Consider the following 72,089-nt stretch of genomic DNA (forward strand, 5'->3'; position numbering starts at 1 on the left):
TAGGTGATACCAGTGAAGGGGGGAAACATCCGGGAAATTATCCCCCATGTTTCGCGTTTTCGGACAGACGAACAGGAGGGGAAAGTTGCGTGTTCACTATGCTAGGGATGCGTGGCGGACGAACGGGCTGCGTATCCGGGTTCGTCTCGTCGTTCTGAGCAACTTTCATGTCCAAAGTTTTTCCATCCGTGCTACGATTTATTTTATATTGATTTTAAAAGAGTTAAATCATTTCAGGAATTAATAGATTAGTTTAATTAAAGAAATGCAATTATGATGTTAGCGTGATGTCAGCAGGGCCAAAAGTTGACTAGGTCAACCCTGCAGGTGGGACCCATTTGTCATTGCCACAGTTTTATTTAACCTAGCTAATTAGTTTAATTACCTAATTAGGTTAACTAATGTAATTAGTTTAGTACACAGATCTATTTAACTTAATTAATTAATTAGTTAATTGATTAATTAAGTAATTCTTTTAAATTCTTTTTTTACATTTTCTCTTTTCTTTTCTTTTTGTTATTTCGTTCCTGGGGCTGGGCCCCACTATCAGAATCACAGGGGGGCTAATGGAGCGGTGGTTAGCGGGTGCGGGTGCCCGTTGACCTGCACAGGCCATAGCCCGGCAGGGCGCCGGCGGCCGCGCGGGCCTGAGACGGGGAGGCATAGGAGGAGCGGCCAGGCACAGGTGGGGTGACATGGGTGCGACCAGTGCGGGCGGGAGTGGCCGTGGGCCATGGAGGGCACGGGCGGACGGTGGCGGCAACGGCCGCAACATCATCCACCGCAGCAGACCAACACCGGGTAGGGGAGGCACGGGGCCAGCGGCGAGGCATCGCTGCAGGGGACAGGCGCGAGAGGGGGCGCAGGCCAGCGGCGAGGGGATGAGGCCGCGGCGGGGAGTGGGCGGAGTGGGCGGCGTGCAGAGCAGGGCATCGGCGGGTCGTGGTGAGGTCATGCGCGGGATTGCGCAAGCGCTCGCAAGTGCGGGCTTGGGCGCGACCAAAGGTAGGCCGAGGTGCGCGCGGCAGAGCGAGCAGGCGCGGGGCGGGGCCGGTGGTGCACGACATGGACAGAGGAAACAGGGGGAGATGGGGTTCCATACCCCCGATGTAGGGGTTCGCCGACGAGGCGCGGGGAAGTCTGTCGAGGGGGAGGACGTGGACGACGGCGAAGACGGTGGGGCGATCCGGCGAGGACCTCGGGCAGTGGTGGTCGGCGACATGCGCCGGGGCGCCGAGGAGGGGTGCAGGGGCGAGGCGAGGTAGAGGTGCGGGGCAGAGGCGGTCGGGGAGGTCCGACGAGGTGCGGGGTTTCCGGGCGGTGGCGTCATGGGCGGCGGCGACGGCGAGCGCGGCAGGTCCCTGCCCCCGATCTCGATCCAGATCGGGGGGAGAGGAGCGGGCGACGTGGGGGGGAGTGGGTGCATGGGGGGTTTGTGGTTTCCGTCGGTGGGGGTTATGGAGGGGTTAGGTGGGCCGGCCTGGTTGGATGGCCAGCTGGGCTGAGGCCCAGCGCGGAGGGGCCTTTTTCCGTTTACAGTTCTACTTTATTTTTCTTTTTATTTAGTTTGAGTTTTGTTTTATTTTTCTAAGGCAAAAATAGTTTCATAAAATAAGAAACTTACAACTAAGATTGAATTATAAATCAAGCTACTGCCACATAAAGTTGGCATCCAATTAAAATAGATTGTAATTTATACAGTTTTAAAAAGGCATTTTAAATTATTATGATAGACATTGGTTTATTACATTGGGGCAATTAAACACCTTATAAAAATGTTGGTCCACTATGATAATTATTCAAGGATTGTTTGCAACACTTTGAACATTTTTGTTTCAATATTTGAAAACTTTTGATGTTGGCCTCTATTTTGAATTTTGAATTTGAATCAGTTTCGAACTGACGCGAACTTAGCAACAGTAATCGAGGTGACATGGCATCATTAGCAGAGGTTACGGTAGCTTAATTATCCGGGTGTCACAATTCTCCTCCACTACAAGAAATCTCGTCCCGAGATTTAAGAGGGGGGTAAGGGGGAAGAGTTGGTTATGAAATTCTAACGAGTCTTCTTGTTCTTGGCTGCTCTTCTCGAAGAAGGTGATCCCTTTCATTGATGTCTTCATTTCTCTACTTCACGTCATCATGATGAAGTCGTCATCCTTTCTTCGGAAACTCCAACGTACTTACAAAAATGATAAGGGGTAACTTTGGAAGAACGGACCTCTACAAGGTTGATTAACTGATTGATAACTCAGGGAATGTGGTAGAAAGTACCTCTAGAATTGAAACTCGGGGAAATCATCGAGAGAGATAAAAGAAGGCGTGAGAAGTTTTAAGCAGGTGGGTAATCATTTAACGCCCAACCGAGAGTGTGAATGGGGTTCAGAGCAACCAGGAATAAACATTGAGTCTGATACCATTATTGATGACCCTTCGGGATGTGGCTCGTGAATTATATACGAGGCCACGCGCGAGGAATAACTTTGGAAAACGGGGGTGTAGAAGAGAGTCAGGTTTCGATCCTGTGGAACTGTGGGTTATGGGCCCACCATGTGGGTTAAAAGTAGGAAAGGCGGTGACGTCTTGCACAATCATGTAAGCAAGGCATATTAGAGGATAGCATGTTGGTTATGTCGGCAACAATGTCGGTACCACGGGCGAGGGACGAAGAGAACTAGCTTCCTGCTCGTTGAACGAGGCGGACCAATAGGCAAAGTTCTCGTCCATCGGTGGTTACTGGAATGCCGTCAACAATAGTAACAGGGTCTTACTGACAAGGTTGTACACTGAGGTGCTTATAAAAATAGTGATGTATTACTGCTTAGATCATATAGATCACAAGAAACGTTAAACCAACCAATGGAAAGGAAAATATGGTTATCAGATTAAACAGAACAATGGAAAGGAAAATGTGTTTAAACACATATTTCAGGGGTATATCCTTCCCAAGGACAAGCAGAGCATGATATCCATGACAGGATATAATGTAGAAAACTCTTTAGGTAAGGTGAGAGAAATTTCATGACATTACCCATACAACGGTGTTTGGACAATTGAGCAGGAAACATTATACATTAGGCTTCAAATGTTCTTGTTGAAAATTGGAGTACATATATATGCTTTGAGATAGCATTGACATGATCTTCAGGCAAAGGTCAGACTTTGGAAACACAAAGGATCCATTAGGAACAAGTCATAGAATAAGTCTTTCAATTTCCTCATGGAAGAATGGATAACCTTACTAAAAAGGAATCTATAATAGTAGGTCCTCCGGCCAGGTGTGCTGGGCATGACATCACCTTCGGGTCATAAAAGAACATTGTTATTACCCTTGGAAATATATTCCAACCATCATATGTGACCGAGATTCAGATCTGGTCTGTGTTAGGATACCTCAGACTCAGGGTGCCTGAGAAGAAAAGGTGTAACACACATTGACAAGATGATAATGTAAGATTCTTGGAAATGAACTATGGAAGCGAGTTCCAAAACAAGAGTTCATCATTTAACCAAGGAGAGGATGAAGAGGTGGCTGATGTAGTTGGCGACAACTCATAGAGATTTTCAAAAGATGGATTTCCACACTTATGTGAACAAGGAGATAACATTTGTCAGATCAAATGATATAAGGATGTATGCTTGAGGAAAACATACACAATTAAGCATTGGTTGAAAAGTGGACCCAAAATATGGTCTTAGGCAGCATGCTCAATGTTAGAAATGTGATTCAACAAGCAATAGTCTAAGAATGAATTATCGACCATTAACTTGAAAGCAATAGGGTTGCTAGAAACATGAACAAGTTTGTGTTGAACGGAAGGCAATAAAGTGGTCGATGATAACACAAATCATCAAGGGCAAGGAGGGTACTTCTCATCATGAATTCAATTGATATCTTGGAAGGGGTCAAAATGTTGATGATGATCACGACACATTTGTCGAGAGGTTTCTGGAAGATGTAACCGATCGGCGATGACATCAAGTTAGCGGAATGATGAAGCGAGAAGTTATTGAAACCACGGATACGATACAAACTCGGAATCAAGCTTTTTGTTCAAGGCGAAATGATATGACGAGGAAAGTCGACGTAAGCTTAGCTCATCGTCAAAAATTGTGCTTCGGAAAGAAGGACCAGATAGCATAGTTAAAAAGTTGCACGATAATGATATAGCCGATCAGGCTAGGAAGGGCATGATCGGGTACAAACTCGTACATAAAGAAGATTACTAAGAGTTGTTGAACCGTAGTGCGGACTCGGTTTAGTTATCGGTGTCTTTGAGTGTTTAACAACTCAGAGCCCGTGGAAATTGGAATCGGTGAGAATGTAGTACTTGACGAAGAACTCATAAAAAGTTATGCAGTCCCGTGATGATCTCGAGATACTAGGGTGTAATACTCGACGAAAGATCAAAGTAAAGGTTGGACAGGTGTATTGATCCACAGAAGACAAGTCCTTAAACTTGCCCGAGAAATGGGATCAAAGAAGAACATATGGTCGGAACCACGATTGCAAAGGATCAATTCACTGATACCAAGGATATTATATCAAGGAAATAGTTATTATTACAAGAAGCTTCCATGATATGATCTACATCGTGTCCATGGGCATGAACACAAAGGTTCAAGGTCGACTCCCACTTCCTCAATGCATGACCTTCCATTCACCTCCTCGTATTTCTAAAATGACATTAGTTGTTGGAAGTTTTACCTGGTGCAATACCAGATAAGTATGACCCATGAAATCTTTCGGGTTCACATCGATTAGGGAAGGCGTTGGTTCAACCCATCGGGGGATCGTGGAAACATATACCACAAGCTTCAATAGAAAATATCACCAGCTCGAAAGCAGAGCATGGTTGGCCAAATCAAGGAATATGATTTACCAAAGGCATTATGTATCAGGGAAAGAACTTCCAAAGTGATTGAATATGAAGGACGTTGTCGGATAAAATCCAACAAGGTTCTGATGGTCCATAAAGGATCTGATGTGAGCATCGGTACTCAACTAGAAGGAGAAAGAATGCAAGGAGATCTTATTATAGAAACAACTGACTAATTCAAAGCTCAATGCAAAGGAATTGTGATTTTCAAATCAAGGGATCAGAAGCAATGTTCTGATTAGGGATGGATAAGTTGAATAGCCTTAGGGGTATAATCGACAGCAATTGGATTGGTTGAGAACTAGCTCAGTCTGAGCCGGAAAGATAATTTAAAAGGATCAACTGATGATTGCGTGCATTCGCACTCATGTTGAATCAAAGGGATCAAAATGACGGTGCCTAAGGATACTAACGAATATTGCCAGACATATGGAAAGCATCCACCATGCAAGCAGACAAGTATTGCAGAGCAATAAGCTACTAAGGATTTTTGGAGGATCGAATAGTATTTCGATGACCATTGTGAAACACATGAACCACTGGGGGATGAGCGGATACTCGATAAGTGCGAGAATTATCCGTAGGGGTATTCAGGTGACAAAGAACAACAAGGCAGTAAGCCCAAAGGATTATCGAAACAACGACGAGTATTACGGGGTATCTTGTAATAACAAGACCAACTGGGAATAAAAGTAAGAACGACAGGTGTAAGTATTTATCCATAGGGATTTTTCGGTGGTAGGGAATTGCAAAAGCAACAGGCACAAGGTCTCGAGAAAATATCAGAGAGTATTGTCAGAATCTTCTGTTGAAGCAGTCGACCATCCGTAATGAAAGGGTTCTCCGGCAGGAAGTGGTAACGAGAACCTAGAGTTAGATTTTAGCAAAATCATTTAACCCGAATAGAAGAGAGATCAAAGTCCCAGGGTAAGGATCGAGGAGGAAAAGATCCTAATACCACCCAGATGGCGACGTGGGCCCGTAAGGCACACAGCCATGTTAGTAAAAGTTTTTTCTAATGTCTAGACTCAACTTCGGCCAGGGAGCGTGGAATGGGGATTCCTACAGGCAGTCGGCTCTGATACCAACTTGTGACGCCCCTGATTTGACCGTACACTAATCATACACGCAAACGTGTACGATCAAGATCAGGGACTCACGGGAAGATATCACAACACAACTCTACAAATAAAATAAGTCATACAAGCATCATATTACAAGCCAGGGGCCTCGAAGGCTCGAATACAAGAACTCGATCATAGACGAGTCAGCGGAAGCAACAATATCTGAGTACAGACATAAGTTAAACAAGTTTGCCTTAAGAAGGCTAGCACAAACTGGGATACAGATCGAAAGAGGCGCAGGCCTCCTGCCTGGGATCCTCCTAAACTACTCCTGGTCGTCGTCGGCGGGCTGCACGTAGTAGTAGGCACCTCCCGAGTAGTAGTAGTCTTCATCGATAGTGGCGTCTGGCTCCTGGACTCCAACGTCTGGTCGCAGCAATCGGGTATAGGAAAGGGGAAAGGGGGAGAAAAGCAACCGTGAGTACTCATCCAAAGTACTCGCAAGCCAGGAGCTACACTACATATGTATGCATTGGTATCAATTGGAATAAGGCTATCATATGTGGACTGAACTGCAGAATGACGGAATAAGAGGGGGATAGCTAGTCCTTTCGAAGACTACGCTTCTGGTAACCTCCATCTTGCAGCAGAAGAAGAGAGTAGATGGTAGGTTCACCAAGTAGCATCGCATAGCATAATCCTAGCCGATGATCCTCCCCCCGTCGCCCTGTGAGAGAGCGACCACCGGTTGTATCTGGCACTTGGAAGGGTGTGTTTTATTAAGTATCCGGTTCTAGTTGTCATAAGGTCAAGGTACAACTCTAAGTCGTCCTGTTACCCAAGATCATGGCAATTCGAATAGATTAACTTCCCTGCAGGGGTGCACCACATAACCCAACATGCTCAATCCCATTTGGCCGGACACACTTGCCTGGGTCATGCCCAGCCTCGGAAGATCAACACGTTGCAGCCCTACCTAGGCACAACAGAGAGGTCAGCACGCCGGTCTAAATCCTATGGCGCAGGGGTCTGGGCCCATCGCCCTTTGCACACCTGCACGTTGCGAACGCGGCCGGAAGCAGACCTAGCCTAGCAGGCGTTCCAGTCCAATCCGGTGTGCGCCGCTCAGTCGCTGACGTCACGAAGGCTTCGGCTGATACCACGACGTCGAGTGCCCATAACTGTCCCCGCGTAGATGGTTAGTGCGTATAGGCCAGTAGCCAGACTCAGATCAAATACCAAGATCTCGTTAAACGTGTTATCTTGAAATAACTGCGAATGCCGACCAGGGCCAGGCCCACCTCTCTCCTAGGTGGTCTCAACCTACCCTGTCGCTTCGCCACAAAGATCCACTCAGAGGGCCGTCGGGACAAATGTCCTTTCGGACCCAATCCGTGAATCACTCGCGGGTACTCCTACGAGCTGACACGTCTTTAGTCACCACAAGTATCATATATTATGTATATGTATATACCCGTGATCAACTCCCGACTGATCACGGCCCGATAGTATAGCATGGCAGATAGACAAGAATGTAGGGCCACTGATGGTAAACTAGCATCCTATACTAAGCATATAGGATTGCAGGTAAGGTATCAACAGCTGGAGCAACAATGACAGGCTATGCATCAGAATAGGATTAACGAAAAGCAGTAACATGCTACACTACTCTAATGCAAGCAGTATACAGGAGAGTAGGCGATATCTGGTGATCAAGGGGGGGGCTTGCCTGGTTGCTCTGGCAAGAGAGAGGGGTCGTCAACACCGTAGTCGTACTGGGGGTCTCCGGCAGTCTCGGGGTCTATCGGAAAGAAGTAACGAAGGGGGAACACAATAAATAATAGAGCAATCAATGTAACAAAAAGCAATATGCGGCATTATGTGCTAGGGGTGACCTGACGCGGTACGAGGTGATACTGGTGAAGGGGGGAAACATCCAGGAAATTGCCCCCCGTGTTTCGTGTTTTCGGACAAACGAACCGGAGGGGGAAAGTTGCGTGTTCACTATGCTAGGGATGCGTGGCGGACGAATGGGCTATGTATCCGGGTTCGTCTCGTCGTTCTGAGCAACTTTCATGTCCAAAGTTTTTCCATCCGTGCTACGATTTATTTTATATTGATTTTAAAAGATTTAAATCATTTCAAGAATTAATAGATTAGTTTAATTAAAGAAATGCAATTATGATGTCAGCGTGATGTCAGCAGGGCCAAAAGTTGACTAGGTCAACCCTGCAGGTGGGACCCATTTGTCATTGCCACAGTTTTATTTAACCTAGCTAATTAGTTTAATTACCTAATTAGGTTAACTAATGTAATTAGTTTAGTACACAGATCTATTTAACTTAATTAATTAATTAGTTAATTGATTAATTAATTATTTATTTTAAATTCTTTTTTTTACATTTTCTCTTTTCTTTTCTTTTTGTTATTTCGTTCCTGGGGCTGGGCCCCACTATCAGAATCACAGGGGGGCTAATGGAGTGGTGGTTAGCGGGTGAGGGTGCCCGTTGACCTGCACAGGCCATAGCCCGACAGGGCGCCAGCGGCCGCGCGGGCCTGAGACGGGGAGGCATAGGAGGAGCGGCCAGGCACAGGTGGGGTGACATGGGTGCGACCAGTGCGGGCGGGAGTGGCCGTGGGCCATGGAGGGCACGGGCGGACGGTGGCGGCAACGGCCGCAGCATCATCCACCGCAGCAGACCAACACCGGGTGGGGGAGGCACGGGGCCAGCGGCGAGGCATCGCAGCAGGGGACAGGCGCGAGAGGGGGTGCAGGCCAGCGGTGAGGGGATGAGGCCGCGGCGGGGAGTGGGCGGAGTGGGCGCCGTGCAGAGCAGGGCATTGGCGGGTCGTGGTGAGGTCATGCGCGGGATTGCGCGAGCGCTGGCCAGTGCGGGCTCGGGCGCGACCAAAGGCAGGCCGAGGTGCGCGCGGCAGAGCGAGCAGACGCGGCGCGGGGCCGGTGGTGCACGACATGGACAGAGGAAACAGGGGGAGATGGGGTTCCATACCCCCGATGTAGGGGTTCGCCGACGAGGCGCGGGGAAGTCCGTCGAGGGGGAGGACGTGGACGACGGCGAAGACGGTGGGGCGATCCGGCGAGGACCTCGGGCAGTGGTGGTCGGCGACATGCGCCGGGGCGCCGGGGAGGGGCGCAGGGGCGAGGCGAGGTAGAGGTGCGGGGCGGAGCGGCGACGGCGGGCGCGGCTGGTCCCTGCCCCTGATCTCGATCCAGATCGGGGGGGAGAGGAGCGGGCGACGTGGGGGGGAGTGGGTGCATGGGGGGTTTGTGGTTTCCGTCGGTGGGGGTTATGGAGGGGTTAGGTGGGCCGGCCTGGTTGGATGGCTAGCTGGGCTGAGGCCCAGCGCGGGGGGGTGAGGTTTTTTCCGTTTACAGTTCTACTTTCTTTTTCTTTTTATTTAGTTTCAGTTTTGTTTTGTTTTTCTAAGGCAAAAATAGTTTCATAAAATAAGAAACTTACAACTAAGATTGAATTATAAATCAAGCTACTACCACATAAATTTGGCATCCAATTAAAATAGATTGTAATTTATACAGTTTTAAAAAGGCATTTTAAATTATTATGATAGACATTGGTTTATTACATTGGGGCAATTAAACACCTTATAAAAATGTTGGTCCACTATGATAAGTATTCAAGGATTGTTTGCGACACTTTGAACATTTTTGTTTTAATATTTGAAAACTTTTGATGTTGGCCTCTATTTTGAATTTTGAATTTGAATCAGTTTCGAACTAAAGCGAACTTAGCAACAGTAATCGAGGTGACATGGCATCATTAGCAGATGTTAGTGTAGCTTAATTATTCGGGCGTCACAGATGTTGCTATGATTTTGCTATGCTTAATGCTTGTCACTAGGGCCCGAGTGCCAAGATCTGAACCTATTATGTTTTCATCAATATATGAGAGTTCTTGATCCTATCTTGCAAGTCTATAATCACCTACTATGTGTTATGATCTGGCAACCCCGAAGTGACAATAATCGGGACCACTCTCGATGATGATCGTAGTTTGAGGAGTTCATGTATTCACTATGTGTTAATGCTTTGCTCCGGTACTCTATTAAAAGGAGGCCTTAATATCCCTTAGTTTCCAATAGGACCCCGCTGCCACAGGAGGGTAGGACAAAAGATGCCATGCAAGTTCTTTTCCATAAGCACGTATGACTATATTCAGAATACATGCCTACATTACATTGATAAATTGGAGCTAGTTCTGTATCACCCTATGTTATGACTGTTACATGATGAACCGCATCCGGCATAATTCTCTATCACCGATCCATTGCCTACGAGCTTTCCATATATTGTTCTTCGCTTATTTACTTTTTTGTTGCTATTGTTATCATCACTACAAAACACCAAAAAAATTACTTTTGCTACCGTTACCTTTTACTACCGTTACCACTACTATCATATTACTTTGCTACTAAATACCTTGCTGCGGATATTAAGTTTTCAGGTGTGGTTGAATTGACAACTCAGCTGCTAATGCTTGAGAATATTCTTTGGCTCCCCTTGTGTCGAATCAATAAATTTGGGTTGAATACTCTACCCTCAAAAACTGTTGCGATCCCCTATACTTGTGGGTTATCACTCCCTGACATCGTACATGTCGTCACCGAGACTGATCTCACGACCCAATTCCTTCATGGCCTTAACAAGCGTCTCGACACCATTCGCGTCGTTCTCGGCGATCAAGGGCTCCCCTTCGACACGGTTCTCTCCCAGGTTGTCCTGGCTGAGGAGTCACAGGCGCAACGCGCCACCGAGGAGAGTGCCTCGGCGTTTTCCTTCCCTGGTGGTGACCGCAGCCAAGGCAGCAACTCCAGGGCGGGCGCCCGTGGCTCTGGTGATCGTGGCCAAAGCAGTGGCTCCCAGTGGCGGTGCCAGGATTCCAATTATGTGTGGTCAACTGAATACTGTGTTGTCAGAAATATGCATTCATAAGATTTTTTGGCATGATTTCTACTTGATGTATTTCGTTTGTGCAAATAGATGTGTAGTCAATTGACTACCCAGCTCAAGTGTGGCTTCGCCACTGGTGGCTCCTCCTCCGACCACGCCCAGGGCTCTCCACATCAACACCAGCATCCCTTTGGACGTGGTCGCGGTGACCGCTCCGCCAATGGTGACCGCGGTCGTTGGCGTGGCCGCGGACGTGGGCGTGGGCGCGGCGACTCCGCTGGTCGTGGCCAGCCCCTGCCCGCCCCGTTCACCAGCTACTTTGCACCGTACGGCATGGCGTTCCCTCCCCGCGCCCCGGCTGGGTTCCTCCTAACGCCGTTGGCGTGCTCGGTCCACGCCCTTGTGCCCATGTGCAGGCATACCCCATGTATTGCCACGCCGGCGCCGGTGCCTTACTACCCCCCCCCCCCCCCCCCCCCCCCCCCCCCCCCCCCCCCCCCCCCAGCCGCCGCCATCCTGGAAGCACCTGGCTATGCTTCACGCCGCCTACAGCAACTCCGACCTCCCCAACCAGCCCGCTCCTGAGTGGTACTTGGACAGTGGCGCATTTTCGCACGTCACTGGCACCCAAGGTATCTTAACCTTGTCTAGTAATTCATTACAACATGTTCCTTCTAGCATACTTGTTGGCAATGGGCATCATATTCCTGTCACGGCCACTGGCTCCACTACACTCCATCCTCACGATTTTCGCCTCACGATATTCTTGTCTCTCCACATGTTGTTACTAGTCTCATTTCCGTTCGCAAATTTAACAAAGATAACTCATGTTCTGTTGAATTTTATCTGTGTGGTTTTTTTGTGAAGGATCTTCGCACTCAGAAAGTTCTCATGATCTCCGCTAGCACCGACGACCTCTACCCCTTCTATGGCAATAATTCAACCAAGGCGTCTACACTCCTCACCACCACTTCGGATCTATGGCATCGTCGTCTCGGGCACCCCGGTGCTCACACTCTTTCCACTATTTCTCGTGATTTTCTTAGCAATTGTAATAAGGCTCCTCATGTACCATGTAGTGCTTGCCAACTAGGGCATCAGCCACGCCTCCCCTTTTCCTCTTCCTCTAGAAAAACGTATGCTCCCTTTGATTTAATCCATTGTGATATGTGGACATCCCCTATTGTAAGCTTTTCTGGTTTTCAATACTATTTAGTTATATTGGATGACTACACTCACTACTCCTGGACCTTCCCCTTGCGCCAAAAGTCTGAGACTTCCACTGTCTTACAACGCTTTTTTACTTTTGTTCACACCCAATTCCACGTGATCATCAAAAGCATGCAATGTGATAATGGTGGCGAGTTCATTAACTCTTCCCTTCGCTCCTTCTTTTCTTCCAATGGCATTGCTTATCGGTTTTCATGTCCCCACACATCCCCTCAGAATGGCAAGGCGGAATGACTCATTCGCACCACTAATGACATAGTGCGCACTCTCCTCATCCAAGCCAAGTTAACACCTCCATTTTGAGTTGAAGCTCTCCATACCGCCACGTACCTCCTCAACAGGTGTCCCTCACATGCCATCACGCCTCACACACCATACTTTCTTCTCCACGGTGTTCAACCCGACTACACTCACCTTCAGGTGTTTGGTTGTCTTTGCTATCCAAATCTCTACGCCACCATGGATCACAAGCTCTCCCCTCGCTCATCTCCTTGTGTTTTCCTCAGCTATCCCCTCGAACACAAAGTATATAGGTGCTACGATCCTTCCACACGTCGCATTATCGTTTCCCAACACGTTGTTTTCGACGAAACAATTTTTCCTTATCAGCCACCCACCCCGGGCCACACCACTCCCACGTCCACAATAGATCCCCATGCAGCCTCCCTCCCCCGACCGGATCTCTCGGATCCCACACCGTCGCCTACCTCGTACGGGCCCCACCCATCCTCACCAGATTCGCCGCGTCCACCCACCTCTCCAACCTCCTCCCCATCTCGCGCGGATGCGTGCCGCTCCCCAGCTGGCTCGTTCGCCTCGCCCGCCACCCCCTCCTCGATCCACACCCCGGCCCCATCTGTCCCCACTACCAGCCAACCACCTCGCGGCCCACTACCACACCTACCTCGGACGCATCATCCTCAGATCCCCCTCCCGTTCGCTCTGCCCGCGATGCATCCTCCTCGAATCCCACGCCCGATCACCCTGCCAGCGACCCAGCAAGCCCCACCGGATCCTCCTCGCCTTCCGCGCCCTCCACTCCGCCCGCGCCACCTCTTCCACGCCATGCAATCCCAGTACAGCCACCCCAAAATGCACACAAAATGTCAACATGTGCCAAAACTGGTTATCTCATGCCCAAACGTTTATTCCTCGCGGACGCCAACTCTCATACTATATCTCCCATTCCACCCACCTACAAATCTGCTCTCAAAGACCCTCATTGGCTCAAGGCTATGTTAGATGAATATCAGCTTTAGTGGATAACTTCACGTGGTCTTTGGTGCCTAAGCCTGCAGGTGTCAACATTGTCACGGGAAAGTGGATATTTCGTCACAAGTTCAACACGGATGGCTCCCTGGCACGCTATAAAGCTTGCTGGGTTGTGCGGGGGGTCACTCAACAAGCCCGGGTGATTATGATGAAACATTCAGTCCCGTTGTGAAGCCGGCTACTATTCGTGTGGTGCTCGGCATTGCTACCTCTCAGTCATGGCCGATTCACCAGCTTGACGTCAAGAATGCATTTCTTCATGGAGATCTCAATGAGACAGTGTATTGCTCCCAGCCGGCTGGTTTTGTCAATCCCTCCCGGTCGGATCATGTCTGCCTTCTTCGCAAGTCTTTATATGGCATCAAGCAAGCCCCCAAGACTTGGTTTCTCCGGTTTCAGGCATTCCTCTTGTCACTGGGATTTTGGGCATCCAAGAGTGATTCCTCTTTGTTCATTCTACGTCACGGTCCCTCCATCGCCTACTTATTGGTTTATGTGGATGATATCATTGTCACGGCAAGCTCCACCACCACCCTCAACTCCATCATCCACTCGCTCAAGTCCGAGTTCTCTATGACTGATCTCGGCCCCCTTCATCATTTCTTGGGCATCAATGTCACCACAAACTCCTCCGGTATATTTCTTTGCCAACAACAATACACACTTGAGGTTCTCAAGTGCCAAGATGCTTAATTGTAAGCTGGTCTCCACTCCCATTGACACCAGCTCCAAGTCCTCCTCTAAGGATGGCCAACTCCTCTCCAATCCCACCCACTATCGCAGCTTGGCCGGCGCTCTTCAATATCTCACCCTCACTCGGCCCGACATTGCCTATGTCGTTCAACAGGTTTGCTTGTTCATGCATGCTCCTCGGGACACTCACATGCAGCTTGTTAAACGGATTCTCCGGTACTTGCAAGGCACCTCACACTATGGACTTCAGCTCTACAAGTCCACCTCTATGGATCTCATTGCATATACCAATGCAGATTGGGACGGGTGCCCGGATACACGCAGATCTACTTCGGGCTTTTGTGTGTTTCTTGGCTCCAACCTTGTTTCTTGGTCATCAAAGAGGCAGCCAACCATTTCACGTCCAAGTGCAGAAGCTGAATACCGCGGCATAGCCAACTGTGTGGCCGAATCATGTTGGCTGAGACAACTTCTGTTCGAGCTGAAGCTCCCCCCCCCCCCCCCCCCCCCCCCCCCCCGGGGGGGGGGGGGGAGGGTGCTAGATTACATTTGTAATATTACGTACATTGTACCGTAGTTCCGGGTTTATAGGATCAGGACCACGTCTGTCCTGCGTGCCCAAGTGTAGGACGTGCGGTTCCTTCTCCTCACCCTTCTATATATTCTTGTAATCTGTACAACAGTTATCAATCAAAGAAATCACTTTTCAACTCTTTTTTCGCCAAAAAAAAAAGATCTTGCTTCCTGGGAGCTGAACTGGAAATTATATCCTTAGTGCATTGATCTTACCATTTTTTGATTCACATGCGCTCATCGTTTAGGATTTCTGATTGTAGTGACTGAGAAACATATTTGTAAATTTTGTATTTGTTCGACATGAAAACACCTTTCTTTTGTGTGTTCAGATATGCAAGGGTCGCAACTGTCGAAAAGACTTGTGTGGTTGGAGAAGGAATCAATCCATCATAGTGTCGCTAAGAGGGCACAAGCTGCTGCTATGGTTCCTGAAACGACATCATTCTCTGCAATCCCGTTCATGGGAATCTGCTCAGGATGTGCAAGTACTCTTGGACAAACTTTGCTGAGTTTGACAGGAAGAATCTCTGTATGGTGTTTAGAGAGATTAGAATACTTTGTCACTTTGTGATGTTTTTTGCAGAAATGGTGAATCAGGAAAAAAATCTCAATACTTGCATTTTTGTCCGCCTTTTCAGTTTCATGTGTTGCCTGCAATTGGATCAGGAAAAAAAAAGAAATGCCACTCTTTCAGCTTTTTTGTTGCCTGCAATTTCTATCTGATGATTAGTCTTCATTTTTAACTATGCACCAAAATTCCATTTCACTGCCCCTTAATTCTCAAGCTACCATAGAGGTCTATTGGTCTTGTTATCTACAAGGAGAAATGATGTTTTTAAAAATTGCATGTTCCTCACCCAAAAGGGTGTTGGTTACTACTCGCCCAAATTGGTATTACTTATCAGTTTACTTATTTGACAGACTATGAATATACGTTATGATCCATTCTTTCTTCATTTTAGGTAAGATCATTTCAAAGGAATCTTTGAATCAGAGGGTCGCAAATCTGATGCACTGATTGCTGTCAAATGGGCTGGGGTAATTCTTTCCTGCAGATATGCTATGGATAAACATGTAACAGTCCATTGTTTTACTGATTATGTTGTCCTCGTTGCTTCACATCTCAGAATTGATGCGCTTTTGAGGTGCTCTTTCCTGTGGGGGTACAGTATACAATGGCCCGTATTGGCCATCTTTGGAGATGAAGGATAATTAGTGCAGCTCAGCAGCTCAAAGTCGGCCAAAGATTGATGCGCTTTTGAGGTGCTCTTCCATTCCATGGTGTGTTGCATCAAAGGAGAAGAGGTTCAGTCCTCAGTCGAAACCAATAGCTACTTAGCTAGCAGCAATCAACACATCTGCATGCAGACGCAGTGTACCACCTGAGCAGAATTAGGGGCCCGTTACAGATCAGAATCAGTTCCCAGGGGTGTTGCTGCCTGTCAGGATCTCTGAACTTCAGTTCCTGCACGTGTCGATTTCTTCAACTGACAGGATATTGTTTGGCCTTGTTGTAATCAAGCTCAGCCGTCGATCTTGCATCCAACCGTCTACACTGCTTGGTACAGATGATGTATTTGACGTCGATTTCAGAGCGAGCGCTCCTCACTAGCTCATGGGCCGCTGTAACGCTGTTTGAATTCCGACAAAGTGCACTGTTTAATTTATGCTTTTTTCGCTTGTCTTTTAATCTGTAATGGCTATAAGGCCATGGATTCGGGGCAGGTAGCTCCATCTCTCCCTTATGTGCCCCTGTAAGTGGCTTAGAACACTAGAAATTACTCCCTCTGTAAACTAATATAAGAGCATTTAAATCACTATTTTAATGATCTAAACACTCTTATATTAATTTACGGAGGGAGTACTATGTGTTAAAGAAATTGTACTTTCTAGTCAAAAACACCATTTCCAGTTCGTATCCTTTTTATTGCGAATTACTACCTTTGTTCTATAATATAAGACCTTTTTACAGTCAAATTAAATTGCAAAAATGTCTTATATTATGGGACGGAGGGAGTAGTTCGTACTAGTTCAGAGGAACTCTGAGCCTCACAATGGCCGACCAAACCATCGAGGCGTTCAGCGTGTGCACTTGTGTTTTCTAAGCTTTGTGCTATAGTCTTGCAACTTGTTATTTATTACCGAAATACAGAGTACATATATACATCCTTTGTGCAATTCATATTCCAGATGTGATGTTCCAAATATATGGATGTTGAATGTTTTCAAAATTTGAAACCCTAGATATGAATTGCTGCCAAAACACTAGATTTATTGAAATGTTTGGTCGCCTGAAATACCGTTGACATCTATTTCCTCTGTCCGAAAAAGTTTGTCCCTCATCCATCTAGTACTAAGTTAGTGCTAGATATATCCATTTGAAGAATAAGCTTGACACAAGCTTATTCGGACGGATGGAGTATCTCCCACTGATAGGCAGTTTCCAGTCACCCGTTGTACAGCCCGCCCGGACGGACGGCCCAAAGGAACCAGTGACGGGGGCCGTTTACAGCCCATCACTTGTGTGGTTTAGGCACTACACTACCGGGTTACACACAACTTTAGGCACAAAAATTTGCAGCTTTCCCAGGTTGCACATTTTCTACAACTATGTTAAGCAAACTTTCACACAACAGTAGATTTAGCATGTTAGATAGCCGATACATTTTGTTTCATTTGTTTGTTTTGTCAAGTCTTTTGTTTCATTTGTTTGTTTTGTCAAGCGTTTGAAAATTAGGAGAATATATTAGTCCGGCACCTGAAAAAAAAGTTTTGCATCGGTCATTTTTCATCAGGACCATCACATCTTCATCCAACGGCCCGAAACAGATCAACACGGTTCATCTTCTTCCTTCCTTTCTTCCACGCATGCCCCCAGCCTACCCCACGCACTGCGTGCCCTCAGTCATCCCTCTAAACCCCCCAAATCCACAGGAACCCTGGCAACGCCCCCCCCCCCCTCCCCCACCCCTTCCCCAGTGAAGTTTCTTCCTCGCCTCCACCGCGGACACCGCAGCTCACTGCCGCTCGCAGTTGTCCCCGGCTCTGGCAAGGTCCTGGCTTGGCCTCGGCCACAGCGTGGTGGACACTCGTCCCCGCCTTTGGCCTCGTGCAAAGCAGAAATTTACCGACGCGAGAAAAAAATAATTCAGGCACATGAGATTTAGCAAAACAGCTGAAAAATAGCAAAATGTGAATCAATAAAACGTCCAACCAGTGAAGCCTACTTGGTCCTGCCCCAGGACTGCTCTACCAGCTGGAAAGAAAAAGGAAAAAAAGAAAAGCACCATCGCCCCCTCCCTCCTCCCACCCATCTCAAACAAAACAAGCAAAGAAAACGTAGGCCCCGGCGGCAGGCTCCTCGGCCCACGCCTCTCCTCCCTCCCAAAACCGGCAATCGTCAGGAAGAACACCGCCGCGGCGCATTACACGCACAGACAGCAAGCTGCCCCCCCTTTCCCCCCCACCAACGTGCCAAGCAAGAACCTCATCTTCCTCCCCCACCGCCCAAGAACCTGCAATCCAGGATACCAGAGGTGGGTTTCTTTCTTTCTTCCTTTTTTTTTGAATCAGTTGGTAGATTTTTGAGTTCTTGATTCGTCCGCTCCGTGTAAAAGTTGTTGGCTTCCGTCAAGAATCTGGCGGAACCCTAGCCGCCTTCTTGGATCAAGTTTGAATTCTTACGCTCTCACGAATGATTCGGCACTCCGCCCCTCCCAAACCGCTCCATTTGGCGTTCTTGATTTTTCCCACGCGGCAAGTTAATTATCGTCTTCCCCTCAAGAATCCGAACATTTTTTTCAGTTCTCAGCGGAACAGAGGAACCGGGGTTTCTGGCAATCTTTTCCGCCCATTCCGCAAGATAAGGTCGAATTGAGTTTCAGGACGGAAAGGAAAGGGTTTTTCCCAAGTCCCAACTTCTGTTTCCGCCGCCATAAAAGAACCCCCTTTTACAAGCCGCCATCTGATTTCTTGTTGCTATCAACTTTTTCTGTCAATCCTTGGTACTAAACCACTGCTGCTATGTGTCCAGACATGCCGCCGAGGGGGAGGAAGCACTGGTGCAAGCACTGCAAGAGGAGCTTCCCTTCCGGGGCCTCACTCGGAGGCCACATGGCGGTCCACAGGAGCCGGCGCAAGAAACAGCCGAGCGGCGCCCCGAGCATCGCCGGCGAGAGGTACGGCCTCCGGGAGAGGTGCCAGAAGACGTCGTGGCTGCTGGATTCCGCTTCCAGTGACGACGATCGGTGGGCGTTGTTCCCCAAGACTGAATGCCAGTTGTGCTTCAGGTCCTTTGCCTCCCCTGATGCCCTGTCGATGCACATGAGGATGCACAAGCGCCGCAGGAAGATGGCTGTGGAGCACCAGGCATCGGTAGGCGATGGTGACCACAATGTTCCTCTCTCTGCTGCTCCGGTGATGAAGAGGAAGAGGTCGAGGAGGATGGTTATGGACACTGTTCCTTCCACGGTGATGAAGTCATATGGGATGGAGGAGGTCGATGCCGCACGGATTCTTGTGTCGCTTTCAGGAGATAATGGCATGTGCTCAGCTTCTGTTGATTGTGGTGAAGGTGTTGTGATGGACGTCAACGCGGCATTGGCGTTCGACACGCTCATGACAGAGATGGGGCTGAGTTCTTCTGATCATCATGGAGATGACAGAGTTGGAGATAATGAGTTGATGGAGCCAGAGCCTTCTAGTAGCTCTTATGAGGAAGGGAAGTTTGTCAGCCTTTCAAAGGTGTTGAGGGCAACAGCTACCTATGAGTGCAAGCTTTGTGGACAGGTCTTCGCGTCTGGTCAGGGATTGGGAGGCCACAGAAAGCGTCACAGTTTTGCTGATCATGGTAGAGTTCCAACTGTTCCCAAATCTGAAGCGACTCAGCCTTGTGAAGAGCTGCTTCCACCGGATCGCCGGTTGCTTGCTCTCAGCATACCAGCTCCCAGCATATGGAACTGCAGCAGCACAAGACCAAAGCCTGAACCGAATCCACTGTTGGCCGCAAGCAGCCTTTGGGATGAACGAATGCTGGGCGTTATCTGAAAGTGGTTTACAGTTTCTTCATAGATCTTGTAGCTAATCCACATTTTTTGCTAGCAGTCGATAGCCAAAGAGTATGATACCAGGAATGATCTCTGTAGTCTGTACAATCGTTATCGACAACTCTGTCTTTTGGATTTGGCAGTGTTCTTACATGTTGCACTGCCTTTTTAGGTTCCCAAACATTGAAATGTACCCATTAACAAGCAGGGCATTAGTTCTAGATTGGCTATTCCCTATTAGAGAGCAGTGTCGTCCAGGTTGCAGCAATTCAATTTCATTTTTATTTTTTGTCCCCTAGACTCTGTACAATCGTTATCGACAACTCTGTCTTTTGGATTTGGCAGTGTTCTTACATGTTGCACTGCCTTTTTAGGTTCCCAAACATTGAAATGTACCCATTAACAAGCAGGGCATTAGTTCTAGATTGGCTATTCCCTATTAGAGAGCAGTGTCGTCCAGGTTGCAGCAATTCAATTTCATTTTTATTTTTTGTCCCCTAGACTCTGGCAACTTTTATGATCTCCAAATTTGTTCAGCTCATTGTAATTTCCTACTTTTGCTTTGGCTCGGCCTGATATGGCTTCCAAATTGGTTCACCTGATCGTGTTTCAAAGCAGCTTATCGCTCCGTTTTAGCTTTGATCAGTATGTAGTATCATATGTGGCTGTGAAGATTCAGTGCTTCAGTTTCCTGGTATTCAGAATGTGTTTTGATCTTTCTTGTGTGTTCTCTTCATGTCAGACTGATAGTTTCCACAGGACTGAAACCAAATTGCAGAAATTTCATGCATGCATTGTTGCAGATAAAACCAGTTCATGCAATCAATGATTTGTAGTCTGCTCTTTATACCAGTCAGCACCTTTCTGTTCAAATGATTTGTAGTCTGTTCCTTATATCCAGCAGCGCCTTTCTGATGAACAAATATGGTCAATGGATCATGCAGATAATGCTTTCCGATATCGTATCAGCATTAGAGCAGTCTCATGTTTCAAAGTGGCCTACCTAAGCCCTTGATATATATATTTTTTCTGATGAAGGCTCCTATTTCTTCAACTCTGGAGGTCATTAGGTGTTGTCCAGATGTTGAGAGAGCGAATGTAGTCGATTCGGTTGCTCCAGTAGTTGTGGTTGTGTGCAAAAAGTATGGCTTTGTTTTACGAGTGCTCCAAAGGTTAGGGTTCTGTGAGAGTTGCTTTCCTTTCTTTAAATCCTGAAGAAAATCATAACATGGAAATTAAGGTGAACAGCATAATTTACTTTCTAACAGTGAGTGGCCCTGAGCAACAAAATATCAAGTGCTATCATCTTACAAGTTCTTCCCTGTCGAGGGACTCAGCGTAGCGCCTTCGAAAGGGCAGACGAACCTCAAAATCCAAGGAATTTCGAGACTAATTCTTCTCTATTGCGGTCTGGTATGTTTTTCCGGGCTGAGAACTTAAGAGCATACCATACGATATCAGAGAAATCAAAGCAAGCATTCGAGACTGCAGATTGTGCAATGACAGGTTCATGTCAAAAGCAACTTCTTCCAAACATAGGAATCAATACCATAATTTTTTTGACAGTAATGGCAAACAGCCGGTCCGTATATCAACATGTCACGTAAGCCATCAGATTAACAGTTTCACAAACATGGCCTGACAAGGATGAACAATTCCCAAAATACAACCTAACCAACTGGAGAAGGCCTTGATTGTGAACTATAATAATGACATACAAACATGGATGCTAAAACATCAGAAAGTTTGTGGAGCACTGCATAACAAATGCCTCGAGCAATGTTCTTGTGAGCACGTAAAACAGGACGCCGAGGGTGATGGACACCGGTAGGGCGGGCAATGCCTTGCGGTAGAATGCCAGCAATAGCAGGGTGATGCCGAGCCCCGCAATGATGGCAAGGTAGCACGCGTAGACCGTCATGTAATCGTACATAGCCGCCCTCCCGACGAGCACGCTGTAGAATATGAAGTCCCCCAGCCCAAGCTTGATCGCCCCTGATGAGCCCAACCCGATGCCATCTTCATCATCGTCGTCGTCATCGTCACTGGTTCTATCTGGCTGTGGCTGGATCAACGGTACCCTCAGTTCAGCAATATCCAGTCTAGTCTCCGGCAATGCAAGCGCCTCTCTGGCTTGTGCATTGGCAGAACCAGAGCTCAAATCTGGCACCGGTGACTCCCTGAGCCTTGAATTGCTAACAGCACCAGTCAAGTTCGTCTGCTCCCCGGCTTGGGTCGTCGAATTGGGTGAACTGCCACCTGAATTGAGAAGAGGATTTCTCCCCAGCACCTCACCAATCACCTCAACTGTGGAGCTGGGGTCCAAATCCCCGGCGGGCTGCCGCGCCCTCTCCCTCCAAAGCCGCCAATTCTGGCCGTGCCTGGGATCCACCGGCCTTGCCCCGTAGACCAGCGCCGGTATCTCCTCGTTCCTCTCAATGGCCAGCTCGAGAAGAACCCTCAGGGGGCCACCGGGGATGAGGACGGCGCCGAGGTCGTAGACGGCCATGGCGACGAGCAGCGCCCAGGTGGTCCACTCGGGGAGCAGCGTGAACCAGAAGGCGGTGAGCACGGCGATGGCGAGGAGCGCGGCCTGGTGGAGCGCGATGGGGACGGAGGCCGGCGAGATCGCGGCGACGGCGAGCGCCGCGGCCGCGTTGGGGAGGAGCAGCGCGCAGGAGACGACGTCGAGCGGGAGGCGGAGGCGGGAGAGGAGGAGGAGGCACATCTGGCCGCCGAGGAGCAGGAGGACCCAGATCGCGGAGAGGCCGAGGTAGGCGCGGAGGCAGGGCGTGCAGCGGAAGTAGAAGAGCAGCGCCATGAGGAAGGTGGCGGCCGTGACGAAGACGACGAAGACGACGGCGGTGACGAGGGCGCTCGCGAGGTCGTCGCCCCCGCCCCCGCCGGGGCCGCCGGCGGCGGCGATGGAGGCGGTGAGCGGGGACGGGGACGAAGGGGAGGAGAGCAGGGAGACGAGGAGGACGACGATGAGCATGCAGGCGGAGACCGGGCCGACGATACGGGTGATGTCCTCGCCGAGAGTGTCGAGTATGGTGGCGGATGCTCCGCCGACGGGGACGGCGGCGGCGGCCGCCGCCGCGGGGGCTGGGGCTGGGCCCTCGTCCGCCATATCTTCTCGGTCGCGGCGATGGGATCGTTTGGGCCGTGGGGTTCGGCTGTTGTTGTCATAGGAGGAGGCCTTTTGGGAGTTTTGTCTCACTGCGCCGTGGGTCCTACCAGGGTCTCCTCGCCTCACTCCGAAAGACGACAAGTCTAGACTCGATGCGAAAGATAACACATTCTGGATTTTATTTCAGCTGTCCTTGCAGGTCCTTTTTTTCTGGAAAGGATCAGATATCTACGGTAAAAAGTTCATCAAAAGTACAAAGCATTTCAAAAATAAGAAAAATTACATTGTTACATCGTTAATTTGACGTCGATAAAACACAAAACTTACTTGTCAGCCCCGCTCCCCGCTCCCAGCCACGGCGACTCCACGCCTCCCGCACGCCGATCGCGACCGCACCCGCACCCCCTCCCCCTCCCCCCCTCCCCCCCATCTACGAAGCCTTCCCGGAGATGGTGAGACTGATCTCACCAGTTCCGTAGGGGGGACTCATGGTGACCGGGGCTCGGGGTTGGGTGGAGCGGGCGACCAGGATCCGCGGCGTGGATCCGGCGCGTGTGGGAATGGAATGGAAGGCGGCGGATCAGGTGGTGGTGGCAGCGATAGACCCGAGCACGAGATCCGTGACGTTGAAATATGCGAGGACTTGCCAAAGAAGGGCAGATTTGGAACAGAAGATCCTGGCGAGGAAGATATTCGACGAGGCCACGGTGGAGGAAAGGGCAAGGATGCCCGCCTTTCCCCACTCAGCGTCGGCCGCATTCGTGCTGTGGGCGAGGGCAAAGGCAAAATCAGAGGATCCCCGGAGGGCGCTAAGGTGGGAGTGCATGCTGAGGGTGTTGCCGTCGGGTGCATCATTGCAGCTCTCGTCCTTGCTGCCGGCGACCAGCCGAGTTTGAGGAGGGGTCGTCAGGTATCTGCTCAATTCTTGAGTTCTGAGGGTGGATTCTCTTCGTCAGCTTCGGCGAGTTCTGGTTCCAGTAGGAGCAACAGCTTGAGCTCGAGGAGATCAACCTCGCCGCCGCCGGCGAACTTCGGCTTGAGGGAGAGTGTGGACTCAGGCCCCTGGAGGATTGCGGATCAGAAAGCCCCACAGGTCAGTGGCCTAGGTGAAAAGGATAGAATCGAGACAGCTGGTCGGTCCAGATGGGGAGAAGACTGCTACTCCACTAAAGTGGTGGCGCCTTCTCAAAATCCACCTCTCAGTGCTCGCCCTGACCTGCGGGTTGGGGCAACAGAGAGAGATCCAGCTAGGGTTCGTCTAAGAAATCCCAGATCCAACCTAGTCTGGATTAGGAAAGACAAGTTTGCCTCAGGAGATTTTTCGGCTGCGGACTGCTTCCCTGTGGTTGTGCGTGATTCCAAGCACCTGCCCATCCCCAAGTTCTTTAGTTTCTCCCATGATCACTGGTCGAGGAAGACGGTTAAGATCCCTTACGCTTATGTGGTCAATCTCATGGCGGGAGGTGGTAGAGATTCGGGCAATAGAGGAGGAGGGAGATATGGTGCTGGCAGGGGGCGAAACCCGGGCCGTTCTCCTGCTACCACAACAAATGGTCGCCAAGCCGCGACTGCTCTGCCTCCTCCCCAGGTTCCTCAGGCTCCACAGGCTCCTCAACCTCAACCTCAACCCCCGCCTTTGTCACTTTTTGCAAAACCCCCATTGTTTCATGTGGGAGCTGCACCAGCCATGATGCAGCCAAATCCCATGTATGGATATCAGGGAGGATGGAACCCTCAGATGCACCAGATGCCACAGTGGCCCCAACACCCCAGTTTCCCATATCAGTACATGGCAGCTGCTCCTAGGTACCATCAGCAATTCAACTCAGCGAGCCAGAATATGCAACCAACGCAGACAATGCAATACAGTGGTGGGAGTTCATCTGCAGGTGGTACTGATCAGACTCAGGTTGGTCACAACAAGAGCAAGAAGAAAAAGAACAAGAATCAGAGTGATGTTGTACAAGCTCAAAGCGCCTCTACATATGAATATGGTCCTCCTTTCACCGTGGACCCGAAATATATTGGAGCTATCTGTTGTAATTGTGGCATGCCTGGTCATTTTGTGGGCATGTGCTCCATTCCCAGGATTTGTTTCATGTGTAAGACCCCTGGACACCATATGGATGCTTGCCCCTCATTGTACAAAGCATACCCAGCAGCTATGTATTGGGGGAGTGCAAATACTGGACTTCGTTTCTTTCACATTGAAACTAGTGGTAAAGAAGACAGTGAGTTGCTTAATTTTGGCAATGTGGGACTAGTTCTTGTTGAAAAGGATGAAATATCTGGTAAGGAGCTAGGACAACACTTCTCTGATATGTGGAAGACTAACTGGCCTTGGCAGATCAAACCTTATGACAAAAACAAGTACATTGTCAAATTCCTCCAAACAAGAAGATTAAGGACTTGGTGGAATACCCTTCAATTAACCTAAAGAAGGAAGGGGTGACAATCTCATTTGCTGATTGGAATGGACAGCATCCTTTCTATGACAGCCTGATAGAAACGTGGATTGTCATTGATGGTTTCCACCAAAATGGCTATCTTGGTCGACTATTGCTCAAGTGGCCACCACTCTAGGCGTGCTTGTCAATGTTGACTGGCACACCATCTTCAGAAGTTTCTATGAGAAAGTTAGGGTCCAGGTGGTTGTTAGAGACCCCAGCAAGATCCCCAGAGACAGAGTTGTAGAGATCAATCATGAGCTGTATTTGTTGAATTTTTTTGTGGAGAGAGATGCTGATAATGGGACCACCTCTTACAAGCCATCTGATCCTGATGATAATGATGGTGATGCTAACAGAAAGAAACAAGAAGAGGAGGATTTTGATTCTAACAATGATGACTTATTGGGGGAGGATATGGATACTGGGACTAGTAACACTATCAACAAAGATAAGAATGTTGCTGCTGGTACTAGTTCCAGGGGTACAAAGTCTGTTCAAAAATGTTGCACCCCTGTCCCCGAGAGCAATATAGAAGCTTCTGTCTTCTCTAAAGTTCAAGGGGCCCCAATGACCAAAAGCTATTTGGAGGTTGTCAAAAAGAAGCCAATAGAAAATATGGGAGGTCCCCTTCTGGAGAGATTTGAGACTGTAGTTACTCAATCCCACACCCTTCCCCAAAACATACTTGACAAAAACAAGAAGTGGGGTCCTGTGATTTCTACTAGAGCCAGCACTAGAAATAAGAAAGATGGGAGACCTACTCTACAGAAAGCCCAAGAATTGAAACAAATCAAAGATCTGGAGCTACCAAAAAAGGTAAAAAAAGGCACTCAAAATTCCTTTGCTTGTCTAGATGATGATGTGCTTATCTCCACTGCCGATTGCTCATGTATTAATTTGAGCTCTAGTGGATGCAATATTAATAAGAATATTGTTGCGATTAAGCAAATTGAACTTCAGAGACTTGATAAATTTAATCAAGATATCCCTAAAGTTTTTCTCCCAGCCAATATAGATATTTCTGGTGAGGAGTTTAATGTTCTAGCCCCAAGTCCAGGGACACATGTTGAAACTGGTGAGGACCCACATATGAATGTGGACCCAGAGCCAGATTCCCCTTGGATTGAGGTCAAATTTTCTAATTCTGGTAGGAGTAGACGAAAACTTGATTTTATTATTAAATGATTGGTCTATCTTGGAACATTAGAGGCCTGAATGGGCCCGTCAAATGCAACAAATTGAAAGGGTTTATTAGAGCCCAAAAACCTGATTTTATTAGTATTTCAGAATCTAAGAAAGAAGACTTCACCCAATTACAGTTGGAAGTCTTCGATACCAGTTCCTGCTTCACTTGGGAATGGCTCCCTGCCAATAACACCGCTGGAGGCATTCTGGTGGGGATTAGGGGAGATCTATTTGATATTGTTTGCTGTGACATACACACTTACAGTATCTCTTGTTTGCTTAAAAACAAACAAGATGGATCTTCTTGGAGACTGATCTCCATTTATGGCTCTACTTATGATCAATATAAGTTGGACTTTATTAATGAGTTGCACAACTTGCTCATTGGCTGGGCAGGCCCAACTCTGGTAGGAGGGGATTTCAATTTAATTAGAGAGGCCAGTGAGAAAAAACACTGGTCTAATTAATCAGCACCGGGCAGATCTATTTAATGAGTGGTCAACAAATTTGGTCTGCTTGAGCTGAAAATTAATGGCAGAAAATACACGTGGGGCAATAACCAGGATACCTTGGTTATGGCCACTATTGACAGGGTATTTATGTCCACTGATTGGGCAGCCTGTTTTCCTAATGTTCATCTCAGAGCTCTACCTAGGGTAGAGAGTGATCACACCCCTTTCATGGTGGATACTTGTGCTTCCTTTGTTCCTAAAGAGAAGGTGTTTAGATTTGAGAAATGATTTCTTGAAGTAAAAGGCTTTAGAGAGATAGTCTACAAAGCCTAGAATACCAAATGTTGCTTAACTAAAGCTATTGATATTTGGCAGTTCAATATTAGAAATACTAGGAAAGCTATTAAAGGTTGGTGTGCCAACTATGAGGCTGATCAAAACAGGCATAAGCAGGCCTTGATAGCATAATACAATTGCCTTGACATTTTCTCTAAGACTCACCCTCCCTCGCCCAATACTAAACACAGAATGACAACTATTGCAGGTGAGCTGAATGATATCTGGAAGAAAGAAGAGATCAAAGCTAGACAGATGTCTAGGGAGAGGGAGATTCTAGAAGGTGACCTTAATACTGGGTATTTCAAAGCCGTGGAAGCCAAAAGAGGAGGAAGAAGTAGATCATGATGCTCGAAAGTGATGAAGGTATTGTTTTTAACCCTGAAGGTATCATGAATACTGCTGTTAGTTATTATAAAAAGTTGTTTGGCTTTGTAGATAAAATTGATATCACTCTGAAAGATGACTTTTTGGGTGATGATGAATTAGTCTCTGATGCTCATAACAACATTTTAGATACTGCTTTTACTGAGAAAGAAATAAAGGATGTTGTATTTAGCTCTTATGCTGAAGGAGCTCCTGGGCCAGATGGCTTTCCTTTCTTATTTTATCAGCAATTCTGGGACCTTATTAAAGGTAACATGTTTGCTTTGTTTAGAGATTGGGAGAAGGGAGAATTAGACCTTTATAGGCTTAATTTCTCCCTGCTAACTCTAGCCCCTAAGGAGGTTGAGGCTATCAGAATGGAGAAATTTAGACCTCTTGCCATGATTAATTGTAGCTTTAAAATCTTTGCAAAGTGTGCCACTACTAAGTTTGGCCCTATTTGCAATGATCTGATAGCCTTGAACCAGACAGCTTTCATTAAGGGGAGGTTTATTGCTGAGAGTATTATTACAGCTCATGAAATTATTCATTCTGTACACTCTAGCAAACAGTCTGGTTTTGTGTTTAAATTAGATTATGAAAAAGCCTACGACATGATCAATAGAGAATTTTTAATAGATATGATGAGGAGAAGAGGTTTTAGTGACAAGTGGATGAAAAAAGTAGATTCCCTCATTTATAAGGGCTATGTTGGTGTTAGAGTTAATGACAAAAATAGTGAGTTCTTTGTTCCTGGCAAAGGTGCCAGACAAGGAGACCCATTCTCCCCTCTCCTCTTTAATCTAGTTGCTGATGTTTTTACTAGAATTCTGGCTAAGGCCTCCAAAAATAACAAGCTGGAAGGCCTTTTTTCCATCTCAAATCCTGCAGGTATCATTAGTATGCAATATGCTAACGACACCTTGCTCTTTTTGAGTAAAAATTTATCTTATGCTAAAAACCTTAAGTGGTTACTTTCTTGTTTTGAACAATTATCTGGGATGAGGATCAATTTTCATAAGTGTGATCTGGTCCCTATTAACATTGACATAGAGGAAGCTAATATTTTTGCTTAGATCCTTGGTTGCAAACTTGGAGAATTCCCCATTAAATATTTAGGGGCTCCTCTCCATTATAGCAAACTTAGAAAAGAGTATCTCCAACCTACTATAGATAAAATCATTAAGAAAGGGGCTGGCTGGAGAGGTAGATTACTATCCTCCGGTAAGAGACTTACCCTGGTCCAATCTTGCTTAGCTCAGATTCCTTGCTATCTTATGGGAGTCATTAAATTCCCCAAGTGGGCCACTAAGATGATTAACTTTCAACTTTCTCATTGTTTTTGGGATGACTATGAGGGTCACCATAAATACCATCTAGCTTCTTGGGGAAATGTAGCCCTCAAGAAACAATATGGTGGCCTGGGCATCCCTGACATTGCTGACATGAATCTTAGCCTGTTAGCCTCCTGGTCTAAAAGATATTTCAATGATAGTGGTAAAATTTGGAAACAAGTTATTGATGCCAAATACAGAACCCGTAGTTCTAACATTTTTGCCTGTCCTGATACTGGAGCCTCCCCTCTTTGGAAAGGAATACTTTGGGCTATTAAAGCAGCCAAGGTAGGCTTTTCCTGGAAGGTTGGCAACGGCAAGAGTGTTAGGTTTTGGGAAGATCAGTGGACTGGCAATACTACCCTTGCCACCAGCTATTGGGAGCTTTACAATATTGTTAATTCACTAATGTTTCCGCCAGTGAGGTCTGGGATGGTACGACCCTGAAAATCAACTTCAGGAGGTGCTTCTCGCCGGATATGCTTGCTGCTTGGAATGAGCTCTTTAGTTTAGTTAAGGATCTGGTTTTGACTGATAATGATGACACTATTATTTGGGACTTGGAGCCCAAGGGGGTTTACATAGTTAAATCCTTTTACAATTTTGTGAATTTTAGGGGAGTGCTTCGAGATAATATTACTATGATTTGGAAAGCTAATGTCCCTCAAATAATTCAGATTTTCCTTTGGTTGCTAGTTAAGAACAAACTGCTAACCAGAGATAATTTACAGAAAAGACAACATGTAGCGGATGCTACCTGTCTATACTGTAATGAGCTGGAATCTGTCAACCATCTATTTTTTGATTGTGTGGTTTCGATAGAACTCTGGAGAGAGATTTTTGGCTCCCTCGAGGGCGCCAGCGAGCTTAACTTGAATGGTCTTCTTGAATGGTGGGCTAGAAACTGTAGCAACACTGCAGATATTATGCTTCATGCAGCTGCAATGTGGGCTCTCTGGAGATATCGAAATGACATTTGCTTTAATGTTGTGCCTTGGTATGGGATGCAGATACTATGGCGAAGAACAGCTTGCGTTTTGGCCTCATGGGAGATCAGGTGCGCGGACCCCGCCAAAAAGAGATGTCATCTCCTGGTGCAACGTCTGGAACAAATGGCGCGAGCACCGCCCCTCCTACTGTGGCCGGACCCTGGCTAGGTTTGAACCAATGCTCTGGAGCGACAAGACCTTGCTTCAGGCCTGGAGTCTCGCTCTGAAGACCCCAAGATGGGCCTGGTGATTAAGATCCTTATGTTAAAAATTAGCTCATGTTGGTGTGTGTTGTACTAGATACTTTTCTTTTGTTCTCTTGCTCTCTTGCTCTTTGAAGGGGATAGGATGGAGCGTAGATTGCTTAGAGTTTCTGCTGGGCAGCATTTTGCTGTTTTATCCCCCCGCGCGCCATGTAGTTTCAAACAAAATGTCCCATGGTTTCGTTATTGCAATGGAACCGGGGCATGAGCCCTTTTCCTCTAAAAAATTCCAAGATCACCAACGATCGCTATTGCTGTCGACGTGTTGCAGTCGTCGCTCCCTTACCCGAGCCGGCTTGACTTTTTTTATGACAGTCAGGGAAGCCTTCGTGCACGTGCCCCTAAGAACCAGTGCCCTGAAGCCGTGGTCGTCGTCGTTGAAACCTGATGTCTACTACACAACCTTCTTCTTGTAGACGTTGTTGGGCCTCCAAGTGCATAGGTTTGTAGGACAGTAGCAAATTTCCCTCAAGTGGATGACTTAAGGTTTATCAATCCGTAGGAGGCGTAGGATGAAGATGGTCTCTCTCAAGCAACCCTGCAACCAAATAACAAAGAGTCTCTTGTGTCCCCAACACGCCCAATACAATGGTAAATTGTATAGGTGCACTAGTTCGGTGAAGAGATAGTGAAACAAGTGGTATATGGATAGTAGATGATAGTTTTTGTAATCTGAAATAATAAAAACAGCAAGGTAGCAAGTGATAAAAGTGAGCATAAACGGTATTGCAATGTGTGGAAATAAGGCCTAGGGTTCATACTTTCGCTAGTGCAAGTCCTCTGAACAATAATATCATAATTGAATCACATAACTATCCTCAACATGCAACAAAGAGTCACTCCAAAGTCACTAATAGCGGAGAACTAACGAAGAGATTATGGTAGGGTACGAAACCACCTCAAAGTTATTCTTTCCAATCAATCCGTTGGGCTATTCCTATAGGTGTCACAAACAGCCCTAGAGTTCGTACTAAAATAACACCTTAAGACACAAATCAATCAAAACCCTAATGTCACCTAGATACTCCAATGTCACCTCAAGTATCCGTGGGTATGATTATACGATATGCATCACACAATCTCAGATTCATCTATTCAACCAACACAAAGGACCTCAAAGAGTGACCCAAAGTTCTACCGGAGAATCACGACGAAAACGTGTGCCAACCCCTATGCATAGGTTCATGGGTGGAACCCGCAAGTTGATCACCAAAACATACATCAAGTGGATCAATAGAATACCCCATTGTCACCACGGGTATCCCACGCAAGACATACATCAAGTGTTCTCAAATCTTTAAAGACTCAATCCGATAAGATTACTTCAAAGGGGAAACTCAGTTCATTACAAGAGAGAAGAGGGGGAGGAGAAACATAGGATCCAACTATAATAGCAAAGCTCGCGATACATCAAGATCGTGCCAAATCAAGAACACGAGAGAGAGAGAGAGATCAAACACATAGCTAGTGGTACATACCCTCAGCCTCGAGGGAGAACTACTCCCTCCTCGTCATGGAGAGCACCGGGATGATGAAGATGGCCACCGGAGAAGGATTGCTCCCTCCGGCAGGGTGCCGGAACGGGTCTAGATTGGCTTTCAGTGGCTACGGAGGCTTCTGGCGGCGGAACTCCCGATCTATATCCGTTCTGGAAGTTTTAGGATATATGGAGTTATATAGGCAGAAGAAGCACGTCAGGGGAGCCACGGGGGCCCCACGAGGCAGGGGGGCGCGCCCCCCATCCTCGTGGGCAGCTCCCGTATCATCTGACGTGGGGTCCAAGTCCATCTGGTGTGTTTCCTTCCAAAAATAACTTCTCCAGTTGATTTCGTTCCGTTTCGACTCCGTCTGATATTCCTTTTCTTCAAAACACTGAAATAGGCATAAAACAGCAAATCTGGGCTGGGCCTCCGGTTAATAGGTTAGTCCCAAAAATAATATAAAAATGGATAATAAAGTCCAATATTGCCCAAAACAGTAGATAATATAGCATGGAGCAATCAAAAATTATAGATACGTTGGAGACGTATCAAAACCTTGCATAGATCTAAAGCACCTGACACTAAATCTCATCACATGACGAGAAACCCTAACCTCACCACCCCCACGGAGGCGATAGAAATCTATGTCAGAGCTCCATCGACTACGTTCAAACAGACAAACTCGAGAAGGATTGAAGCCCAGAAGACAAACTTGAAGAAGAAGCGTCGCAATCCGCCCGAGCGCCGCACTTGCGAGGACTAAAAAACCCTAACTTAAATTAGGATTCTCCTCCCCACCACTGGTCACAACAGGCAAGGGGAGGCGAATCCACATGCTCGTTGGTGAAGTTTGGAGGGAGAAGTCTGCCCTAACCGCCTAGAGTTAGCAGAGAAAACAAGAGGAAGTCATACCAGATCTTTTTTGTTTGTTTAAAAATAGTCTATGTAGGTTTAACCAAGTTTTTATGCATATAACTTTGTTCATACTCGCAATCGCTATATATTCAATACTTCGAATTCAAGTTCCAAGAATCTACAGAGCAACTTCTACCATATTGAAATATAGGGATGCAGGCGGAAGGTGTCCGCGAAGCCAAAAACAAACTAAACCTTTTTACTTTAATAATCGTGCTAGTCTTAATTTTCATCTCGCGGCCTGCATGCCTACCGAAATAGCTCAGTGACATCTTCTCCATGATTTTAATCTTTGCAAGACAGAATAGTGCCAAGATATCAGTAAAGAAACTACTACCTCTGTTCATTATTATAAGTTGTTTTACAAAAAATAAATGCTAAATCAAATATAGGCACATTTTAGTGTGTTTGTTTGTTCATCTCAATTCATATTGAAATATCTAAAACTTTTTATAATAATATACGGAGGAGGTACAGTTTAACCGGGGTAGTGGCATTGCCACTCTTTTACCTTCAAGAAAAGGTTTCTAGAAGTCCTTTGAATCACCCAACTAAAAAGATGACAAGCCATGACCAATGAACGGTCTTGGACTGTAGATTATCACGAAAAGAAATGAAGGTCGTCGAACCACGAGATCTTTACCATTGTGTGAAGAAAAGATTTCAACTCTACAAAAAATCAAATCAACAAAAGCAATGTGACACAATAACATAAATTTATTCGATCCGAATAATCGGCTCTGCGAAGACACAAACCTCTCTGACTAGATACACCACCAGAAAAAGAACAAGAATTTTATTTGTAAAAACAACACGACCACCACTAGAAAGACGCTAACGAGGGACAATGGTCACAAAAATTCTCAAAAATAGGAGGTTCTCCACCTATCAGCATCAAGACAAGATGGCTGACGGAGGTGAGGAGACCGAAAGAATTTCCAGGTGCGGTGGCTGCTGTTTTTCGCCCTCGGATCCTAGCACCCTTGGTTTAACCAAGGTTTTAAGACACGATTTACATGACTTGGCAATGGATAAACATCGACCTTGGCCAGGCTGAGCTTTGTAAAACCCGATCAAAAAAATGCTCAGTTGACTAAGACCCGTAAAAAACGCCTATTTCGTATTTAAGGTTTTCATGATAAGTTAACAAACAATTGCAGTATTTAAAACATTTCTAACAGTATATTGTTATGACATGTTTTCGTAGCATATAACATATAATTCCCGCACAAAAACATATTTTGTATATACAACAAAAACAGTCATAAAAACATGACGTGATTCTCTTCTTCAACTTACCATTCAACAGTTCCTGGATAAAAACATTGAACAATATTGTATACATAGTTACTAATGTGTTGGGTCAGGACTGAATAAAACAGTCATGAACAAGGTTACACAGTAGCACAGATAACAATATTTTTATCATACATATGGGCAACAATTGGATGTCTTTAGTGCTCTGCTCATACACCATTCCCATGAAAATTTTCTCCTTACCTAGTACAAGAACCAATAAAAACCACATCACAGAGGTCTAAATCATACTGTCTCGCCTTTTAGGGCTGGATGAAGCCAATCATACCTACCTTATGACACCTCTCCCGCAGAAGAAAACATGTGGGTAACCATCTCCCACCCAAGTCTTGACCTGCACTAGGAACCAAGAGGCACGAACTGAAACCAAGCAATGTAAGCTTAGAACCCGTCGCTGAATTAAGTAGTAGCAGAATGAAAACCAAATATATGAATATATCATATCTACAAATAAAAGGGAAATGAGATCACACAAATTACAGCATGGCGTCTCCTCAGTCCGTACAAAACTCAAAATCACACAAACTATTCTATTAAGCACACAACTGTGTTGGCCACCTGTGTGGCTGTGGGGTTTCATACATTTAGTGTGGTCTATCTGCATCGGTATTTGCCCGGATTTTTGCTAATTAACTAGGCAACTCTCTTTTTGCTTAATTAATTCGATGAGACAAATCTTTTGCCTCCATTTCAGAAAAAATACAGGAGAAAACATTTTACTGAAGCTTCTGGTAGAAAGTGCACCACAGGAGAAAAAAATGCTTGGAATGCCATTGGCTAAGCCCTATCATCTGCAACTAATCTCTGGTGCACATTTCAAAAACAGAATGAAGTTCTAGCTCCTACAGCACAAGTGCTACAAGCCTACAACAAGAATTCCCCATCCTTAGCTCCAAACAGCTCATCATTAAACTCTTGCTATCAAATCCAATTTAATTATTTCATCAACCAAATCTTCAGGCTGTGAATACCTAACTGGCTTGATGGTAAAAAACAGCTGAGAATCAATCAAACAGACATTGCAGTCAGCGGTGTACATACCATTGGAGTGGAGGAACGAGAAACCCCTCAGCCCGGATAAATTCAGTGCACACCTCCAGCTGCGCCCAAACCCATCTGCCGGGAAGGACACCTCGGCATCAAAGCATCCACTTGCCTTGGGGCTGCTATCACAACTCTAACCAGCTTTATCAGGGTCCCCACGGCTAGGATTCCACCACCCAAGCATAATCTCACAAGATCAACTGAAGCAACTCTGTCCCAGGCCACTAGGCAGTGACCTCCCATCACTGCTTCCGTCCTTTTCTAGATAAAGCTCTGCAACAATTGTCAATTGCCTTGATCAGCCAGGCCAGGATCACAAGCAATAACTTGTGGTAGACGGGAAAGCACAAGAGGACCGTCTTTGTGAGCACCAACTGTCTGAACATGCTAGCCTTCCAGCTAGGGAGGGAGTTTGGCAATCACCTTATCTAGGAGATTGCAAGTCCTGCTTGTGCAGCGTCCTAATAAACAAGGGCATGCCAAGGTAGCTAGCTGCAGGGGAACTCCTTGATAACACGAGCTAGACTTCATGATCAGAGTCGGAGCGATGAATGAGTTATGGTGCATTTGCTCGCATATCTTCTCATGAACTACAGATGGTAGGCATTATAAATCTGTTATTCATGAAAAGAGGCACATCACAGTTGTCCATATTCTCATAAATTAATTATCACCAGGCAGCAATACTACATGATGTCATGCAGTGCAACAATCATAGTCATAATTGTTCATATCAGTAAACAAACACTAAGAATAAAAAAAACATCATCACCGGCTAAACCCACCACTTTGTCCATTCATTTCAAAACTGTTAGATCCATTGGACCTTAGGTTGATACCGTGCCCAAGAGGTGTTCTCGGGTCAACGAACCACTGGCTGGCTGGTGTCATGCCATTAGTTTGCTGTCATTAGGGAAGGTAATGGATGTAGGAGATAGAAGGGGGATTCAGGCCTAAGAATTTCTTTATTGATAGCTTGGCTAGATCAGCCGTTCTGCCTCTATTTAAAGAGGATGCACGATGACCTTGCACGTGAGACTCCAACTGAACACAGACTCCTTCCTAAACATGTTAATGAATTACCTAAGACTCTTGCGACAATCCAAACTTGATAATCATTCCTAATTTGATCCGACAGGTTACCAATCCTGACTGGATCCTATGACTTGTGTCCTACTCCAACCGATGCCTAGCCACGCACTAAGTGGATTCCAATCCTCCGGTAGGGAATTTTCCACATAACAAAAGCTGTCATCCGTTTATAATATTCTTGCAGCCTTGCATATTTCCTCAAATAGTGCATATCAGTTACAAAAAACAAGGGATCAAAGGTATAAACAGGTAAGAGGTCTAACTCAAGAAATTCACCTCCATGGAGGCTTGGCCAATGGGAACAGGTCTTGCTGTTGCAAAGTTGATTTATTCGAGAGTGACATGCCCTGGGTCCAAAGGAAGGACTTCTCTCATCTCCTGAACGTATTTGTATTCTTGTCCTTGATGAAGTGAGATAATCATGTTCTCCGTACTGATGTTTTCCTGCAAGAGAAATCCCAGTTAGCGATTACTTGTTCATAGAAGAGGAACAATCATAATTCCTTCTCTAAGATTCAAAGCATTCTTGACATCTGCACACAATTCAGATGGGAACTCGATTTTTCATTTACCTATGCATGGCTACCATCATCTTAGTCTGTCTTTTGCTTTTCTGTAAATTATGACACCAAAGTCTTCATCTTCTATATTTATTTAAATCTCAGTGTCATCAACAAATAGAAGCATCCCCATCAAACTATGAACCTGCTGCATCGCAACAACACGAAATAATTGTAATAAAAAATCACAGGAAGGATATCAGAAGACGCCAAAAAATAGGATCAACCCACCATGACTACAACCTAAGAAATTATTGATGAGCTTCATTCAACGCTTCGTGACCCATAAAATCCAATGATGCCTAATTAGAGACAGGTTGTGCCAGTGCAGTGTTTGGCCTAAACCATGTGTGACTTTATTTTGGAAGTTAACTTCATGCAATGAAAATAACTATCTGTGCCATGGATCAAGAGGCTACCATTTTTCTGAACCGAAAACTGTATGGGAGGGACAGTAATCAAGAGGCTACCTGCTTATCTGCGACCACTCCCATCTCTATGCATGTCTATGGCTACCTGCTTATCTGCGACCGCTCCCATCTCTATGCATATCTATGGCTACCTGCTTATCTATAACCGCTCACAAGTTAAAACCTCATTAACACTCAATTATCTCCCCTCCAGGCTCCAGTTCAACATATGAGATGTTTCTTACACTGTTACACATGTTTTAATTTAAACCCTTTTTCAGCAAATACCAAATGGATTATAAAGAAAATAAACAATGTTACGACAAACAGGGCAGATGAAAAACATAATACAACAGCTAATTAATTGTCGGAGACACAGGATAATCCAAAATATCTAAAAACGGAACCCTCAATGATTGAGCAGTGAGCACCATGAAATAAGGTTTCACAGGCAGAAGCAAGAAAAATACACATAGATTTGTACCTACCATATCGATCAAACATACCAGTTTGAAGTAGAAAAGGTTAATTACGAGGATTTCAGTCTTCAGCAGCTTTATGCATGGATTCATGATCTGCATGTAATAGCTCGACCTCATTCTTAGAAGTTATTTCCTTTTTGCAATTTCTTATCACGTTTAACCTTCTCATTGCATTCTCCATCCTCCATTCAAGAATTTGATCCTTATATGAGGGAACAAAGCCCCTATCCTCTATATCATTCAGTAGTTTCTCTCCTTCCAGCATTCTGCCTGTTGCATAGATAGCCCCAATCATTGTGGCGTATGTTGTAATGTTCGGCCGAAGTTGCTTAGATTTCATCTCTTCATAAAGATCTAACGCATCAGAAATGCACTGGTTGTTGCATAAACCTGTGATTAGAACATTATAAGTGACTACATCAATCTTCAATCCATACAACTCCATTGACCCTTTGAGATGCAGAGCATCTGCAATCTTGCCTTCTTTACAGAGACCATGCATTAGGGTAGTGAAAGTAGCAATGGTTGGCACCATTCCAGCCCGTATTATGCTACAGAAAACTATGATGCCCTCTTCTACCTTTCCACATTTACTAAGACCTCTAACAATTGAGCTTTCAGCAACTTCAGCCGGCACAACACCAAGAGCTGACATTTCCTCTTTCAGCCTGAATGCTCCATTGATGTCCCCAAGCCTGCATTTTGCATTGATTAATGCAATATAGTGTATATGGTTCGGTTCAAGTCCACTCTCAACCATGTCACGTAAAACATCACAACTCTGCTGCAGCCAATTTTTCCTGATTAATCCATTTATCATGGCACTGTATGCTTTACTGCTAGGTGACATATATAACCGCTTCATGCAGTTGAAGAGCTGTAGAGCATTGGACATCCTAGATTTCTCACTACATACAGTTATGAGTACATCAAACGTTAATCTATCCGGATAAATGCGTTCTAAGACCATCTTGTCCAAGAACTTAATCGCAATTTCAGTCATACCATGTTTTGAAAATCCATGGATAAGCAAACGATATGTCACATTGTTTGGCCTAATCCCTTTCCTCACCATATCTTTGTATAGATAAACAGATCTTGACAAATGTCCCTTCTTGATGTGCCCATGCATAAGAATGTTATAGCTGGCTGGGTTAGGATAAACCTCATTATGATGCATATCCTGAATCGTCATATCTACTTTATGTATCATTCCTGCTTTTAGGTACCCGTTCATCATTGAGTTGTAGGCAATACAATCTGCATACATACCTTCCTTGCATATGATCTCCTGGAACAGGTAAGAAGCAACCTTAACTTGGCCTTCCTTGATCAAGCCATTCAACAAACAGGTATATGTAACAATATCAGGGACAAACCCTTTCTCCAACATCATCTGCAACAGGATGACTGCAGGAACAATTTTGCCTTTTCTGCAAAAACCACTAAGAAGAACAGTGTAAGTATGGATGTCAGGTAGAAAATTACTTGTAACCATTTTCTCACATAAATCCAGAGCTTCATCTAGAGTTCCGTGTTTGCAAATCCCCAGAAGTAATGCATTGAAGGTTTCCTGATCAATGGCAGAAGGTATGTCAGCAAGGCAGGCCATGAGCTCCTTTGCTTGTACCAAGTGGCCTCCCTTGCATAACCCTCTAAGCAAATTCTTATATGTGTCCACATTTGGAGAACAGCCATATCTATGCATATTATCATACACAGAGAATGCCTCATGCATATTGCCTCTGGTGCAGTAAGAGTCTATTATACAGTTGAAAGAGGCAACATCAAATGATATCTTCATCCTAGACATGTATTGTTTGAATTGCTCAGCCTGTGTAACCATTCCTTCTCGATACAGCGCACATAACAATGTATTGTGGATGAATGAATTGGCAGCTAGGCCCCTCCGATATATATCCACAAAATACTTTAGTGCTTCTCCGACATACCCAGACTTGCAACAATAGCAAACTAGAGTTGTATAAAGAACCTCATTAGGCAAAACTCCTGTTTTTTGCATCCTTGACAAAATCTCTTTTGTTTCATCCAACTTACCCATCTTGCACATACCATTGATCAGTGCTGAATAAGTAACAACATCTGGATTGATCCCAACCACAAGCATACTCTTTAAAATTTGCTTGGCTTTAGAAACCACTCCTAGCTGACAGAAACCATCAATCAGGATAGTATACATAGTCCTGTTGATTGTTGTGCCTCTTGCTTTCAGATCTTCAATAAGATTCAGTGCATGTCCCGGCATGGAAGCTTTGCAATAACCATTCAGCATTGCACTATAAGTTAGTTCACTTGGTTTCACACCAGCAACTTGCATTTCATACAGAACTCTTAAAGCTTCACCAGTTACCCCACTTCGGCAGTACCCATCAATCAAGGTAGTGTAAGTAGCTAGGCTTGGCTTCAAGCTCTGTTTCAGCATTTCATTGAATATATAGATAGCAAGTTTCATCTTACCTTCATCAAAAAATCCCTTGATCAAAGTATTATATGTACACTCATCAGGTGATAAGTTATTTTCCCTCATTCTTTTGAGCAAAAGGTAAGAGCGCGCACTCCTCTTCATTTTACATAACTTATCAATCATGATGTTATAAGTATATACATCTGCCTCTACACCATTCTTCTCCATATCTTTAAAGACACGCATGGCAGCCTTGAACCTTCCCTTCTTAACATACCAGTAAAGTATTGTGTTATAAGTAACAACGTTTGATATGGACCGACTCTTCATCTTTTGTAGCATAAGATTAGCCTTTCTAAGGTTACCATCAAGGCAAAAATAATTCAGTACAATATTACAAGTGGTGACATCCAACGGGAACTTCCGGGCCAAACTTTCTTTTAAGAAGAACCAAACATTTTTTGATTCCCCAACTTCCACAAGAGCATTAAGGACAGCATTGCAGGTGTGAGTTGAAGCCTTAAATCCACAGTCATCCATCAATAAAATTGCCTTACTTGCATCAACAACTTTTCTTTCCTTCAGATATGCATTGATAAGAAGGTCAAAAACCATGGGATTGGAATCACAGCGCGAGATAGTTCGGAGAAGGGAGCTAAATATAGCAGAGCAAGAGAAGCCCGCCATGGCAAGATGTTTCAACACTGACATTGCTTGCGAATGCATTTGAGCTTGGATGAGGATATGAGCAGCCAGGCAGTAAACATGAGTGATTCGCTCCAAACCTGATTGTTGCACAATAGAGCCCAGTATCTTCAAGGCTAGCTTTCCATGAACCTTGTCAAGCTTCCCAAACTTGTACGCCATGTGATTCAAGGTCTCCCAGTGATGCATAGTTAGGACACTGATGATGCTACTCTCAACACCATGAGCTGAAACAGATAACCAAATCAATACAACAACAAAATGATGCAACGTCAAAAGAGGCAAAACTGCATCGGCGTCGAATACTTCTAGTATTGCAGATGAGAAGCAACCAATAAAATTCAAACAAGTTAAATACGCAAAGGATCAGCTGAAGCCAACAAATCTGTATTGACATCCTAGAAAGCTGTAGGGGCTGGTATCACTTATGCGATGTAGCTCATTTTGGTAAATGCCAACAAGAAATCAACCAAGTTATTGATTGAAATGCACTCACCAAGTACTAACTTAAGCAGGAAAATACAAAAATGATGAATGCATCATAACAGTTTAATAGACATTACCACAAGCAACTTGTGTGCATTAGTTAAGTCCAATACAGAGATATTTTGCACTCAGAAATAGTAATCGAACCGAGAAAAATAATCATAATTCTGAGCATTGCCTGGCTCCACAGTTTCCAATTATTCAGAATTTATAAAATTGACAGAATTCAATAAAGAATGATCTATGATAGCAAGAAAAATAAATTTATGTGATACCAGGGCTAGTTCTTCAAGAACAACCAAGGCAGGCAATATCTTTTAATGGGTATCTTAGCTGTAGATTCGACGCATTTCAATCTGTGCAAACTTTGGCGTACACTCGCGAACTAGGGTGAACCAGTAAAAATCAGGACAGAGTCCCAAGCCTTAAGGCTACGGAGAGCTCTGCAGAGGCGCAGAGGAGGCGATAGGCGCACCGACTCGCATTTCCACAAACAGCTTCAGTGCGTCCGACACAAGAACAAAATTTTGGATTGCTGGAGCTGAGAAGGTTTTTCTTTTTTTAATTACCTCTGGCGGTGTCGCCAATCCTGGTGTGTGCAGGCTGCCTGGAGCCGGAGCGGGAGGGGAGGCGGCAGGAGTAGAGCGCGTGGGAGGCCGCCGCTTTGGAGTCGAGGATCCTGCGGCGGTACGAGGAGGACGCCAGGGACGACGACATGGTGAGCGCTGGGTAGGCTGGAGCAGGCGCAGCCGAAGCCACCCCAAGAGTCCAAGTGAAGGTGCGGCTGGCGTGGCGGGCGGCGGCGGGCGGCGCTAGATAGGCCGGCTCGGCGTCCGCATTGGCGCGCGGTGGAGAGGAGGCGGCGGCGGTGGCACGCAGACGCACTGCGGAGAGAGGCGCGGCTCCTCACTCAGCGCAAACAGGGGGAGTGGCTCCGCTTCCGCAGCCGTTCTTGGGACTGGGGCGGCGCTGCTTCTCCCACGGCTTCTCGCTGACCGATTGATGGGAGGGCTAGCAGGCTTCTTCCAATGCACCGGTGGTAAGACGAGGTGCTAAGGACATCTGTTTGATAATAAAGTAATTTTGAAGTATTTGAAGAAGGACTGTGATATTTGGCACACGTATGTCATATAAGCAAAACTGCCACACCTCTAATTCTTTCATTTTAAAGTACCACACGATCCCTCGTCTTTTGATCTCGCCTCCTTCCAAACGACCCCGTAGGCTCGCCCGAGAAACCTGCTTCTCCTGCACATCTTGAACGCCCACCCCCGAGAAAACTGCCACTTCTTCACGTCTACCACATGATTTCTCCTCAGGACAAAGTTACCATGGTATTCGTATGCAAGTTATCAGGCCTGTGTTGCATAACTTACCGTGCTATTTACATATAACGTACCAGGTATCCATGCTTCAACAACTACATCCCTTCAAAGTTACCATTGTGTTTTGTACACAAGTTATAAGGTCTTCGTTGTGTAAAATACCGTGGTACTTACACATAAGTTATTAGGGTGTATTTACATCAACCTTCCCCCGGTCAAAGTTACCATGAGGGATTGTACATGAGTTACCGGTGTTGGAAATATGCCCTAGAGGCAATAATAAATTGGTTATTATTATATTTCCTTGTTCATGATAATCGTTTATTATCCATGCTAGAATTGTATTGATAGGAAACTAAGATACATGTGTGGATACATAGACAACACCATGTCCCTAGTAAGCCTCTAGTTGACTAGCTCGTTGATCAATAGATGGTTACGGTTTCCTGACCATGGACATTGGATGTCGTTGTGATGGACAAGACCCAATCCTAAGCATAGCACTAGATCGTGTAGTTCGTATGCTAAAGCTTTTCTAATGTCAAGTATCATTTCCTTAGACCATGAGATTGTGCAACTCCCGGATACCGTAGGAGTGCTTTGGGTGTGCCAAACGTCACAACGTAACTGGGTGGCTATAAAGGTACACTACAGGTATCCCCGAAAGTGTCTGTTGGGTTGGCACGAATCGAGACTGGGATTTGTCACTCCGTGTGACGGAGAGGTGTCTCTGGGCCCACTCGGTAGGACATCATCATAATGTGCATAATGTGATCAAGGAGTTGATCACGGGATGATGTGTTACGGAACGAGTAAAGAGACTTGCCGGTAACGAGATTGAACAAGGTATCGGGATACCGACGATCGAATCTCGGGCAACTATCGTACCGCTAGACAAAGGGAATTGTATACGGGATTGATTAAGTTCTTGACATCGTGGTTCATCCGATGAGATCATCGTGGAACATGTGGGAGCCAACATGGGTATCCAGATCCCGCTGTTGGTTATTGACCGGAGAGTTATCTCGGTCATGTCTGCATGTCTCCCGAACCCGTAGGGTCTACACACTTAAGGTTCGATGACGCTAGGGTTATAGAGATATTAGTATGCGGTAACCCGAAAGTTGTTCGGAGTCCCGGATGAGATCCTGGACGTCACGAGGAGTTCCGGAATGGTCCGAAGGTAAAGAATTATATATAGAAAGTGCTATTTCGGCTATCGGGACAAGTTTCGGGGTCACCGGTATTGTACCGGAACCACCGGAAGGGTCCCGGGGGTCCACCGGGTGGGGCCACCTGCCCCGGGGGGGCACATGGGCTGTAGGGGGTGCGCCTTGGCCTATATGGGCCAAGGGCACCAGCCCCTAGAGGCCCATGCGCCAAAGGGACAAGAGGAGGGGAGAGTCCTAAAGGGGGAAGGCACCTTCGAGGTGCCTTGGGGAGGATGGACTCCTCCCCCCCTTGGCCGCACGCTTCCTTGGAGGAAGGGGCGAGGTTGCGCCCTCCCCCTCTCCCTTGGCCCTATATATAGTGGGGGGAAGGGAGGGCAACCATACCTAAGCCCTGGCGCCTCCCTCTCCCTCCCACGACACATCTTCCTCCTCCCGCAGCGCTTGGCGAAGCCCTGTTGGAATCCCGCTACTTCCACCATCACGCCGTCGTGCTGCTGGATCTCCATCAACCTCTCCTCCCCCCTTGCTGGATCAAGAAGGAGGAGACGTCGCTGCTCCGTACGTGTGTTGAACGCGGAGGTGCCGTCCGTTCGGCGCTAGGATCATCGGTGATTTGGATCACGACGAGTACGACTCCATCAACCCCGTTCTCTTGAACGCTTCCGCGCGCGATATACAAGGGTATGTAGATCCACTCCTCCCTCGTTGCTAGATGACTTCATAGATAGATCTTGGTGACACGTAGGAAAATTTTGAATTATTGCTACGTTCCCCAACAACCGGGTCTACAGTTCGTATATTATTATGGTACTTGCACCTAAAAACCTGGGTGTGTTTCGGTAGCTTTTTCCATAGGTCAAAAATTACCACAATGTTTTTTGCGTAACTTATCACGCCTATAGCACGTGTGCCCCTCATGACACTAAACATTATGTGACTTTTCCGTGGCACGCCATGTGTTGTGTTCATCCAAGAGGCCCACGCGCGAGGCGAGTGTATGTTTTTAACAACTTAGCCTTTGGTAAAAAAGTTACCATCATGTTTATATTGCGAGTTATCGGTTATGCAATGCTTATATTATCATGTTATTTACACAAAAAATATTGGGGATGTTTTGAACAACTTTTTCCCATGACAAAAAGTTATCAGGGTGATTCTAGGTAACCTATCAAGCCCGTAGTGCTTAAAATATCATGCTATCTACACAAAATTTATCAAGGGTATGTTTCAACAAATCCCCCCCCCCCCACCGGTCAAAAATTTATCATGGTGTTTAGTTATCGCAGTGCATATGTTTTCATGCTATTTACACATAAAAATGCCAGGGGAGGGAGGTATACTACCGTGCTATTTACACCAGAAGATACCGGAGTATCTTTTCAAAAAAAATCCCTACGGTCAAAGTTACCACGGTGTTTCTACCTCAATTATCAGATGTGCGCTGCGTATATTACCATCTATTTACACATAAATTATCGGGTATCTTTTCACATTTGTCTTTCCCAATGGTTAAAGTTACCATGATGTTTGTATCTAAATTATCAGGTCTATGGCGTGGATGTTATCGTGCTATTTATAGAAATTACCGGGAGGGCGGGTTCAACAAATTTATTCCTAATGATCAAAGTTACCATGAACATGTCAAAAACAGTAATTCCCTTAGCTTGGTCAACAATGAGTGTCATAGGTGAGGTGGTTAGCTCCCTTTGTTGATTGCCTGCAGACCAGAGATCAAATCCTAGTCTAAGCATTATTTTTGCCGAAAATCGGGAAGGCGCGTGGGCCATAATTAACGATTACGAAAATTAGGAAGGCACGAGGCGTGCGGGGAAGGAAGGAGATCGGGAGGCAACTCACGACGCTGGATGCGTGTGGCAGTTTCGCAATCTGTCACACGGTTGCCATATACATATTTCGTTTGAAAAATACTGCAGTTTTTCAAAATACCATAGTATTAATTACTATGAGCTGTTTGGCTACGATAAATCATGAGTGGACATGGTGCCACGCGAGGATGTTATCAGCCCCGTCCATTGCCACGTGATTTGTGCAGTTTGTGTACAAGGACATCGAATATTAATTCATCTACACTGTATTAACATGTATATATTTCTCGTATTGATAATGCTGGCGCAAGTGCAGAACCCACGTGGTGAAGCATTGAATAACTCAGTCGATCCCCGCGCACAAGCCAACCAGTAGAAACGTTTTCAGTCTGGCCACGTCCATTTAGAACCAGCAAATTTTGTTGTAAATGACTGACAGAACATGAAGTCACCCAGCATCTTTTAAATGCACATGCTGGCCATCCGTTATTTATCCCGCGACTCCTATCTCGCTCGTCCTGCTTTTCTAATTCTTGAGACATTGTTCATGTACATAGCTAGCTAGAACTCATCCATAAAGATGTGTAGCTCCTTTCGAAAAAACATAGAGACGTAGAATTGTACTGGTACTGCGGTACATATCCATGATAAATGGGGAAATCCCCACTGGTGATGTATCAAATCCTAGTCCAAGCATTATTTTTGCCGAAAATCGGGAAGGCGCGTGGGCCATAATTAACGATTACGAAAATTAGGAAGGCACGAGGCGTGCAGGGAAGGAAGGAGATCGGGAGGCAACTCACGACGCTGGATGTGTGTGGCAGTTTCGCAATCTGTCACACGGTTGCCATATACATATTTCGTTTGAAAAATACTGCAGTTTTTCAAAATACCATAGTATTAATTACTATGAGCTGTTTGGCTACGATAAATCATGAGTGGACATGGTGCCACGCGAGGATGTTATCAGCCCCGTCCATTGCCACGTGATTTGTGCAGTTTGTGTACAAGGACATCGAATATTAATTCATCTACACTGTATTAACATGTATATATTTCTCGTATTGATAATGCTGGCGCAAGTGCAGAACCCACGTGGTGAAGCATTGAATAACTCAGTCGATCCCCGCGCACAAGCCAACCAGTAGAAACGTTTTCAGTCTGGCCACGTCCATTTAGAACCAGCAAATTTTGTTGTAAATGACTGACAGAACATGAAGTCACCCAGCATCTTTTAAATGCACATGCTGGCCATCCGTTATTTATCCCGCGACTCCTATCTCGCTCGTCCTGCTTTTTTAATTCTTGAGACATTGTTCATGTACATAGCTAGCTAGAACTCATCCATGAAGATGTGTAGCTCCTTTCGGAAAAACATAGAGACGTAGAATTGTATTGGTACTGCGGTACATATCCATGATAAACGGGGAAATCCCCACTGGTGATGTATCTATACTAAATATAATATGTAATACATGTAGTCTCACTGTAGTCGTAATCTGTTAATCTAAGCTTTGTCTAATGGTCATTTACTTTTGTCATTATTGCATAACAGTGTTATGATAGTGCTAAGTGTGAGGAAAATGGCCAAATTGTTGCGCCGTATGATTGTGTATATGTTATCTAAATTTTTTTAATTAGCAATTCCCTAAGCAATCACATTTGAATGAATGGTGCCCCCAACGTAAAGATGCACACACTCACATTAATTGACACATTAAGATGTGATACCCCACTGCCTTTGCTATTAGTAACAATGTGTCATTTCCTGCAAAAACTTTCTTAAGAATGTGTCATGGAACAGAAACGCGTGCATTCACGTTCTCTTGCCTATGTTTAATTTGCTGCAAAGACAGTTCTAAATGGCATGCAGGCCATCAAGACACGCAACAGCTATTAAATCCAACACATCTGCGAATGTACGGGAGTGCCAAAACCCAACCACCTCACAAAGCTGCATGCATACAAATTTAAAGCTTCATTGCCCACTCACGGTTGTACTCCATATCCCACTCACGGCTGTACGGGAGTATGTATTATTGTGTAGCTGCCATGGTATTGCAAAAGGTCATATATTAATTAGTACTATCAAAGCACAAGTGGATGGGCAAGATAACGGCATCGCGTGGCACCATGTCCTAAAAATTCACGTCCGTTTGGCTATGACTAAAAACTGTAGTATTAAAACAACAGTATTTACAAAATCACAGTATTTTCTCTGTTTAAAAAAAAGAACCCTTGACCTCTTTTTTAAAAACAGAGCATGCGCAAGAAAGTAGGAAAAAACGCGTAGTTATCTTCTTCCTCCCTCTAAGCTGCAGCCACCATGTCGCCTGTGGATATTGCCTCCGCCGGGGACAAACCAAGAGACGTCAAATGAGAAAAGAGCGTGAGTATGCTGATCTTTATCCTACGCCTCTTCTCGCTGGCCGCTGGCACTTGCCTCTGTGACCGCTTCGTTACCTCTCCTACTGCACAGTGCTAGTTGAGAGGAACGAGGCGCCCTTGAACTTGGAGAGCGAGCCCATGTTTAGCCGTCGGCAGCTCTGTGTCGTGTTCAAGTGTCTTCTTTTCCTGTAAGCTAGCTTTATGCATAGTAGTTCAATGCATGTGGCTGGTTGTCATGCATGCCCGTTTAGTGCGTCCAGCTAGCTAGCAAGGCGCGCATTGCAACTGCTTCATATGCTAGCTAGATAATTGACGTTGGTACATATAAGCACTTGCCAAACGGGTTACATTATTTTCAAAACTTCAAGATACTTTGGTATGTGAAAACTGTAGTATCTTGTACCTACTGACTAAAATACTTTGATTTTCAATATTTCAGTTTTTTTAGTACTTTACTACCAAACGTAGCCTAAAAAGTTACAAACAACTAAAGTCCTTAGTGCCAAGATGCTTAATTTGTTGCATAGTTAAGCATCCTTCATTTAATGGTTTAGCAACTAAAGTTGTCCATGCATTGAGTGTTTTTTCTAGGTTCCCGTGCTTGGCATTGTTTCTTTCTGGGTCACCACACCCATCTTTTTTTTAATTACTATTACATTGCCACATCATCTTTTTTGCCTATATGACAGCCTTAGCATATGTACAAAGTGAAGCATTGGGAGGGGCCTATGTATTGCACTTGTTTTTAGTCGTCCCAGTAGCATTCATTCTCTCGGCAAGACGATCAGGTGGTGACTGCAGCGTACATGTGTGTAAATTGGCATAATGAAATAATTAAAGGTCAAGAAAGAAAGATTTATCACCCAAGTAAGCTCAACCTTATTAGTCCCTTCGTAAAGAAATATAAAAACATTTAGATCACTAAAGTAGTGAGTAATTCTAATTTCCTGGCCGTACGATGAAGTCCCAAGATTTGTGTTGTTTTAGATGAAAAGGAACTATGTCCCCGGCTCCATTGCATAATGAAACCAAGATTGTGCTTGTCCCGCATGCCGGCATGATACGTTTTTCAAAGTCATGAGCAACTGTCTCCGGCCATTTCATAGACAAGATGGAAAGATATATCATGTATGGTTTCGAAGCCATCATCATATGAACGATGTATAGTAACAAAAAAATGAACCGATGCCACGGGTGCTCGTGTCTGACTTTAGAGTGGTACTTGAGTTGCAAATAGGGGTACAGAGACAGTACTCGGAAGTGGCCAGTGCTCGCGGCCCGATGTAGAATTGGCCAAGAGAGCTTTAGATCTAGATTTGCAAGGAAATCACGAGCTTGTCACATTACCATGTCATGACGCGCGTTGAGAGGATGAGGCGACCACACATGTTGAAGTTGGCAGGCTAATTATAGATGCACGCTTGATGCACTCACATTGATAGTGGCGCACGCCACTAAGCAAAAGGGACTAGATAGTGGTGTCGGCCACGCGGTGGAGTTTGGTGGTGGCAGGAGGGGAAGGAGGATGGAGTTGAGGGGGATATGGTGAGGAAACTAAGATAAAATATGAGGAGAGATGGGATGTCGCAACACACATGCTAGGATTATGGCACGGGTTGTACTTTGGGATTAAAATAGTTGAACTTCACTAGAGAGCGATAATTTGGCTCACGGGCACCATGTAGTTTTCTACATGTCTGTGTTTTTTTATCAAATAATACGTTGATATGTAGGCTACAAAAAGAAAAACAATTCCGGCTCGATCTTGCGCGTCCAGCATCCCGTTATCTACATATTTGTCCTTCTTGTGTACACCATAGTTAGAACAATTTTAGGTCTCCATATATTTTTTGTATTTTTAAAGGGCCCCGTTCAATCTAGGATCTGGTTTTCTTTTTAACTTGTATGGATCTAATGAGCCGAAAAGGATCAAATATGATTTTTCTGAAAACATATTTTATGACATATCTTTTAGTTTCACAATGATCCTTTGGAGAAAAGCATGACCCATTGTGGTACCAAAATTTACGCCTCTAACACAATCAAGAGCTGATGAAAGATGAAAGGAAGATTGTGACAAGATAGATTAGTCCAACTCAAAATAAAGCTAGGCATTGTTTAGCGGCATAGGCCAAAGTACCCTCACGACAAGTTGGCTTGGAGAGGGTATGGCTGATGTTGCAATCTCCTTTTCTCTCGCAAAAAAAGACCTCAGTATTCCGCATCGTGGTGAAAAGACCAAAACAAAAAAGGGAAGAACAATGCAACACAAGGAACTGAACACGCTATTATCCTTAGTTCATTTCTCCAGGCTGGTTTCTTCATTAGATCTTTCGCTCCTTGTCATTGCTCTGGTGCAAAACTCACCATGTTCGTGTTCACAAATACCAGATCGTTTCTTCAGTAAGTACCACAATGAGAACGGCACTTCTTAGGCATAATGTAAGAATTAACCTATTGGTTACCTCCAGTATCTTAGACAGACCTCCATCCGAGGATTTTTTGTTCTTCTTTCTGTCTATCTAACTATGTTCTGTTTTGCAAACGGTCCAATAGATGATACAATGGTGGAGAGATCACACGAAAGCAGAACCAATATATAGAAGGTGAGTTGTGCTCACCGGAGTAGTTGTATGCAAGCCAACATGCATGTTCTATTATGCAATGCATGATCAGAACACACACAAAATGTTGTCTCCGCTTCTTCAATTTTTCTCATCAAGATGGAGAGATCAACAATCACATTGATGTGACACATCGAACTAGTGCGGTGTCATTTTTTTCACTTGATTAAATGAAATAAGCCCTATTATATTTTATTTATTTTGGAAAAGTCTTTTAGCTAAATGACCTTCTCTTGGACTACCTATGGAACCATTGACCCAAGAGTGCTGCTATATGAACGACACTGTTCGGCCGATTTTTGGACGATGCTATGGATCCAATCGTGCATGGGTAAGAGCAAGTGTCACACAGCCTGTGTCGTCCGAAAATCGGCCACTGACTGTCGGGCGCAAAGTACTTGGGACCCAAAAAACTAGCCAAGTTAAAAAGACAAGAAAACTAGCTAAGTATTAATGCCTCATGTTCTGCATCAACTACCATCTACAAAAAAATTTGACAAGGGGTGAATTTTATTGACTTAAAGTGAAGCATCGAGATGATACAAGCATAATAAGCACACACTCTGCCTCTGCATAGTTAGAATGCATACATCCAACATCAACACACATGAAAGAACACGCCGACAAATAGCAAAGTCATATAAGACCAAAGCTATATGTAAGCGAGAGAAAAAAAATACAAACAATCAAATTCATGTCCGATAAACTGCAGCAGTGAGCGTATCCGCACCAACTATCTCATGACACCATATGGATGATTGGATTCTTCAACAACAATACCTTCAAGAGGTGAGCGACACTCAGTCGCCGCCGTCACTGGATCCAACCATCCAAGGCTAGAATCTAGGTTTTCATCCTAAAATAACATCACCATTGCCAAGTATAACCAATTTGGAGCAGACCTAGGCTTTCACACCAGAGCTTGAAACTGGGTTCTTGAGTGGCACCACCATCAACGCCAGTTATGTGTTGTCGCCACCACTTTTCTGCGATCCCAGTAACTACATGTGATATGCGATCACCTCCATTGCACAACCATCCCTCTGTGTCAAGTCGTCGCCCCATAATTTGCATCTCACATTGAAGTAAATCACCGGATTTGGTAAGAGGAACCCTCGCGAAGATCTTTTGATAACCACCACAATCCATAGTGAGGGCGCTACCACAGGCCAGAGTGATCACTACAAGGACCAACACTGATGGCGAAATACACCACCACCGACTAACACATCCCGAAGAGAGCCCTGTCCAGACCTGTCAACATAGGGACCGACATGGCCGGAGCTGGAGCATGAAAGCAGATAGCCATCACTGAAGCACGATTGTGCATAGCGTAGTCGCCTCTAGATTTGGAGCACAAAACCGCCATATCGGCACCATGCCTCCCGACCGGAGCATTGTGACCGCCCTAAGCACGACGTATGTTGCCCCGGGTCATAGTCCAGCCAGGGATCCGAACCAACCGCCGAATCCGAGCAGCCAACTGGGAGATGCATCGCCCAGCAGGACCGACGCAACGCCAGGCATGCTCGTCGACTACCGGATGAACGACCCTTGGCCGGCGCGAGTCGACAACCCGATACCCATGTGTGCGAGCTTCAGATCCGAGAGGAAGCGTCGTGTAGGTCGAGCAACCACCCAACGGAGGCCGCATCCCTGAAAATTGATGATGCTCCGCTCATGCAACGTCGGCCGCATCTCCAAAATTGATGATGCTCTGCTCACACAACGTCGGTCGCTTGTGTGCCGACCCACCACCTGCACGTCGTCTCGCCCGCCACAACGAAACAAGCTCGAACGTCTGCTCGCACCCTCAAGGCCAGCAACAACCCCTCATCATTCGACGGTCGGGCGCTGCCAACGATGGCATGAGCAGATCAGGAGATGAGTTCTTGGGCCTCGGGTTGCGTGGCCTCCCGGGTCGTAGCAGGCAACCTGGGAGGCAATTTTGGTGCAATGTTTACTTGCTAAGCACGTATTGAGCGATCTTTAAAAAGCACTTATTAAGCGGAGCATGTATCTTGGTAAATTTGGGAGGAATTTCACTTCTCCCCGCCTCTGAACCAACTAAAGATGCACACAACCTGCTTAGTATGAGTAACGACATTTTTATCTTGAAGTGTAGTCCCACCACACTCCAAGGATAGTCGTAAAATCTCTAAGAAAAAGATGATCGTCAAAAATATTTTTATGAATACCAAATTTTATCTTGATGAGTGGTCCTACCACATATCGAACTTGATTCTCAATAAATGATAAAAACCTCTGTGTCAATTCTTCAATTCTAAGAATTGAATCCAGATGGCCAGGCTGCACAACGGCATGCCTAACCAGTGAGCTAAAGCTCTCTTTGCAAACTACTACCGCGTACATTTAAGTTTGAAATCGAATTTATCAGGGCCCAACATGTACAGCTCTTCTCTCAATGTAGTACGAGCCTCGTACGCCTGCAAGACTATGAGCTACGACGCTCCAATACTTTGTTATCCTTCACGCCAGCCTGTTGACGATTGCTCTACAAGGTCAGGGTGACCTCAGTTGCTTCGGAGTGTTATTGGTTTGTGTGTGTTGTTGTCGTGTGGCTCGAAACCAAACCAACCAAAGGTGGATGAAGGCGATTAATTACATTACATCAAGGAACCAAGGTCACGTGGCGCCGGCATGACTTGCTCGTGCTGCGTACGCCATAGGCCGGCGGGACGCTACTGGTGGCATGCAAGTAACGACGGCGCCGCCGGCCGTTTCTCAGCACGAGGAGAAGGGGCTAGTTTGGTTTGCGTCCACAGCTTGATGCCTGGGGAAAATTTTGGGCTGTTGGAACATCTGGATTTAGAGAAATGGAAAAGTCTTCCGTGCTCAGCAACCAACTTTACAAGTATGGAGATATTATCTCAAGCAGGACATTCTTCTTCCTAAGCACAGGATCAAAGATAAATTCTCTGCCAGTTTCTCTCACTGGATGGTCAATAACTTTTAAGATGATTTGTACTTCCAAGACATGCATAGAATAGTTTTTCTCCTTTTCCCCTAAGGACTTGTTGCGGGTCCTTTGTAAATTGTTCTTTTTGTTATTATCGTTCTACGGGTGGGGTTTAAAAAAATGTTGCCTGACGTGGACATGAAAAGCTAGCAATCATTGCCTGGTCAGGCACGTGATAACCCACAAGTATAGGGGATCGCAACAGTTTCGAGGGTAGAGTATTTAACCCAAATTTATTTATTCGACACAAGGGGAGCCAAAGAATATTTTCAAGTATTAAAAGTTGAGTTGTCAATTCAATCGCACTTGAAAGACTTAATATCTACAGCAAAGTATTTAGTAGCAAAGTAATATGAAAGTAACGGTAACGGTGACAAAAGTAACAGTATTGGTTTTGTAGTGATTGTAACAGTGGCAACAGAAAAATAACTAAGCAAAGATCAATATGTGAAAAGCTCGTAGGCAATGGATCAATGATGGATAATTATGTCGGATGCGATTCCTCATGCAACAGTTATAACATAGGGTGACACAGAACTAGCTCCAGTTCATTAATGTAATGTAGGCATGTATTCCGAATACAGTCATACGTGCTTATGGAAAAGAACTTGCGTGACATCTTTTATCCTACCCTCCCGTGGCAGCGGGGTCCTAGTGGAAACTAAGGGATATTAAGGCCTCCTTTTAATAGAGTACCGGAACAAAGCATTAACACTGTGAATACATGAACTCCTCAAACTATAGTCATCACCAGGAGTGGTCCCGATTATTGTCACTTTGGGGTTACCGAATCATAACACATAGTAGGTGACTATTGACTTGCAAAATAGGATCAAGAACTCACATATATTCATGGAAACATAATAGGTTCAGATATGAAATCATGGCACTCGGGCCCTAGTGACAAGCATTAACCATAGCAAAGTCATAGCAACATCAATTTCAGAACATAATGGATACTAGGGATCAAACCCTAACAAAACTAACTCGATTACATGATAAATCTCATCCAACCCATCACCGTCCAGCAAGCCTACGATGAAATTACTCACGCACGGCGGTGAGCATCATGAAATTGGTGATGGAGGAAGGTTGATGATGACGATGGCGACGGATTCCCCTCTCTGGAGCTCCGAACAGACTCCAGATCAACCCCCCGAGAGATATTAGGGCTTGGCGGCGGCTCCGTATCATAAAATGCGATGAATCCTTCTTCCTGATTTTTTTCTCCCCGAACGTGAATATATAGAGTTGGAGTTGAGATCGGTGGAGCCTCAGGGGGCCCATGAGATAGGGGGGCACGCCCCGGGGGGTGGGCGCGCCCCCACCCTCGTGGACAGGGTGTGGGCCCCCTGACGTTGATTCTTTCACCAGTATTTTTATATATTCCAAAAATATTCTCCATAAAGTTTCAGGTCATTCCGAGAACTTTTATTTCTGCACAAAAATAACACCATGGCAATTCTGCTGAAAACAACGCCAGTCCGGGTTAGTTCCATTCAAATCATGCAAGTTAGAGTCCAAAACAAGGTCAAAAGTGTTTGGAAAAGTAGATACGACGGAGAAAGTGATAAAGAAAAACTTTTATAAACTCTATTTGATCTTGTTGTTGTAAATATGTAAAGCCAGCATTCAAATTTTCAGCAAAGATTATGAACTAACCATATTCACAATAACATTTAGGTCTCATGTTTACTCATATCAATGGCATAATCAACTAGCGAGCAATAATAATAAATCTCGGATGACAACACTTTTCAAAACAATCATAATATGATATAACAAGATGATATCTCGCTAGCCCTTTTTGTGACCGCGAAACATAAATGCAGAGCACCTCTGAAGATCAAGGACTGACTAAACATTGTAATTGATGGTAAAAGAGATCCAGTCATAGTCAATGTAAACTAATAGTAATGCATACAAATGACAGCAGTGCTCTCCAACTTGTGCTTTTTAATAAGAGGATGATGACTCAACATAATAGTAAATAGATAGGCCCTTCGCAGAGGGAAGCAGGGATTTGTAGAGGTGCCAGAGCTCAATTTCGAAATATAGATAAATAATATTTTGAGTGGTATACTTTCATTGTCAACATAACAACCGAGAGATCTCGATATCTTCCATGCTACATACATTATAGGCGGTTCTCAAACAGAATGGTAAAGTTTATACTCCCCCGCCACTAACAAGCATCAATCTATGGCTTGCCCGAAACAACGGGTGCCTCCAACTAACAACAGTCCCGGGGGAGTTTTGTTTGCAATTATTTTGATTCGGTTTGAGCATGGGACCGGGTATCCCGGCTACCGGCCATTTTCTCGTGAGTGAGGAGCGGAGTCCACTCCTCGTGAGAATAACCCACCTAGCATGAAAGATACAGACAGCCCTAGTTGATACATGAGCTATTCGAGCATACAAAACAGAATTTCATTTGAAGGTTTAGAGTTTGGCACATACAAATTTACTTGAAATGGCAGGTAGATACCGCATATAGGAAGGTATGATGGACTCATATGGAATAACTTTTTGGGGTTTATGGAAGTGGATGCACAAGCAGTATTCCCGCTTAGTACAAGTGAAGGCTAGAAAGAGACTGGGAAGCGACCAGCTAGAGAGCGACAACGGTCATGAACATGCATTAAAATTAATCAACACTGAGTGCAAGCATGAGTAGGATATAATTCACCATGAACATAAATATCATGGAGGCTATGTTGATTTTGTTTCAACTACATGCGTGAACATGTGCCAAGTCAAGCCACTCGAATCGTTCAAAGTAGGATACCACCCTATCATACCACATCACAACCATTTTAATAGCATGTTGGCACGCAAGGTGAACCATTATAAACTCTTAGCTAATTAAGCATGGTATGAGCAACTATAATCTCTAATTATCATTGCAAACATGTTTCATTCATAATAGGCTGAATTAGGAACGACGTGTTGGAAATATGCCCTAGAGGCAATAATAAAAGGATTATTATTATATTTCCTTGTTCATGATAATTGTCTTTTATTCATGCTATAATTGTGTTATCCGGAAATCGTAATACATGTGTGAATGCATAGACACCAACATGTCCCTAGTAAGCCTCTAGTTGACTAGCTTGTTGATCAACAGATAGTCATGATTTCCTGACTATGGACATTGGATGTCATTGATAACGAGATCACATCATTAGGAGAATGATGTGACGGACAAGACCCAATCCTAAACATAGCACAAGATCGTATAGTTCGTTTGCTAGAGTTTTTCCAATGTCAAGTATCTTTTCCTTAGACCATGAGATCGTGTAACTCCCGGATACCGTAGAAGTGCTTTGGGTGTACCAAACGTCACAATGTAACTGGGTGACTATAAAGGTATACTACGGGTATCTCCGAAAGTGTCTGTTGGGTTGACACGGATCAAGACTGGGATTTGTCACTCCATATGACGGAGAGGTATCTCTGGGCCCACTCGGTAATGCATCATCATAATGAGCTCAAAGTGACCAAGTGTCTGGTCACGGGATCATGCATTACGGTGCGAGTAAAGTGACTTGCCGGTAACGAGATTGAACGAGGTATTGGGATACCGACGATCGAATCTCGGGCAAGTAACGTACCGATTGACAAAGGGAATTGTATACGGGGTTGCTTGAATCCTCGACATCGTGGTTCATCCGATGAGATCATCGAGGAGAATGTGGGAGCCAACATGGGTATCCAGATCCCGCTGTTGGTTATTGAACGGAGAGTCGTCTCGGTCATGTCTACATGTCTCCCAAACACGTAGGGTCTACACACTTAAGGTTCGGTGACGCTAGGGTTGTAGAGATATGAGTATGTAGTAGCCCAAAAGTTGTTCGGAGTCCCGGATGAGATCCCGGACGTCACGAGGAGTTCCGGAATGGTCCGGAGGTGAAGAATTATATATAGGAAGTGCAGTTTCGGCCATCGGAAAAGTTTCGAGGTCACCGGTATTGTACCGGGACCACCGGATGGGTCCCGGGGGTCCACCGGATGGGGCCACCCATCCCGGAGGGCCCCATGGGCTGAAGTGGGGAAGGGAACCAGCCCATAGTGGGCTGGTGCGCCCCCCCTTGGGCCCCCATGCGCCTAGGGTTGGGAACCCTAGGGGAGGGGGCGCCTCCACTTGCCTTGGGGGCTACCCCACCCCCTTGGCCACCGCCCCCCTAGGAGATCCCATCTCCTAGGGCCGGCGCACCCCCCTAGGGGGCCTATATAAAGGATGGGGGGAGGGAGGGCAGCACCACCTCAAGCCTTGGCGCCTCCCTCTCCCCTGCTACACCTCTCCCTCTCGTAGAAGCTCGGCGAAGCCCTGCTGCGGTGACTGCTGCATCCACCACCACACCGTCGTGCTGCTGGATCTTCATCAACCTCTCCTTCCCCCTTGCTGGATCAAGAAGGAGGAGACATCACGCTGACCGTACGTGTGTTGAACGCGGAGGTGCCGTCCGTTCGGCGCTAGGATCTTCGGTGATTTGGATCACGACGGGTACGACTCCCTAATCCCCGTTCTTTGAACGCTTCCGCTCGCGATCTACAAAGGTATGTAGATGCATCCGATCACTCATTGCTAGATGAACTCATAGATGGATCTTGGTGAAAACGTAGGAATTTTTTTTGTTTTCTGCAACGTTCCCCAACAGTGGTATCAGAGCCAGGTTTATGCGTAGTTACTATGCACGAGTAGAACACAAAGTAGTTGTGGGCGTCGATATTGTCAATTTGCTTGCCGTTACTAGTCTTATCTTGATTCGGCAGCATCGTGGAATGAAGTGGCCCGGACCAACCTTACACGTACGCTTACGTGAGACCGGTTCCACCAATTGACATGCACTAGTTGCATAAGGTGGCTTGCGGGTGTCTGTCTCTCCCACTTTAGTCGGATCGGATTCGATGAACAGGGTCCTTATGAAGGGTAAATAGAAATTGGCAATTCACGTTGTGGTTTTGGCGTAGGTAAGAAACGTTCTTGCTAGAAACCTATAGCAGCCACGTAAAAACTTGCAACAACAATTAGAGGACGTCTAACTTGTTTTTGCAGCAAGTGTTTTGTGATGTGATATGGCCAAAGGTTGTGATGAATGATGAATGATATATGTGATGTATGAGATTGATCATGTTCTTGTAATAGGAATCACGACTTGCATGTCGATGAGTATGACAACCGGCAGGAGCCATAGGAGTTGTCTTTATTTTTGTATGACCTGCGTGTCATTGAGAAACGCCATGTAAATTACTTTACTTTATTGCTGAACGTGTTAGACATAGTAGTAGAAGTAATAGTTGGCGAGCAACTTCATAGAGACACGATGATGGAGATCATGGTGTCATGCCGGTGACAAGATGATCATGGAGCCTCAAGATGGAGACCACAGGAGCTATATGATATTGGCCATATCATGTCACTATTATTTGATTGCATGAGATGTTTATCATGTTTTTCCATCTTGTTTACTTAGAACGATGGTAGTAAATAAGATGATCCCTCATAATAATTTCAAGAAAGTGTTTCCCCTAACTGTGTGCCATTGCGACAGTTGGTTGTTTCGAAGCACCACGTGATGATCGGGTGTGATAGATTCCAACGTTCACATACAACGGGTGTAAGACAGATTTACACATGCAAACACTTAGGTTGACTTGACGAGCCTAGCATGTACAGACATGGCCTCGGAACACAGAAGACCGAAAGGTTGAGCATGAGTCGTATAGAAGATACGATCAACATGAAGATGTTCACCGATGTTGACTAGTCCGTCTCACATGATGATCGGACACGGCCTAGTTAACTCGGATCATGTTATACTTAGATGACTGGAGGGATGTCTATCTGAGTGGGAGTTCATTGAATAATTTTATTAGATGAACTTAATTATCACGAACTTAGTCTAAAATCTTTACAACATGTCTTGTAGATCAAATGGCCAACATTGTCCTCAACTTCAACGCATTCCTAGAGAAAACCAAGCTGAAAGACGATGGCAGCAACTATATGGACTGGGTCCGGAACCTGAGGATCATCCTCATAGCTGCCAAGAAATATTATGTCCTACAAGCACCGCTAGGTGAAGCACCTGCTCTCCCTGCAGAACAAGACGTTATGAATGCTTGGCAGACACGTGCTGATGATTACTCCCTCGTTCAGTGCGGCATGCTTTACAGCTTAGAACCGGGGCTCCAAAAGCGTTTTGAGAGACACGGAGCATATGAGATGTTCGAAGAGCTGAAAATGGTTTTTCAAGCTCAATCCCGGGTCGAGAGATATGAAGTCTCCTACAAGTTCTTCAGCTGTAAGATGGAGGAAAATAGTTCTGTCAGTGAGCACATACTCACAATGTCTGGGTTACATAACCGCTTGACTCAGCTGGGAGTTAATCTCCCGGATGACGCGGTGATTGACAAAATCCTCCAGTCGCTTCCACCAAGCTACAAGAGCTTTGTGATGAACTTCAATATGCAGGGGATGGAAAAGACCATTCCTGAAGTATTTGCAATGCTGAAATCAGCAGAGGTAGAAGTCAAAAAGGAACATCAAGTGTTGATGGTGAATAAAACCACTAAGTTCAAGAAAGGCAAGGGTAAGAAGAACTTCAAGAAGGACGGCAAGGGAGTTGCCGCGCCCGGTAAGCAAGCTGCCGGGAAGAAGCCAAAGAATGGACCCAAGCCTGAGACTGAGTGTTTTTATTGCAAGGGAAGTGGTCACTGGAAGCAGAACTGCCCCAAATACTCAGCGGACAAGAAGGCCGGCATCACAAAAGGTATATGTGATATACATGTAATTGATGTGTACCTTACCAGTACTCGTAGTAGCTCCTGGGTATTTGATACCAGTGCGGTTGCTCACATTTGTAACTCAAAGCAGGAGCTGCGGAATAAGCGGAGACTGGCGAAGGACGAGGTGACGATGCGCGTCGGGAATGGTTCCAAGATCGATGTGATCGCCGTCGGCACGCTACCTCTACATTTACCTACGGGATTAGTTTTAAACCTCAATAATTGTTATTTAGTGCCAGCTTTGAGCATGAACGTTGTATCAGGATCTCATTTAATTCGAGATGGGTACTCATTTAAATCCGAGAATAATGGTTGTTCCATTTATATGAGAGATATGTTTTATGGTCATGCTCCGATGGTGAATGGTTTATTCTTAATGAATCTCAAGCGTAATGCTACACATATTCATAGTGTGAATACCAAAAGATGTAGGGTTGATAATGATAATCCCACATACTTGTGGCACTGCCGCCTTGGTCACATAGGTGTCAAACGCATGAAGAAGCTCCATGCAGATGGACTTTTAGAGTCTCTTGATTATGAATCATTTGACACGTGCGAACCATGCCTCATGGGTAAAATGACCAAGACTCCGTTCTCAGGAATAATGGAGCGAGCAACCAACTTATTGGAAATCATACATACTGATGTGTGCGGTCCAATGAGTGTTGAGGCTCGCGGTGGCTGTCGTTATGTTCTCACCCTCACTGATGACTTGAGTAGATATGGGTATGTCTATTTAATGAAACACAAGTCTGAGACCTTTGAAAAGTTCAAGGAATTTCAGAGTGAGGTTGAGAATCAACATGACAGGAAAATCAAGTTCTTGCGATCAGATCGTGGGGGAGAATATTTGAGTCACGAATTTGGCACACACTTAAGAAAATGTGGAATAGTTTCACAACTCACGCCGCCTGGAACACCTCAGCGTAATGGTGTGTCCGAACGCCGTAATCGCACTCTATTAGATATGGTGCGATCTATGATGTCTCTTACCGATTTACCACTATCATTTTGGGGCTATGCTTTAGAGACTGCCGCATTCACTTTAAATAGGGCTCCGTCCAAATCCGTTGAGATGACACCGTATGAATTATGGTTTGGGAAGAAACCTAAGCTGTCATTTCTAAAATTTTGGGGATGCGATGCTTATGTCAAGAAACTTCAACCTGAAAAGCTCGAACCCAAGTCGGAAAAATGCGTCTTCATATGATACCCTAAAGAAACTATTGGGTATACCTTCTATCTCAGATCCGAAGGCAAGATCTTTGTTGCCAAGAATGGATCCTTTCTAGAGAAAGAGTTTCTCTCGGAAGAAGTAAGTGGGAGGAAAGTAGAACTTGATGAAGTATTACCTCTTGAACCGGAAAGTGGCGCAACTCAAGAAAATGTTCCTGAGGTGCCTGCACCGACTAGAGAGGAAGTTGATGATGATGATCATGAAACTTCAGATCAAGTTGTTACTGAACTTCGTAGGTCCACAAGGACACGTTCCGCACCAGAGTGGTACGGCAACCCTGTCTTGGAAATCATGTTGTTAGACAACGGTGAACCTTCGAACTATGAAGAAGCGATGGCGGGCCCAGATTCCGACAAATGGCTGGAAGCCATGAAATCCGAGATAGGATCCATGTATGAAAACGAAGTATGGACTTTGACTGACTTGCCCATTGAGCGGCGAGCCATAGAAAATAAATGGATCTTTAAGAAGAAGACAGACGCAGATGGTAATGTGACCATCTATAAAGCTCGGCTTGTCGCTAAGGGTTATCGACAAGTTCAAGGGGTTGACTACGATGAGACTTTCTCACCCGTAGCGAAGCTGAAGTCCGTCCGAATCATGTTAGCAATTGCCGCATTCTATGATTATGAGATATGGCAAATGGACGTCAAAACGGCATTCCTTAATGGTTTCCTTAAGGAAGAATTGTATATGATGCAGCCGGAAGGTTTTGTCGATCCTAAGAATGCTGACAAGGTGTGCAAGCTCCAACGCTCGATTTATGGGCTGGTGCAAGCATCTCGGAGTTGGAACATTCGCTTTGATGAGATGATCAAAGCGTTTGGGTTTATGCAGACTTATGGAGAAGCCTGCGTTTACAAGAAAGTGAGTGGGAGCTCTGTAGCATTTCTCATATTATATGTAGATGACATACTTTTGATGGGAAATGATATAGAACTTTTGGACAGCATTAAGGCCTACTTGAATAAGAGTTTTTCAATGAAGGACCTTAGAGAAGTTGCTTATATATTAGGCATCAAGATCTATAGAGATAGATCAAGACGCCTCATAGGTTTTTCACAAAGCACATACCTTGATAAGATATTGAAGAAGTTCAATATGGATCAGTCTAAGAAGGGGTTCTTGCCTGTGTTGCAAGGTGTGAAATTGAGCTCAGCTCAATGTCCGACCATGGCAGAAGATATAGAAGATATGAGTGTCATACCCTATGCCTCAGCCATATGGTCTATTATGTATGCCATGCTGTGTACCAGGCCTGATGTAAACCTTGCCGTAAGTTTGGTAGGAAGGTACCAAAGTAATCCCGGCAAGGAACACTGGACAGCGATCAAGAATATCCTGAAGTACCTGAAAAGGACTAAGGACATGTTTCTCGTTTATGGAGGTGACGAAGAGCTCGTCGTAAAGGGTTACGTCGACGCTAGCTTCGACACAGATCTGGATGACTCTAAGTCACAAACCGGATACGTGTATATGTTGAATGGTGGAGCAGTAAGCTGGTGCAGCTGCAAGCAGAGCGTCGTGGGGGATCTACATGTGAAGCGGAGTACATGGCAGCCTCGGAGGCAGCGCATGAAGCAATTTGGGTGAAGGAGTTCATCACCGACCTAGGAGTCATACCCAATGCGTCGGGGCCGATCAAACTCTTCTGTGACAACACTGGAGCTATTGCACTTGCCAAGGAGCCCAGGTTTCACAAGAAGACCAGGCACATCAAGCGTCGCTTCAACTCCATTCGTGAAAATGTTCAAGATGGAGACATAGATATTTGCAAAGTACATACGGATCTGAATGTCGCAGATCCGTTGACTAAACCTCTTCCGTGAGCAAAACATGATCAACACCAGAACTCTATGGGTGTTCGATTCATCACAGTGTAACTATATTATTGACTCTAGTGCAAGTGGGAGACTGTTGGAAATATGCCCTAGAGGCAATAATAAAATGATTATTATTATATTTCCTTGTTCATGATAATTGTCTATTATTCATGCTATAATTGTGTTATCAGGAAATCATAATACATGTGTGAATACATAGACCATAACATGTCGCTAGTGAGCCTCTAGTTAACTAGCTCGTTGATCAACAGATAGTCATGGTTTCCTGACTATGGACTTGGATGTCATTGATAACGAGATCACATCATTAGGAGAATGATGTGATGGACAAGACCCAATCCTAAACATAGCACAAGATCGTATAGTTCGTTTGCTAGACTTTTTCCAATGTCAAGTATCTTTTCCTTAGACCATGAGATCGTGTAACTCCCGGATACCGTAGGAGTGCTTTGGGTGTACCAAACGTCACAACGTAACTGGGTGACTATAAAGGTATACTACGGGTATCTCCGAAAGTGTCTGTTGGATTGACACGGATCAAGACTGGGATTTGTCACTCCATATGACGGAGAGGTATCTCTGGGCCCACTCGGTAATGCATCATCATAATGAGCTCAAAGTGACCAAGTGTCTGGTCACGGGATCATGCATTACGGTACGAGTAAAGTGACTTGCCGGTAACGAGATTGAACGAGGTATTGGGATACCGACGATCGAATCTCGGGCAAGTAACGTACCGATTGACAAAGGGAATTGTATACGGGGTTGCTTGAATCCTCGACATCATGGTTCATCCGATGAGATCATCGAGGAGCATGTGGGAGCCAACATGGGTATCCAGATCCCGCTGTTGGTTATTGACCGGAGAGTCGTCTCGATCATGTCTACATGTCTCCCGAACCCGTAGGGTATGCACACTTAAGGTTCGGTGACGCCAGGGTTGTAGAGATATAAGTATGCAGTAACCCGAAAGTTGTTCGGAGTCCCGGATGAGATCCCGGACGTCACGAGGAGTTCCGGAATGGTCCGGAGGTGAAGAATTATATATAGGAAGTACAGTTTCGGCCATCGGGAAAGTTTTGGGGTCACCGGTATTGTATCGGGACCACCGGATGGGTCCCGGGGGTCCACCGGGTGGGCCACCCATCCCGGAGGGCCCCATGGGCTGAAGTGGGGAAGGGAACCAGCCCATAATGGGCTGGTGCGCCCCCCCTTGGGCCCCCCATGCGCCTAGGGTTGGGAACCCTAGGGGAGGGGGCGCCTCCACTTGCCTTGGGGGCTACTCCACCCCCTTGGACGCCACCCCCCTAGGAGATCCCATCTCCTAGGGCCAGCGCACCCCCCTAGGGGGCCTATATAAAGGAGGGGGGGAGGGAGGGCAGCACCACCTCAAGCCTTGGCGCCTCCCTCTCCCCTGCTACACCTCTCCCTCTCGTAGAAGCTCGGGGAAGCCCTGCTGCGGTGACTGCTGCATCCACCACCACACCGTCGTGCTGCTGGATCTTCATCAACCTCTCCTTCCCCCTTGCTGGATCAAGAAGGAGGAGACGTCACGCTGACCGTACGTGTGTTGAACGCGGAGGTGCCATCCGTTCGGCGCTAGGATCTTCGGTGATTTGGATCACGACGAGTACAACTCCCTAATCCCCGTTCTTTGAACGCTTCCGCTCGCGATCTACAAAGGTATGTAGATGCATCCGATCACTCGTTGCTAGATGAACTCATAGATGGATCTTGGTGAAAACGTAGGAATTTTTTTTGTTTTCTGCAACGTTCCCCAACACGACGAACTAATCATACTTATAAAAACAAGATAGGTCGAGTTCATACCAGTTTCTCTCATCTCAATCAGTCCATCATATATCGTCATTATTGCCTTTCACTTGCATGACCGAACGGTGTAGATAATAATAATAGTGCACATGCATTGGACTAAGATGGAATCTGCAAGCATTCAATACAAGGGAGAAGACAAGGTAATGTGGGCTCTTTGTTAAATCAACAATAATGTATATAAGAGCCACTCAACATTTTCATCATGGTCTTCTCCTCTCGACCCCCAAAGAAAAGAAAAGAAACAAAACTATTTACACGGGAAAGCTCCCAACAAGCAAAAGAAGAACGATAAATCTTTTGGGGTTTTCTTTTAATTATTACTACTACAAGCATGGAAAGTAAACTAGCTAAAAGCTACAACTAATTTTTTGCTTTTGTTCTTATTAAGGTTTTTCAAACACACAAGAAGAAGGCTTAAAAAGAATTTAAACTAGCATGGATAGTACAATGAAAAAGTATGAGCACCGACAACTGGCATGAGTGTGTGAACGTGAATGTAATGTCGGTGAGAAATATGTACTCCCCCAAGCTTAGGATTTTGGCCTAAGTTGGTCTAGGGCCACGGCTGGCCTAGTGGATATCCAAAGTTGTAACTGGGGTTGTACTGTGATGCAGCAGCTACTGCCTGATGAGCTGCAGCCTGGAGGCGAGCTGCCTCCGTCCTTCTCTCGTACTCGTTCGCCTCCCCCTGGTTATAACATCTCATTTTTGTCTAAAAGTCAAAGAAAGTAGGAGCAGGGAGAGCAACATGGACAGTGCGCCGTCTGTCAAAGATTAGTCGGTACTGGAGGAACTGATTGTTCCTCTCAACAAATTGATGGCGAACCATGGCATTATAATCTAGGTAAGCAGGAGGTAATTCTATATCATTTCCATGTATGGGTATATCAAGATAGTTAGCTACACGAGTTGCATAAATTCCACCAAACAAATCTCCACTTATACTATTGTGATGTAACCTACGTGCAACAATAGCCCCCAAGTTATATTGTTTATCACCTAATATCGCACTCTTGAGGACACTAAGATCTGGAACACACATGTGACAAGCCTCATCTTTACCGTTAATGCATCTACCAATGAAGAGAGCAAAATAATATATGGAAGGGAAATGAATGCTCCCTATGGTAGCTTGTGTGATCTCCCTAGATTCTCCCATAGTGATACTAGCAAGAAAGTCTTTATATTCAGATTTGTGAGGTTCACTAACATTGCCCCAGTGCGGGGGTTTACAAGCAGTATTAAAATCTCCTAGGTCCATGGTATATGATTTATCATAAAGATCAAATAAAACAGTGTGAGAATTACGCGAGGATGTAAATTTAAACCTTCTCACAAATGAATCTGTTAGATAGTGGTATTGCCGGCACTTATCTGACACGAAGCTCTCAAGATCAGCGTTACGCACATACGCGTCAAATTCATCCTTGATGCCTGCCTGGACCATGAACTCCTCTGATGGCCATTCACAAGGCCGCACTTGAGCTTCCCTTGGTAGTTCATTGTCCGGCTCACGTATCGCGAGCCTTGGGCCTTGCTTCCTTGAGGAACCACCTTGGTATATTTTTCTTCCTCTGAAAAATTTCTGAAATTTTTAGTGACTCAAAATAAAAGTGAACCAAACTTAACAAGATTGATAGCAACTACTCTCACAAGTGCCTAGAGACCATATCATGCATTAAAACTACTTTTGACCACATAAATTTGACATGCAAGCTCAAAAACAGGGTCACCTAAGAAGCAAAAATTTGCAATAAATAAAGCACTAGAACAAAAACTAATTGGACCATTGGAGGAGTCACATACCGAAGAACAATCCCCCAAAGCAGTTTTGTGAGTGGAGCTTTGAGCAAGGAAATCAAAATGGCAACAAGATGAGCTAGAACTCGGGTTTAAGCTATGGGAGGATTTTTCTGGAGGAAGACGAAGTGTGTGGTTGCAGGAATAAGTGGAGAGGGGCCATGTGGGTTCCACGAGGCACGGGGCACGCCCTGGACCCTCGTGGCCAGGTGGAGTGGCCCCCAGGTGTGTTCTTAGTGCCAAATATTCTTAAATATTCTAGAAAAAAAAATCATATTTCAATTTCAGGACATTTGGAGAACTTTTATTTTCGGGGTATTTTTTTATTGCAAGGATAATTCAGAAAACAAACAGGAAATACTATTTTTGCTTTATTTAATCTAAATAACAGAAAGTAAAAGGAGGGTACAGAGAGTTGTTCTTTCTAACTTCATCCATCTCATGCTCATCAAAAAGAATCCACTAACAAGATTGATCAAGTCTTGTTACCAAACTCTTTCCGAATTGTATGAAACCAGAGAATTTTCGAATAACACTAGGTTACCTCAATGGGGATATGCACATCCCCAACAATAATAATATCATATTTCTTCTTGACAGTAGGAAGAGGAAATTCAAAACCTACAATAGTAATTGTTGGAATTTTTACAATAGAATTGATACTGTGGACTTGAGGTTGTTTCCTCGGAAAGTGTACCGTACGCTCATTATCATTAACATGAAAAGTGACATTGCCTTTGTTGCAATCAATAACAGCCCCTGCAGTATTCAAAAAAGGTCTACCAAGGATAATCGACATACTATCGTCCTCGAAAATATTAAGAATAACAAAGTCCGTTAAAATAGTAACGTTTGCAACCACAACAGGCACATCCTCACAAATACCGACAGGTATAGCAGTTGATTTATCAGCCATTTGCAAAGATATTTCAGTAGGTGTCAACTTATTCAAATCAAGTCTACGATATAAAGAGAGAGGCATAACACTAACACCGGCTCCAAGATCACGTAAAGCAGTTTTAAGATAGTTTCTTTTAATGGAGCATGGTATAGTTGGTACTCCTGGATCTCCTAGTTTCCTGGGTATTCCACCTTTAAAAGTATAATTAGCAAGCATGGTGGAAATTTCAGCTCCCGGTATCTTTCTTTTATTTGTGACAATATCTTTCATATACTTAGCATAAGGATTCATTTTAAGCATATCAGTCAAACGCATACGCAGAAAGATAGGTCTAATCATTTCAGCAAAGCGCTCAAAATCCTCATCATCCTTTTTCTTGGAAGGTTTAGGAGGAAAAGGCATGGGTTTCTGAACCCATGGTTCTCTTTCTTTACCGTGCTTCCTAGCAACAAAGTCTCTCTTATCATAACGTTTGATTCTTTGATTGTGGGTTATCAAGATCAACATCAGGTTCAATTTCTATATCATTGTCATTGCTAGGTTGAGCATCAACATGAACATCATCATTAACATTATCACTAGGTTCATATTCATTACCAGATTGTGTTTCAGCATCAGAAATAGAAATATCATTGGGATTCTCAGGTGTGTCAACAATAGGTTCACTAGAAGCATGCAGAGTCCTATCATTTTTCCTTTTCTTCTTCTTAGAAGAACTAGGTGCGTCAACATTAGTTCTCTGAGAATCTTACTCAATTCTCTTAGGGTGGCCCTCAGGATATAAAGGTTCATGAGTCATTTTACCCCCTCTAGTCACAACTCTAAAAGCATTTTCATTTTTCCTATTATCTAATTCATTGAGCAAATCATTCTGAGCTTTAAGTACTTGTTCTACTTGAGTGGTAACCATAGAAGCATGTTTACTAATAAGTTTTAGTTCACCTTTAACTCTAGACATATAATCACTCAAGTGTTCAATCATATAAGCATTACGTTTCAATTGTCTATCAACATAAGCATTGAAGTTTTCTTGTTTAACGATAAAATTATCAAACTCATCCAAGCATTGGCTAGCAGACTTATTACAAGGAATATCACCTTCATCAAATCTATAGAGAGAATTTACCTTTACTACCTGTGTCGGGTTATCCAGACCATGTATTTCTTCAATAGGTGATAAATTCTTAACATCTTAAGCTTTAATACATTTTTCTTTCATAGATTTCTTTGTCTCTTGCATATCTTCAGGACTGAGAAATAGAATACCCCTTTTCTTCGGAGTTGGCTTATGAGTTGGTTCAGGAAGTGTCCAATCATTTTCATTACTCAACATATTATTCAATAGCAATTCAGCTTGATCAATAGTTCTTTCCCTAAAAACACAACGAGCACAACTATCTAGGTGGTCTCTGGAAGCATCGGTTAGTCCATTATAAAAGATATCAAGTATTTAAAAGATATCAAGTATTTCATTTTTCTTGCGAGGATGATCAGGCAAATCATTAAGTAATCGGAGAAGCCTCCCCCAAGCTTGTGGGAGACTCTCTTCTTCAATTTGCACAAAGTTATATATTTCCCTTAAGGCAGCTTGTTTCTTATGAGCAGGAAAATATTTAGCAGAGAAGTAATAAATCATATCCTGAGGACTACGCACACAACCAGGATCAAGAGAATTAAATCATGTTTTAGCATCACCCTTTAATGAGAACGAAAATAACTTAAGGATATAGTAGTAACGAATTTTCTCTTCATTAGTGAACAGGGTGGCTATATCATTCAATTTAGTAAGATGTGCCACAACAGTTTCAGATTCATACCCATAAAAAGGATCAGATTCAACCAAAATAATTATATCAGGATCAACAAAGAAATCATAATCCTTATCAGAAATACAGATAGGTGAAGTAGCAAAAGCAGGGTCATATTTCATTCTAGCATTCAAGGATTTTTCTTTTAGCTTAGATAACAGTTTCTTAAGATCATATCTATCATTGCAAGCTAAAAAATCTCTAGCAGTTTCTTCATCCATAACATAACTCTCAGGCACAACAGGCAATTCATATCTAGGGGGAGAATCTTCATCATCACTTTCATCAATATTACCAGTTTCAATAATTTCATTCTCTCTAACCTTAACAAGTTTTTCATCAAGAAATTCATCTAATGGCATGGTATTATCAAGCATAGAAGTGGTTTCATCATAAGTATCATGCAAAGCAGAAGTGGCATCATCAATAACATGCGACATATCAGAATCAATAGCAGATGTAGGTGTCACAAATTTACTCATAACAGAAGGTGAATCAAGTGCAGAGCTAGATGGCAATTCCTTACCTCCCCTCGTAGTTGAGGGATAAATCTTGGTTCTTTCATCTTTCAAATTCTTCATAGTGATCAACAGATATAAATCCCAAGTGACTCAAAGAATAGAGCTATGCTCCCTGGCAACGGCGCCAGAAAATAGTCTTGATAACCCACAAGTATAGGGGATCGCAACAGTTTTCGAGGTTAGAGTATTCAACCCAAATTTATTGATTCGACAGAAGGGGAGCCAAAGAATATTCTCAAGTATTAATAGTTGAGTTGTCAATTCAACCGCACCTGAAAGACTTAATATCTGCAGCAAAGTATTTAGTAGCAAAGTAATATGGAAGTAACGGTAATGGTGGCAAAAGTAACAATATTGGTTTTGTAGTGATTGTAACAATGGCAACGGAAAAATAACTAAGCAAAGATCAATATGTGAAAATCTCATAGGCAATGGATCGGTGATGGATAATTACGTCGGATGAGATTCCTTATGCAACAGTTATAACATAGGGTGATACAGAACTAGCTCCAGTTCATCAATGTAATATAGGCATGTATTCTGAATATAGTCATATGTGCTTATGGAAAAGAACTTGCGTGACATCTTTTGTCCTACCCTCCCATGGCAGTGGGGTCCTATTGGAAACTAAGGGATATTAAGGCCTCCTTTTAATATAGTACCGGAACAAAGCATTAACACTGTGAATACATGAACTCCTCAAACTATAGTCATCACCGGGGGTGGTCCCGATTATTGTCACTTCGGGGTTACCGGATCATAACACATAGTAGGTGACTATTGACTTGCAAAATAGGATCAAGAACTCACATATATTCATGGAAACATGATAGGTTCAAATCTGAAATCATGGCACTCGGGCCCTAGTGACAAGCATTAACCATAGCAAAGTCATAGCAACATCAATCTCAAAACATAATGGATACTAGGGATCAAACCCTAACAAACTAACTCGATTACATGATAAATCTCATCCAACCCATCACCGTCCAGCAAGCGTATGATGGAATTACTCACGCACGGTGGTGAGCATCATGAAATTGGTGATGGAGGAAGGTTGATGATGAGGATGGCGACGGATTCCCCTCTCCGGAGCCTCGAATGGACTCCAGATCAGCCCTTCTGGGAGAGATTAGGGCTTGGTGGCGGCTCTGTATCGTAAAACGTGATGAATCCTTCTTTTTGATTTTTTTCTTCCCGAACGTGAATATATAGAGTTGAAGTTGAGGTCGGTGGAGCCTCAGGGGGCCCACGAGATAGGGGGGCACGCCCCAGGGGGGGTGGGCGCGCCCCCACCCTCGTGGACACAGTGTGGGCCCCCTGACGTTGATTCTTTCGCCAGTATTTTATATATATTCCAAAAATATTCTCCGTGAAGTTTCAGGTCATTCCGAGAATTTTTATTTCTGCACAAAAATAACACCATGACAATTCTGCTGAAAACATCGTCAATTCGGGTTAGTTCCATTCGAATCATGCAAGTTAGAGTCCAAAACAAGGTCAAAAGTGTTTGAAAAAGTAGATATGATGGAGACGTATCAGCACGCCTGGAGGAAACTTGTTTGGATGAAGCCTGGCCTATAAAATATTAGCTAGGTTGGTTAAAAAGGAATCTTACACTGTACGCTGACATACCATGGATGTTGGATGTTGTCATTTTGTGACTAGTAGCTCCCGGGCAATTGTTAGCAGCCAGGCCGGCTTCGTAGGTGCTTGAAACTGGACGCCTGGGTCGCCTCAGCCTGCCTAGACCAGGCTAACCACATCGCCAGGTTCCCAGGCAGGCAACCTTTCTCAGTTCCAGGGCACAAAAAGCTTCCTTGTAAATCCAGGCAGGCTCCAGGCCAGACACATTATGACGAGGACGTGAACCAAACTAACTCAAGATGCGCTAGCTAAGCCATGAGTGATGGAGGATCT

At 45.0% G+C, this 72,089-nt stretch overlaps 3 protein-coding genes across 11 annotated transcripts; 1 reads left to right on the top strand and 2 right to left on the bottom strand.

Moving 5' to 3' along the window:
* The first annotated feature begins 17,968 nt into the window (after window positions 1-17,968).
* Window positions 17,969-20,113, top strand: LOC125553532 (zinc finger protein ZAT9-like). Its single transcript, XM_048717302.1, has 2 exons — window positions 17,969-18,181; window positions 18,679-20,113. Exon 2 carries the CDS (start codon window positions 18,681-18,683, stop codon window positions 19,689-19,691), a length of 1,011 nt encoding a protein of 336 aa, XP_048573259.1. The 5' UTR covers window positions 17,969-18,181; window positions 18,679-18,680; the 3' UTR covers window positions 19,692-20,113.
* A 1,090-nt stretch (window positions 20,114-21,203) lies between these two features.
* On the bottom strand, window positions 21,204-22,880 carry LOC125550638 (presenilin-like protein At2g29900). Its single transcript, XM_048713667.1, has one exon. It carries the CDS (start codon window positions 22,818-22,820, stop codon window positions 21,420-21,422), a length of 1,401 nt encoding a protein of 466 aa, XP_048569624.1. The 5' UTR covers window positions 22,821-22,880; the 3' UTR covers window positions 21,204-21,419.
* An 11,006-nt stretch (window positions 22,881-33,886) lies between these two features.
* Window positions 33,887-42,168, bottom strand: LOC125550639 (pentatricopeptide repeat-containing protein At5g55840). Of its 9 annotated transcripts, none has more exons than XM_048713675.1 (8): window positions 41,682-42,168; window positions 37,521-40,853; window positions 36,617-36,749; window positions 36,321-36,488; window positions 35,376-35,542; window positions 34,950-35,225; window positions 34,181-34,268; window positions 33,887-34,091 (listed from the first exon to the last, which is right to left on the bottom strand). In XM_048713675.1, the coding sequence occupies exons 1-2, from the start codon at window positions 41,827-41,829 to the stop codon at window positions 37,555-37,557; spliced, it is 3,447 nt and encodes a 1,148-aa protein (XP_048569632.1). In that variant the 5' UTR covers window positions 41,830-42,168; the 3' UTR covers window positions 33,887-34,091; window positions 34,181-34,268; window positions 34,950-35,225; window positions 35,376-35,542; window positions 36,321-36,488; window positions 36,617-36,749; window positions 37,521-37,554. The 9 variants fall into 9 exon arrangements, with proteins under 9 accessions (XP_048569632.1, XP_048569630.1, XP_048569626.1 ...); XM_048713673.1 differs by having other exon boundaries at window positions 36,617-36,752; XM_048713669.1 differs by having other exon boundaries at window positions 34,181-34,242; window positions 36,617-36,752; window positions 37,503-40,853.
* Window positions 42,169-72,089: the final 29,921 nt, after the last annotated feature.

Source organism: Triticum urartu, chromosome 4 (genome assembly GCF_003073215.2).
Source record: "Triticum urartu cultivar G1812 chromosome 4, Tu2.1, whole genome shotgun sequence".
Classification (NCBI taxonomy): domain Eukaryota; kingdom Viridiplantae; phylum Streptophyta; class Magnoliopsida; order Poales; family Poaceae; genus Triticum; species Triticum urartu.

Excerpts from the sequence above, each read along its gene's own strand:
- LOC125553532 (XM_048717302.1), top strand. The coding sequence starts at position 18,681 with ATGCCGCCGAGGGGGAGGAAGCACTGGTGCAAGCACTGCAAGAGGAGC.
- LOC125550638 (XM_048713667.1), bottom strand. The coding sequence starts at position 22,820 with ATGGCGGACGAGGGCCCAGCCCCAGCCCCCGCGGCGGCGGCCGCCGCC.
- LOC125550639 (XM_048713675.1), bottom strand. The coding sequence starts at position 41,829 with ATGTCGTCGTCCCTGGCGTCCTCCTCGTACCGCCGCAGGATCCTCGAC. Across the intron at positions 40,854-41,681 it reads GATTGGCGACACCGCCAGAG|CTCATGGTGTTGAGAGTAGC; the intron begins GTAATTAAAAAA and ends TATCTGTTTCAG.